Source organism: Python bivittatus, unplaced genomic scaffold, assembly GCF_059951505.1.
Source record: "Python bivittatus isolate LINGU-HERP-01145 unplaced genomic scaffold, Pbiv_v1 ctg000510_np1212, whole genome shotgun sequence".
In the NCBI taxonomy this organism is placed as follows: domain Eukaryota; kingdom Metazoa; phylum Chordata; class Lepidosauria; order Squamata; family Pythonidae; genus Python; species Python bivittatus.
The window spans coordinates 1,078,445-1,148,157 of record NW_028277081.1 but is presented as its reverse complement, the minus strand read 5'-3'; the positions used below and the strand labels follow the sequence as shown (position 1 = coordinate 1,148,157).

The 69,713-nt window shown below is 50.2% G+C and overlaps 3 protein-coding genes across 7 annotated transcripts in view; 1 reads left to right on the top strand and 2 right to left on the bottom strand.

The window, feature by feature from the left end:
- The window catches only part of ESPN (espin), a 50,351-nt gene extending 41,549 nt beyond the window's left edge, over window positions 1-8,802 (top strand). The window contains exons 12-14 of one of the 2 annotated variants that reach the window (XM_088147594.1): window positions 5,697-5,776; window positions 6,719-6,730; window positions 7,868-8,802. In XM_088147594.1, the coding sequence (XP_088003720.1) occupies window positions 5,697-5,776; window positions 6,719-6,730; window positions 7,868-8,015 (240 nt within the window). In that variant the 3' untranslated portion in view covers window positions 8,016-8,802. Of the gene's footprint in view, window positions 1-498; window positions 4,199-5,696; window positions 5,777-6,718; window positions 6,731-7,867 lie in introns of those variants that run through there. The other variant, XM_088147592.1, reaches the window with a different exon arrangement.
- Window positions 8,803-12,757: 3,955 nt separating this feature from the next.
- Window positions 12,758-13,734, bottom strand: TNFRSF25 (TNF receptor superfamily member 25). Its single transcript, XM_088147566.1, has one exon. The coding sequence runs from the start codon at window positions 13,732-13,734 to the stop codon at window positions 13,225-13,227; it is 510 nt and encodes a 169-aa protein (XP_088003692.1). The 3' UTR covers window positions 12,758-13,224.
- A 16,512-nt stretch (window positions 13,735-30,246) lies between these two features.
- Window positions 30,247-65,128, bottom strand: PLEKHG5 (pleckstrin homology and RhoGEF domain containing G5). 4 transcript variants are annotated; one of them, XM_088147589.1, is made up of 21 exons: window positions 64,896-65,125; window positions 61,480-61,609; window positions 60,570-60,672; window positions 60,256-60,313; window positions 58,818-58,909; window positions 56,955-57,091; window positions 55,466-55,629; window positions 47,630-47,815; window positions 46,242-46,418; window positions 44,695-44,790; window positions 43,555-43,605; window positions 41,722-41,871; window positions 40,861-40,971; window positions 40,434-40,583; window positions 39,035-39,172; window positions 37,928-38,047; window positions 37,198-37,330; window positions 36,952-37,067; window positions 35,584-35,768; window positions 33,891-34,730; window positions 30,248-32,417 (listed from the first exon to the last, which is right to left on the bottom strand). In XM_088147589.1, exons 2-21 carry the CDS (start codon window positions 61,520-61,522, stop codon window positions 32,408-32,410), a joined length of 3,060 nt encoding a protein of 1,019 aa, XP_088003715.1. In that variant the 5' UTR covers window positions 61,523-61,609; window positions 64,896-65,125; the 3' UTR covers window positions 30,248-32,407. The 4 variants fall into 4 exon arrangements, with proteins under 4 accessions (XP_025029093.2, XP_088003715.1, XP_088003717.1 ...); XM_088147590.1 differs by lacking the exon at window positions 30,248-32,417 and having other exon boundaries at window positions 33,887-34,730; window positions 64,896-65,128; XM_088147591.1 differs by lacking the exons at window positions 60,256-60,313; window positions 60,570-60,672; window positions 61,480-61,609 and having other exon boundaries at window positions 30,501-32,417; window positions 64,896-65,122.
- Between the last annotated feature and the right edge of the window lie 4,585 nt (window positions 65,129-69,713).

The window sequence follows — 69,713 nt, the reverse complement described above, 5'->3', positions numbered from 1 at the left end:
TCTCTGCACAACAGTTGTTGTGGCGAAAATGTGCCGGCAGGTATTCGGCGACCCCAGAATCTTTCCTACCGGATTACTGATTCGATCCGTTTGTCTAAAACAATAAATCTGTTCGTTGAGAACTCTCTTCGACCCCTGGCTGTCCTCGGCTGCCAGATACTGCAGGAATTAAATGCCTTACATGATCGCTTCATGGTGTAATGTGTGAACACTTCCCGCAGCGTCTGCCACTGGGCCGTTAATGCTGTGGTGTCCTCGTGCAACTCTCTTGCATGTCCGTCACGCGAGCAGAAAAGTGTGGGTCTTTCTCTCCTAATATGGCCCCCCAACCACCTCGTCCTGGCAGGCGTGCCCCACCACACATCTTTGGCCACTGCTCTGTTCCCATTACACCACGAAGTAACATGTAAGGCAAAGGGTGTGCAGAACATGGATGATGTCGTGGCCCATCCTGAGGGACTCCTTTGCCCTCTGGGGTTTTCTTTTTGTCTTGCGTAGCTACGATCTGGGAATTGCTACCCCCAGGAAGGCTGGCGTTACTCCCACGCTCACAATGCCATTTTGGGACCTTTCGGGGAACTGATGACCGAGGACGACATCCTGCGGATCGAGAAGCAGATCCAGAACCTCCAAGTCGTGCACAAGGTGCAGAAGGTGGAGACCCAGCTGGAACAGCTGGAGCAAGAATTGCAGCAGCTATTGCCGGTCTCGGCTGCCTTAGCGAAGGAACACTTCACCGTCAACCCCAAGTGCATGCACGGCCGGGCGGAGGATCTCCCCGCTTGGTGCAACAAGATCTCCATTCTCTTGAAAAGCATGTCCATCCTTCTGGCCACGCTGGGGGGCAAAGCCACCAGTCTGGCTGAAATGGTGACCTCCGAAGCGCTGGCGCAGAAGAGCGAGGATGCACAGGCGGTCCCCTTGGCCGCGCCGACTTTCAAAGACGGCCCAGGCCCCATGGCCCGTTCTCAGTCCTTCAGCTGCACCCGGGAGGAGGTGGAGAAGGAGATCATGCAGTGGGGGGTGTCGGTGAAGAATCTGAAGGCCAACTATGAGGTCCATGTGAAGGCACAGCTGATCAGTGCGGCATCCAGCCGGGTATACAAAAGGAAGCGTTCCCTACCGGTGGGAACGGCCCAGTTCACTCTTGGTCGAGAGCCCATTTTGGAAGAAGACTACGTCATGGGCCTTGAGCCGTTCAGTATATTCGAAGATGAGGAGGGCTCCCCCGTTCAGCTCTCCCATGCCCCGCTTCTCTATGAGGAGGGGCCCAGCCCATTCTCCAGAGGGGACTCCTTTGCAGAAGCCATGTTCAGCCCTGACCACATGACTAGGAGCCTCCCGGTGCAGACCGAGCTGAGTTGCGTCCAAGACTACATCAACATGCGGAAGGAGCGAATTGTCTATCTCTTCCTGGAGCACTGGAAGAGGTGGACTTTCACCGACTCAGGCAGGCAGGTTCAGCCGAAGAGGGCGGAGATCCCGAGTCCTGGTTTGGAGGAAGGCCATGACGCATGCCACCGGTCTGTGTTGATAGCCCCAGGGCCAAAACCCAACGAGGACCACCAGCTTTTGTACTTCATGAAGCAACGTCAAGTGGTAGGAAAGCTGCTTGCCCACTGGAGAAGTATCATCAGCCAAGTGCCCACGAGGCAAATCCGTCGCTTGAGCCGCACCGACATATTCTACTGGCCTGAGCATTTCTTGCCCCATGTCAGTGGCTCCCTGGTGGAGTACGACAGCCTTACTTTGGACCTCTTCATGCTGGGCTACTTCCAGCTTCTGGAGATGGACATGAGCCGGGAGGAGCGCAAGTTTCGCCACCTGCTCTGCTATGAGATGTTTGACCATCTGGGCAGTCACAGCTGGGAGCTTATCCGCCAGTTTCACAAGGTGGTGATGGAAGAAGTGGAGGCTGGCAAGCGGGATTGGCTGGACGGCTTTGAGGACCTCAAGCAGAGGTTCTTCAGGGACAGCCTGCTGTTGGACCATGGGACTACACCCAGCGTGGATGTACCAGCAGAGACCCAGCACCCTTCCCCTTCTCTCTCCCATCAGGAATCTTCTCAGTCTTTGATTAGCAGCACCCAAGAGCCCAAGGCAGTTGCAGAAGAGCTGGCCGTTGTCCCAGCTCCAAAAAGTAGGAAGAACTCCATCCAGCTCATTTCAGAGCTTGGGGAATTCAGCAACGAAGACATTTGCTGCTACATAGACCGTAGCTTCTCGTTCTGGAAAGAGAAGGAGGGTGAGATGTTCAACATCTGAGGATGCAGCTTCCTGGATGGTTAGAGAAGATTCAGTCCATGGTCTTTGCAGAAGATGGCTTCTTACCCTCAAATATGGATTTGTTCAATCCAGGACCATTCCAGAAGGTGACATTGGTTACTCTCCCAAATAACCTTGGTAAGAAGGTGAGATGCTCTCAGCTAGGACTTTGGCTGGTCTTGGTAGACCAAGCGAATGGACCACTGTTGGGTTCCCTCAAGATCTTCTGTGGAAACCACCCGATTCTGAGGCCAACAAGGAACTCAGGTTTATACCACACTGCTATGGTTCTGAGGCATATACAGAGTTACAGTACCTTCCCTGAACTCCAACTTCATCCAGATGATGTCCTCCTAGCTTACAAAGTATCCTCAACAGCCAAACCCAGGCAGAACTGATTTGGGACCTTGGGGGAAGTGGCAGAAAGCGAACCCACTGCTACCCGACTTTGGGTAGAAGGATAAAAAATAGAGGCAATGGAAAGGTTGTACAGTATGAGGTCGCTTCGTGAGTTAGTGGCAGCCGACTAGAATTTGTGGGGTGCACAGTTTGGGGATCAAGGACCGCTGTAAGAAAGTTTGATGCAGATAAAGGCAGAGACAGAAGGGGGGGGGTTAAGTCCAAACCAGGCCCTCCATTGGCTTTATTTTTTTAAAACCATCTGTCAAATAACATCCTATTGGCTGGCTTCGTCCAACAGGCTCAGCCAGACCCGGGGTAGCCTAGCGTGTTGTACAGATTCATCACACGTGATTAATTTATAGTCCTTGGAGTGCACATAGCTACGGACAAGCGTCCACGGGGTACGAAAGCGACACCTTGTGCACCATGACGCCACAGGACATCAGTGCATCATCCACGCTGCTTGCACGACGACGTCATGCCACACGCAACATCGTTCAGAAGTGACTTTGTGGCGGCTGGGGTGGGCCCACCGTCGATAAGTTTTCCTCCTTGGTCTGTAAATGTAATTAATTTCAGAAACACTGATTCTGCTTCCCAGAAGGGCGGTGGGGTCCTAAAATAACCTACTTTGGGGTAATGGAAATGGGAAGAGGCCAGTTAACCTCTCTTTCCCCTTGCGTGTGATATGTTGGTGTGATCTCCTGTCGTGGCGGTGGTGCAATGGCTCCTTTTTGTGAGTGTGCTGTTATGCAAGCTTTCTGATGGTTGGCCTCTTATTTTCTTCTTTTTAATCTTCATTTATTACCAGAGGTGGGGAAGCAACTTCGTCTAAATTGGGGAGCCGGGTTCATTTTGGTGGAAAGTTGCATTTTTTCCTGATGCTCGTCTGAAGAAATAAAAGTCTGATGCGTGTAAAGGCTTTGGGCATCTTTTGTGATTGCAGAGAGAGACAGAGGGGGAGCAAAGAGCATCAAGATATTCTCATTTCTATGCTGCATGCTTGCCTGTGTTTTAAATATCTTCATCCTAGGGAGCCAAACCCTGCATAAAAAAGAATCCGAAAAGTCATTTGTTGGGGTGTGACTTCCAAAAACGCTCAAACAATACCGGTAAATTTCGGTGGCACCGTGTCTGAACCTGGGTGGCTTGAATTCTTGCCCTTTGGCAAGAAAACGCAGCGTTCTCAAAGTGAGGATTAGACAAATTTGGAGCAGGGTTTATAAAATTAACGTTCTGGGGTGAGCCTGGACAGCAGTCTCGGGTTGCACGTTTGCCACGGGCTGTTGCAGAACCGCAGAGTTCGCAGATCTTCTTCTTTAGGGATGAAAAGGGAATGATGTAAAAGAAGTGTACTTTTTTTTCTTATGCAACCTGAACCCCAATGATATTGTTAGTTTTATATCCGGGGGAGTTGCAGTGGGGGGGCATTGCACAGCAAAGTTTGAGAACGCCCCCCCTTTGTGATTTTTTTTAAAAGCAAAAGGGAACTCCAACTTGCTTTAAAACAGTGTTTTTCAACCTTGGCAACTTCAAGATGCGTGGACTTCAACTCCCAGAATTCCCCAGCCAGTTGGCTGGCTGGGGAATTCTGGGAGTTGAAGTCCACCCAACTTAAAGTTCCTACCCAAATGATCCAAACTTGTGACTGATGGAAGTGGTGCAGGAGAACTGGGTTAAACCATGATGATGATGATGATGATGATGATGATGATGATGATGATGATGATGATGATGATGATGATGGAGAAGGAGGAGGAGAAGATGGAGGAGGAGAAGGAGAAGGAGAAGGAGTGTTGGAGAAGGAGGAGAAAGAAGGAGAAGGAGTGGTGGAAAAGGAGGAGAAGGAGAAGGAGAAGGAGAAGGAGTGGTGGAAAAAGAGAAGGAGAAGAAGGAGAAGGAGAAGGAGTGGTGGAAAAAGAAGGAGAAGGAGGAGTGGTGGAAAAGGAGAAGGAGTGGTGGACAAAGAGGAGAAAGAAGGAGAAGGAGAAAGAGAAGAAATCCACTGCAAGATCAACCATGCTGGTCCAATGAGGGTTGGTAAACAGATATTTTTTGACTTTCCATCTAGGGCTGAGAGAAGGAGACTGATCCATAGTCCCCCAGGGTGCTTCTGTGGACCTAGGTCTCCCCACTCCTAGTCCAGGACCTTCCCCATTATCCATCCTGGCTCTCATGCGTCTCATGTGATATGGTGGTGCACCTGATCAATTTGCTTTGAAACCTGGGTTAGCATTGACTAAGACAGCAACTCTCACTACTCCATTGCTACGATAGGAATTGGCTCTTCCGGTCAATTCTCGTGGTTTGAGGGTTCCGCCTTCGTGAATTCGCCTCCTCGCAAAAATTGATTTGTAACCCCCCCAATCAATACTCACAACACCTTCACGGTCGTGTGCGGACGTGCACAGGGCGGCGAACATTTTGTGTCGCTGTTCTGCACATCTCTGCCTTCTCTCCCAGATCTCGCGGGTTAACGTGGCCATCAAGATAAGATTCTTTAAAAATAAACCTTTAAATGTTTAATCTTTTTTTCCCAGGACTTTCTTTCTTACAAATACCTCAAAATAAGGAATCTTTAAACATAAAACAAGGTTATGTATTGATCGGCTGATGAAAATGTTTGACCAGAGGCTCGCAGGAACCTAACTCTGTATTTCCCTAGGAGCAATGGGGAAATATTGCTATATTTGCTAATTCAGTGGCGATTTTATAGAATTTTTAATAGTATTTTATTACTACTGTGAATATTGAGAATTTACTGTACTATTGTAATAGTCTTAACTCTTTCCTTTGGGATTTTTTCCCTATATCTATTGCCCAAACACACAGGATCTCAAAACAGTGTTTTTCCTCTCTGTGGAAAACAATCTTACGAAGCCGAAGTGTAGCTGGCCCCAGATCCTTAATGCTTAGATTTCTGCAAGCAAGTCATGTTTTTTTTAACAGTGAAAACTTTATTTAGCAATAGGTAGAGATATATATTCACTTCCCTCTTTTCCTTATCCTTTCTTGGCGCTGTCTTACAGGAAAGAGAAGAAGAGGCGCGTCTGGCTAACATGCCAGCGTGGAGAAGGGATATTTTTCGGAAAAAGATGGAAGAGGAAAGGTAAGGATCGTGTTCCCTCATGGCTGATTTTCAGGGGAGGCTGATAGTGCAGCCAGAGCAAAAAGCATGCAAAGCCTGGCTCGGTGACAGGCGTGCAAAGCGCTGCATTTCCAACCATTCTGCGTGTGAAGTCTTACAAAAACGTCCTGTGAAGTGGAAAACTTGAATGGTTGAGCACAAACGAAGCCGGATCATCTCTGGGTTGGTGTCCCGCGCAACCCAGAAAGTGGGTTAATTTGATGATCAAATTAAATATATTGTGCAGACCTTTTTTTTTTGGTTTGTGAAAGACCAACAAAATGGTTGCGTTCACACATTTCACACGGTCATTTTAAGATCTCGTAACTGCAACTGGTGAGTTTTAATCCAGTTTAGGGTGGTTGTGTTTTTTTTGTATAAGTGTGTGGGTTTAGTCTACAGACTGATCCACTTCACAAAAGCAGGCCTGCCTCCTCCCCTTTGCACTCAAAAAACACAAGAAAATAGACATTTTCTCCCTTTGGTGGCCTATATATATAGGGACCTCATTTGAATGTAAGGTACTGGCTGGAACTCTTGTATGGAAACCTTAGTCTTCCTTCGAGTAAACATTGCTCATCTCTGAGAGAGATTTGCTTTGGATTCATTACATCCAACCTCCGTTGCTAGTCGGGCAGTCCAACGTGTTCGCACCCCGATGCGTGTTCTGCAAAATCTGCCCTTCGGTAGCCCATTCAATTGGCAAAGCGGGGCTGGGGCACCGTGGTCCTCTAATTATTCACCAGCCCTTGACACTCCCTCATGGCCCATGGAGGAACGAGAGGCCCGGGATGGTGGATCCTGTCTTCTGAAATAGCATCGATCCTATCGGTCTGTCCCCGTGGGGTGTGAAACTGCGTAATACGCTTCTCTATTCCAGTGCTAACCAGTTGTGCTCTGTGTGTGTGTGTGTGTTTCCTGCAGGTTACAAAAACGGTGAGTCTTGACTGCGCGTCTGAATTGTTTTGATTTGCACGCCGGCTTTCTCCGCGCAAGGCGTTTGATTCTCTGGACCCATCAGGCACAGCCTTTCCACAGCCCTGGGGTGGATAGAGCTGGGATTCCCCACCCACATTCCTGATTTGCAAGATGTGGATCCTCATGAAGGGGTGCTGGGGGGTTGCCGAAAGGCCACGGTGGATTTTGGAGAACGTGGACCGTTGCAGAAGGTCAAGGAGGGGAAGAAGATAAACCAGGGGTTGGTGTGGGGTTTCTGAAGAGCAGGGAAATCAGTGCTCTTCAACGCCAAACCCAAACCAAGAATTTTGGGGTCACTCTTGGCACCTGTCACCAGCACTGCCGTCACTGGGTCTCTCAGGAACTACATAGCCCATGTGTCTTTAGGCTGACGCTTGGGCATCTCTTTCCAAATTGGGCTCTCAGATTATTTTTGGGGTGACCTTGGCTTGCAGGGGATATTGGGGTGAAATGCATCTCCCGTGGAGGTTCTCTGGGCAACTTTAAAAAAAATAAAAGAGAGACGATGCCCAGGTCAGAAGGATCGAGGTAAGCTGGAGTGGGACAAAAGGAGATCTCGCAGCTGCTAGTGGTGGTGATAGGAGTTTTATCTTCTGGATTTGCCTTCTGGTCAATAGGGAGGGTCCCAAATGCCAAGGTGATGCCCGCAGCCACACAATCCAATCATGCCCCTTTATTTCATGCAATCGTGTGGTCACGGGTACCAGTTTTTTCTTGATTCATTTAAGTATTGGCCACCCAACTCCAGTGGACTCTGGATCTTGGCTTCTTTGACCCCCCTCCCTTTGCACATAAACCACCTGCCTCCCTTTTAGGGGGAGCACCCCTGACAGGGGTCTCAGAACCCCATGGGTGCCCCCCAATTTGATAACAAATAGCACACCATTTTCCCATCCGGAGACGTCTTGGACGTGTTGCTAACCCAGAGTTTCTCAACCTTGGCAACTTTAAGACGGGTGGACTTCAACTCCCAGAATTCCCCAGCCAGCACAGCTGGCTGGGGAATTCTGGGAGTTGAAGTCCACCCGTCTTAAAGTTGCCAAGGTTGAGAAACACTGTGCTAACCATGGCAGCCTCTCTTTTCTTTTCCAACAGCCAAGAGGAAGAAAAACTGCGACGGGTAGAAGAGGAGAAGGAGAAGGAACAGGCTGCAAAGCTAAAGACTCTTGGGTTCGACGAGAACAAACTCACGCCGTGGCAAAGGCAGATTATCCTCAAAAAAGGAGACATGGCAAAGTATTAGCTCGGTCCACTTTTCGTGCTTTGGGGACGTCCTTCTTTTCGATTTCAGAGCCTGGGGGCTGGGGGAGAGGCCGAGGGTCGTGGCTCTTGCCCCCTTGCTATCCCCAGACCATCCTCGCTCACCGCCTCCAACGCAAATCCAGACCCTTTCAGGATCTCCCCCCTTCGATCGCTCGTTTTGCTAAATCCCATTCCTTCCTTGCTCAACGGCCCGTCTTTGTCCTCCTGATACGGTGGCTTTAATCTTCCAACGGCAACGGGTGGGATTTGAAAGCAGCCTTTGGTCGGCTCTAAAGACCACCCCCACCTGGGAGCAAACTCTGAAAAGAAAAAATCTGCAAATTCTCAGAATATTGGCCAGCGAGCTCACTAACCCCGACTGAATTTTGTGCACTTCTCCGAACGAGCCAGTGTCTTTTTCAAAATGATTCGACGGGGTTTTCAAATGGGATGTTTGTGGCATGGAAACGTTTTGTTGCTGGACGTACGAACTCCAAGGAGGGGTGTTAAGTTGGGAGGATGGTTTGATTTGGGGGAGAAGGGGAAAAAACCAGCTCTTTAGAATGTTAAATTTCTCTTCATCCTAAAAACAAAACGGGGGGGGGGAGATAGCGACTTGAAGACCCTCTGATTTAGTTGCCGAACACCATCTGAGTATCTCAACCTGTGCAATAAAGTCCGTTCTCTTAGCTAATTCTCTCCCTGTGCCATTTTGCAGCGCAATTTCACGGCAGGCTGGCCAAATCAAAAATGCACTTTCTTTCCTCAATTTGGGGCTTATCGTATGAAGTGGGGCGGACAGGTTTAGCTTGGGAGAATGGACCCCAATGTTGCATTCTTCCTGCTAAGCTCCCATTTCCACAAACGATCTCGTGCAAAACTTTGCTCCGGGCACAAGTTTTGCAAGTCACTGAATCAGACTTTCCAGCGGCACCGTTTTAAGTTGAAAAAGCTAAAAGCGACTTAAATACAGTCCATTCTAACTCCTGCCACCGTTGAAATGTTTTGCCTGTGGTGGAAGATCTGTCCCTAAAGCATTTCAGGGCAGGAACCAAAATCCGTCTCTCTCCAAAACTTTCTAATTTTCCCATCCGGATCGAACTATAACTATGTGGCTTCAGTAGTTGTGTTACCGAACCAAGCAGATCATTTGTAGGGATCTTCAAACACTATATTAAATTCGGCACACTTTTCTATCCTTTTTCCAAATAGACCCAAAGAGAACAGCACGTATTTTAGCCCTACACTTTATTTGCAAAGTAAAACACATGCAAACACATTGGCGTGTTCCAAGAAATGCATTGCTGCTTTAAAAAGAAGACCGGGCGTTCAAAAACATTTGAATTTCCACTGCCATTCAACGCTACGGTTTTGGGGAAATGTTCCTCCTCATTTTGGTCCTGACATCTCCACCACAGCAATGCCAGTCAGGTCCAGAAATATTGGGACATCGACACAATTCTAACATCTTTGGCTCTATACACCACCACAATGGATTTGGAATGAAACAAACACAATGTGCATTAACTGCAGACTGTCAGCTCTAATTTGAGGGTATGTACATCCAACTCAGGTGAACGGTGTAGGAATTACAACAGTTTGCATATATGCCTCCTACTTGTTAAGGGACCAAAAGTAATGGGACAATTGGCTTCTCAGCTGTTCCATGGCCAGGTGTGTGATATCCCCTCAGTACCCCAATTACAATGTGCAGATAAAAGGCCCAGAGTTCATTTCAAGTGTGCTATATGCATGGGGAACTCTCAAGATGAGATCCAAAGAGCTGTCACTATCAGTGAAGCAAGCCATCATTAGGCTGAAGAAACAGAACAAACCCATCAGAGAGATAGCAAGAACATTAGGCGTGGCCAAAACAACTGTTTGGAACATTCTCAAAAAGAAGGAATGCACCGGTGAGCTCAGCAACACCCAAAGACCCGGGAGACAACGGAAAACAACTGTGGTGGATGACCGAAGAATCCTTTCCCTGGTGAAGAAAACACCCTTCACAACAGTTGGCCAGATCAAGAACACTCTCCAGGAGGTAGGTGTATGTGTGTCAAAGTCAACAATCAAAAGAAGACTTCACCAGAGTGAATACAGAGGGTTCACCACAAGATGTAAACCATTGGTGAGCCTCAAAAACAGGAAGGCCAGATTAGAGTTTGCCAAACAGCATCTAAAAAAGCCTTCACAGTTCTGGAACAACATCCTATGGACAGATGAGACCAAGATCAACTTGTACCAGAGTGATGGGAAGAGAAGAGTATGGAGAAGGAAAGGAACTGCTCATGATCCTAAGCATACCACCTCATCAGTGAAGCATGGTGGTGGTAGTGTCATGGCGTGGGCATGTATGGCTGCCAGTGGAACTGGTTCTCTTGTATTTATGGATGATGTGACTGCTGACAAAAGCAGCAGGATGAATTCTGCAGTGTTTCGGGCAGTATTATCTGCTCACATTCAGCCAAATGCTGCAGAACCCATTGGACGGCGCTCCACAGTACAGATGGACAGTGACCCAAAGCATTCTGCAAAAGCAGCCAAAGAGTTTTTGAAGGGACAGAAGTGGACTGTTATGCAATGGCCAAGTCAATCGCCTGACCTGAATCCCACTGAGCATGCATTTCACTTGCTGAAGACAAAACTGAAGGGGAAATGCCCCAAGGACAAGCAGGAACTGAAGACAGTTGCACTAGAGGCCTGGCAGAGCATCACCAGGGATGAAACCCAGCGTCTGGTGATGTCTATGCGTTCCAGACTTCAGGCTGTGATTGACTGCAACCGCTTTGCAACCAAGTATTAAAAAGGGAAAGTTTGATTTATGATTATTATTCTGTCCCATTACTTTTGGTCCCTTCACAAGTGGGAGGCACATATGCAAACTGTTGTAATTCCTACACCGTTCACCTGAGTTGGATGTACATACCCTCAAATTAGAGCTGACAGTCTGCAGTTAAAGCACATTGCGTTTGTTTCATTCCAAATCCATTGTGGTGGTGTATAGAGCCAAAGTTGTTAGAATTGTGTCGATGTCCCAATATTTCTGGACCTGACTGTAGTTGCTGACTTGGATGGTTTATTGAATCTTTCTCCGAAATGTTTTGTTTTTCCCGTTTCCTCATAACCTCTCAGAATCATAAAGTCAGAAGGGACCTCAGAGGTCATCTAGTCTAACCCCTTCCTTTGCAACGGTTACCCGCAGCTTTCCAGCGATTCACGGTCAGGACGTGGCATGCTCGAGGTGCCAAGGTTCATGAGGTCTGGTTGGCCCATCAAAGTTGCTGATGGGTATTTTTCCCCCCCAGACTTTCTGAATTTCCTTCCAAATCCTTGCCCTACCAGGTGGGGGTCTCCGAGGCAAGATGTCTGCCTGGAAGGAAGACATCTTTGAACCCAGATCTGTTTGCTTGCAAAGCACGGGTTCAGCAGCCTGCCTTAATTCATCACGCCTACTGCAGACTCTTGTTTGTGAGAATCCAGGCTGCTCTGGGTCAAAGGATAACACATGAGGCCAGCACGTGTTTAAACGATTTTTATTACGAAGTGCATGAAGAGTCAATCCAAAACGAGTGTCCGTGCAATATATAAATAAACCCCGATTCTTGAAAGAAGGAATTGGCTGCGAGGGGAGCGACGGGATGGTTGCAAACCGCCCAGCGGCTGACGAGAAAGGCAGTGCAAAACGCCTGGGAATCTCAGAGGAACCCTGCTGGGCTGGGAGGAAATTTGCAAAACAGTGAGAGGTGCTAAAGGGGAAGAGCTTGGGAGGGCCCTCCTATGGAAGCACGTTAGTGTCTATGAAACACGTCCCTTCGTTTTCCTGCAACTCTTGCAACAGCTTAAGAAAATTAGTATTATTCCCATTTGGAAGAGGGGTAGACTGAGGCCAGTCTGAAACAATCCTCCTCTGTGTCTGAGACAGCGTTTCTCAACCTTGGCCACTTGAAGACGTGTGGACTTCAACTCCCAGAATTCCCCAGCCAGCCATGCTGGCTGGGGAATTCTGGGAGTTGAAGTCCACACGTCTTCAAGTGGCCAAGGTTGAGAAACACTGATCTGACATTCCATGTGCTTCACAGTAAGAAAAACTGCTTTTCAGAATAATTATGCCTCCTCCCATTAAAGGGCAGAAGAAAAGCCTATTTAAAATTGACATACAAAGTCTACACCCGGGCTAAGGATCTGCTGCAGCGGCCGAACCCTCCAGCGAGTAGGTCTCAAAGCCTCTTCAAAACAACCCTGTGAGGGAGGCTTGCCGTTCGCTGTTCGAAGGCAAATCAGTGGGGTTGTGGCAGGGCGATTCAACTACCGGTAGAGCCACACCCAATAAGACCTGGGTCGCACGCCAGGGTTTGCAGAAGAGCTTCCACGTTGGTTCAAAGGAATGGGGCCCCTTTACATCCTCCCCACATTTCCCAGATCTAACTGCATGCTGGAAGAGCAGCCCTCTCCTTTAAGAAACAACGGCGTAAGCCACAGTTTGTACAAACTCAGATGCGACGCGTACAGAACATTAAAATTGTCCCAGTTGTGCTCCGAGGGTCATAAATTACTGTGTCCGCCCCAGGGAATTATTTCGCATTGGGGGTCTTTCAAGAGGCAATCCAGGTCTGGTTAGGGGTGGCCAGAACGGGGAATAGATCCCACGGAGGCCATCGGGGTGAAGAAAGAAGATCTCCCCCGGGTTCCCTTTGCCAGCCGAGATGGCGCCGTTTCTCCCTAAATCCCTGAACGGTTGGCACAGGATCACATCTCATGGGTGGGGTGGGGGGGAGTGGAGACAATAAATTAAGTACAGTATGTGGTGTCTGGGGAGAGAAATGGGGTGGCTCAACCGTCTGTGCCCTCCTTGGTGCCCCTCGCCAGCCTCTTCTGGCGTCTCGAAACGGAAATAACCGCAACAGAATTCAAGCACGCCTCGGCGTTCTGGCAGGCCGCTCTGCACAACGGCAGGGCCGGCCCTGCTGTTAGACGCAGGTACGCTCCGTCGGTAGACGATGAGACGTGGAAGTAGCGATCTGTGGGCGGCACGTTGGCATCGTTGGCGTTGAATGGAGGCCCAAAGGGGCAGCTTTGGCACGAAGGAGGAACTAGCGAGGGGGTCCTTAACGCGGCCCAGACTTTGTGGGGTCCCATCCGTTGGAGGACAGTCCCGGACACTTCCCCAGCAACGGTCTAATGCTCCGCAGGGTGACTGGTACACCGAGTCAACCCAGTTGGAGGGCAGCCCCCTGCAAGGGCTCCACCTCCAGTTGCTCCCTCAGCTCCTGGGCACAGCCCCCCAGCTGCATGGCCTCCAGGGTGGCCAAGACGGCGTCCACCGAGGCGCCCCGCCGCTGACACCAGCGTTTCAACATCTCGTACTGCTGCTCGCGGAACTGGGAGTGCTCGAGCTCCACCAGCTCGATTTCACCGTCCTGCAGCCCCAGGCCCCTGACAAACTCCTTCCAGCGGCGCACCGGCACGGCGTTGATGACGGTGTACAGCTTCCTCCCCTGCTGCAGCGAGCGGTGATGTGCGGGGACTTTGTCCACCAGCAGGGCGGTCTCGGGAAGGGAGGGGACGGGGCTGCCTGGAAAACAGCAGGGAATCAGGGCCGCGTGCCTGTGGGAATGGGGGCCCCGGCAGGTCCAGCATCCCCGATCCGGGGCCCGACAGGCGGGCGGGACTCCGGGCCCCGTTACGGTGGCGGAAGGACGACGGGGGCTGGAGCCCATGTCGCTGGAGGGCGCCGGGGCGGGGCGGGGAGTCGAAATGAGCCACGCGGAGCGTTTGGTCACAGCTAGCAAAGTCGGGAGGGCTGCACTGTCAAGAGCAAGTCACGGTGTCTGGATTGTAGCAATCCACAGTGTAGGGGGGTGCTGTGGGAAATTATTATTATTAGATAATACGGTATTTATATCTATATATCTGTAAAATACGGTAATCAATGTTATCTATTATATAATTATGAAATAAATAATATATTATTATTATATATTATTATTTATTCCACAATTACACGTATTATAGTATTATATATTATATAATTTTATATATTATAAGCTCGTGTCGTTGGCAAAATTTCCCCTTTTCCCCCTAACATGGTTTGGTTCAGCATAGGGAAGGCTCTGTCTCTCCCCATCCCAGTGTTTCTCAACCTTGGCCAGTTGAAGAAGTGTAGACTTCAACTCCCAGAATTCCCCAGCCAGCCATGGGTGGCTGGGGAATTCTGGGAGTTGAAGTCCACACTTCTTCAACTGGCCAACGTTGAGAAACACTGCCCTAACCAGTCAAGGGCGAGCTGCTTCTCCTCCCCGCCTCAGTCGCCCCATCTGCAAAATGGGCACAAGAATCTAAGGCCGATGTAATCCCTGAGGTTGGCCTCGAATCTCCTACGATCCCCTCCCGATGGCACATCGTTCTGCCTCCGGGTTTAACGCCGGGCACGGGACCACCGAAGAAATTTACCAAAATGGGGCTTGGCGATGTAGAGATCCGGAGCAGGGAGAGGCTGGTCCCGAGCCGAGGTCATCGCCTTCTTCTTATAGCAGAGGGCCAGGGCACCCCCCAGGAGGAAGAAACACCCGCAGGCTGCCAGTGCTGAGACAGAAGGAAGGAAGAGCAAAATCGTTAGCCGAGGGTCCGGCGGTCCACGCTGGCTTCCGAGAGCGGCCCTCCTGGATAAGCCCAGGACGGTCAAGCACCAGCTTGGTGGTGCGAACTCCCTGGATGTTGCCTGGCTCCCTTAAAAGCCCCTGGAGTGACAACCCGCCTTGTTCCCTCTGGGAGAAGTAAAATAAAATAAAATAAAATAAAATAAAATAAAATAAAATAAAATAAAATAAAATAAAATAAAATAAAATAAAATAAAATAATAGTTAAATCAAATTAAATAATAAAATAAAGTAATAAAATAAGATAAAATATGAAATATAAAATAATAAATAAAGTAATAAAATAAAGTGATAAAATAAGATAAAATAAGATAAAATAAGATAAAATAAAATAAAATAAAATAAATAAAATAAAATAAAATAAAATAAAATAAAATAAAATAAAATAAAATAAAATAAATCTCCCGTGCATTGAACACTCTTGGAAAAAGTTTCATGGCTGCATCCAGGATTTTAACACATAGAAATCAGGAAGGGACAAACAGGCCACAGCCCACCTCCTGCTGAAGAGGAGCAGCGGGACAGTTAAAGTATTGGTGACTCTAGCGAGAACATAACCTATTTTTTAATTATTATTATTTTTATTATTATTATTATTTTAATTTTATTATTATTATTATTATTATTATTTTGAACAGTACATAACAATGCACTTTCCCTTGAACTCTCAGAGCAGAGATACAGATGTTATATTACGTCACGCCCCGTGTACGGGTGCTACATCCATGACATCTGTCACATCTGGGGAAGGTGGACATTTGGGTAAATTTTGTACTTTCTTTCCTGCGATACTCGGATAGCTGCTAAAATTAACACAGTTATTTAGTCATCTCAATTGCAAAAATCCATGAGTTCAGCTCCTGGTAGAGGGTTCGAACCCCACAGAACAGTGTTTCTCATCCTTGGCAGCTTGGAGATGTGCGGACTTCAACTCCCAGAATCCCCCAGCCAGCTGTGCTGATAACATGCTGTCTGGGGGATTCTGGGAGTTGAAGTCCACACATCTTCAAGGGTGAGAAACACCGATCCACAGCAATGGGACACATGCACGTTACAAGGCTGGCCTCATAATTAAACTCCGTCAATGGGCGAACCCACGGTTCAACCAGCTTTCCGCTTTTGGGGAGAAGCCGTTTTCAACTTCGCATCTTACCTCCCTCCCGGGATCTCCTGGTGGTGCCCCATCCACACCCTACCGGCTTAGTTCCTGAGCCCAGGCAAATGTGCCCGGCCCCTGGAACCCAGATTCCTTTCCATCTACAGTTCTGTCCACCTTCACTCGGGTTCATCAGGCCCTAGACGGGGGGAAAAGCTCCCCAAGAGGACGTACCAATCTTACAGGCCACGTTGCATTGCTCCACCACGAGAATCCTACTGGAAAAGAAAAGGTGCAGTTTAGCAAAGGCCGCGTTGCATTTTCGGGCGCTGGCAAGGATGACTCGGGGCCCACAGGACCAAGAGGGTGGGGTGGGAGTTGTACCACGCAGGTAGATGGAGAGGGGATTTGGGTCTCGGGGATGTTGATGGGGCTACTGCGGAGGTTTAAAACTGGTTCTAGAGCTTGCCTGGGGTTCTCCCCCCAGACGGGGAATCCGAGCAGCACGATTCAGCTGCGGGGGGGTTGGGACCCCCTGCGCCCCCCACCACACTTCCTTGCAGCTTTCTCCAAGTCTGGAGGTTGGAGAAGGGTGCTTGCTTTGGTGCTGGTGCTCTGCCACCTTGGAGAGCCAGAAGCAAAAATGTACCCTATATATATATGGTAGATTTTCGCCTGTTTCTTTAACTCAAAGCTCCCCCTTTAAATATACACACACACACACACACACACACATATTTATATTATTTATTTATTTTTATTTAATTATATAGCAAATTTGTTGCCACCCATCTTGTTAAAACAATTCTGTTATAAATATACATACATACATACATACCCAAATATATATATATATATTTAAAGGGGGAACTTTGAGTTAAAGAAACAGGCGAAAATCTACCATATATATATATATATATATTAAAGTGGGAGTGTTGAGTTAAACTAACTTCTCTGAAAATCGAAACTGAGTGCACTCCGCTCCAGATTTCCTCGGGCTCATTCAAATCATTTCACCCAGCAGCAAAATCGGGGGGAAAGAAAAATAAGGTGGGGATGAGCGTGCGAGCCCCCGCTTTGCACGGAAAGAAAAATCGTGCGTGAAAGCCCCCCCCCAAATCACCCCTCATGAGTTCCCAAACAGATCCCAGCGCAGAGCCCAAATGCTTCCTTCGGTGCCAGTCTGGTCAGAGGGCTTCTTTTCGGCAGGTCAGCAACACTAGAAACAATGATTCCCCCAAGGCTGGGGGTTTTGGGGGGGGGCTGAGCATTTACCTTACCTGGGAGTCTGAGTGGTGGATTTGGAATAACCGATCCCCATAGGAGCCATCGATGCCCTGGTTACGCTTTGCAGCCCGTCTCTAAATGAAATAAATGGAAAATAAATGAAAAAGCAAAGGATAAGGGAGGCCTCTTATTCTGATCTTAGGGCCCCCCAGTTCCCCCCCCCACGGCCCCCAAACTGCCCAAGGAAAGGGCTTACGTCGGACATGGTTTGCAGGCCGACCCAGACTTGCAGAAGCCGAAAACGCAGGGGCCACACTGGGCATCTTTGTGTTCGCGACCTACAAGAGAGAGGGTCTCCTTACGAAAGGGTCAGCCTCATCCCGGAAGCATCCATTTCTAGGTGCTTCCCAGGCCCCTGGGAAAGTTTCAGAATAATTGCCGGGCCTTTCAGGGTCCTGCCAATAAGATTCCAAGCTCAGGTAGACTGCCCTCGTACAGAGAGGCTTGAGAAAAGAGACCGACTGCTGAGCACCCGGGAAAGCATTCTTCAGTGCCGGCTGGCTCACTATCTGGCGCTTGGCAGCTTTGCAAAGATGCAAGGCCACCCTGCCCAGCCAGCTGCCCTTCCTAAGCCTCTGACCCACTCGGTTGGTTTGGTGTTCCTCCGGGAGCCGAGCAGCCTGAACAGAGACCGGTGAAAGCAAACATCGTTGGCTAGACAGATTGGAGTCGTTCCCAGGAGACCCCCAAGGCAGGAGAAGCAAGCGGGTCCTGTTTTCTTCGAAAATTTTAAAAACAAACCGGAAAAACGGCAGCCGCTCAGGCTACTTACATGCCTGCAGCGTCAGCTGGTGCAGAGAGGAGCAGTTGAGGCATTTCTTGCAGTTAAAGTCCTCTGGAGAAAACTGGGAAACCTTGAAATAGCCCTCCCTGCAGGTGCACTTCCGATTGCGGTGCTCTGTGCACTCTTCCAGCACCTTTTCATTCTCTGCGGCGGGACAAACCGTTTCGTTTTACTTTGCGAGGCTCCTCCTAACGGGGGGGGGGATTGTTTTGGGGAGGGGAGTTCGGAGTGAGTTTTCCCGGGTTTGCCCCCCCTTGCATCTGGTTAGATTTTGCACGCCCCCTCGCAACTCTTTTTGCGCCTTTCCTGTGCGCCAAGGGCCAAGTGCAAGGCCAGCCGTGCGAGTGGTCTGCAGATCAGGGCAAGCCCACCTCTCCCAGGAGCCCCGATTCTCACCTTTGCACGTTTTGCACCGGGCGCAGCCGTAGACGTACCGGTACGTTCCCGGTGGACAGACCTTTTTCTGTTCGTAATTCCGCGGCCTCGAGGAGTCTCCTGCATGGATGAAACACGGCACGGGCCAAGTGTGAAGGGTCCTCTTTCAGGAGCTGGTCACGGCACCATCCATCAGTGTGTCGAAAGGCCCAAAGGTTGCCCTAACCACCTTGGAGGGCTCACTCGGTGGCCCTCTTTCCCTTTCAAAAGGAGCTTCCTACTTCTAAACCGAAGTAGGCTGTTTTTGCAAGCAAGGTTGGACCGCTTCCCGTCTTGCAACGGAAGGGCCGGTGGTAGAAGAAATCCAGCTGTGAGCTGCGTTCGTTCAAACATTGCTTGGGGGTTCCCCTGCCAGGGATACTCAGTGAACCCGTGCACGGGGCATGGGGTTGGGCTTGATGACCTCTGAGGACCCCTCCAGATTTAGAATTCTACCGTCTTCCACCGCTCTGGGCTTCCTCCTCAACCTTGCTAAGATGTGAATTGCCACGGGCTCTTTCGTTCCCTCGCCCCCATCCTGCGTCTATGAAACCAGGGTTTCTTAAAGGGTGGTCCGAGGACCCCTTTAAGACCTGCTTGGGGGTTTGCGGAACCCAAACGATTTGCCAGCTCCCGAAGACCTTTGCCAAAAATTAAAACCACGCCACTCTTCTCATTACTCTTTTTCTTTCTTAAAAAAATATAGTTTTTTTTCCCATGGAAAGCATTTTCTTTATGCAACTATCTAATGGGTTTCGCACTCAGAAATATTCTACAAATGCCCCCATTTTAATTTTCAATACGGCAAATATCGATAAATAGAACCCACACAAACCGAAGGTCTTGGGGGGGCCCTCCGTCACTTTTTCAAAGTGGGAAAGTTTGAGCAGAAATTTTAAGAAGCACGGTATGAAACGGTTGATGGTTTTACTTTTTTGCCTGGGGACTGCTGGCTTCATCCAGTTCAAACTTTTACGCCTTTCGGATATTTAGAATTTTTCATTCTAAAAGAACATTGCAGAGAGGTGGGGAAAACAGCATGTCTGTATCAGTGTTTCCCAACCTTGGGAACTTTAAGTTGGGTGGACTTCAACTCCCAGAATTCCCCAGCCAGCCATCTTAAAGTTCCCAAGGTTGAGAAACACTGGTCTGTAAGTTCACTTTTTTCATTACAAATGATACTTTTTCAATCTGTCTTTGCCAACTTCTATTTTTAGCGGAAGGCACTCCCTTTTACACACTCTTAGAATCAGAATGGAACTCAGAGGTCATCTAGCCGGACCCTCTGTTTTCCTGCCTTTTGGGGTCGAGCTTGACCAATATTTATTTAGGGCTTGAAAAACTACATTGGGCCTGTATTGGGGGCATGGGGGGTGGCCTCTGTCCTAGCAGGTTAGAGAAGATGAACTAGGAAAGGGAGGAAGAACGTAAAAAACTAAAACACAGATTTGGACCTGCTGGGCCAGCTGATTGCAGGGCATTTTCAGAGATTTTGGACTCGAAATAAAGCTTTTATTTTCTTTTACTCAGAAGAAAAGCCTGCGTCTCACCAGGGGCGCTCTTATTTTCGGATCCCATGGATCTTACGCTCTTTTTTCTCCTCAAAGCCGTTCCACCCAGTTCTGGGAATATCTTCCCGGCATCCTTATTCTTCACGGTGTCAAGGACTTGAGACCCAGCGGAGAAGATCAAGAGACTCGCCAGAAAGACCTAAAAGGAGGAGAGAGGAAAAAAGTCCGGTCTTGGGCAGGAGGTGGACTAGATGACCTCAAACATCCCTCCCCAGCCTCGGATTCTAGGAGATGGGAAAGGAAGGTCCTGGCAGACCGACAGCAGGTCCTGCCGAAAAGGAGGTAACTTGAGGGTGTCCAGACGCTCCTTGGAGAAATGCCGGAGCATCCCCAAACTTGGCAGATTATACACCTTAATGTGATGGCAAATATTTAAATTTTTAAAAATACAGGGCCGCAATGCTACACTTCAATAAGGCAAATTATAATTCAGTTTTAAGTAACCCAGAAAATAAGAGAAGGGAAGGGCTGGAAGGCGTTTTAAAGATCCGCTAGTCCAACCCCCCGAGCCGTGCGGGAAAGCAAAGGGGACCATAAAGTGGCGTGAAGAGGTTGGAAGGGTCCCCTAGAGAACACGTAGTCCAACCCCCTAAGCCAAAGGAAAGCCAAGAATGACACGGAAAGGTGCGAAGGGACACTAAAGGTCATCTAGTCCAACCCCCGCAAAATGCAGATATCCCCAACAGGTGATAAACAAAGACCACTTTTCCCTCCTGTTCCAAAATATTTCCCTATGTCCAGCCAAAAAGGACTTTATATTCCGTTTTTTCCCTAGACTCAGTGCCTCTCCCGGCCCAGCCATTCCGAGTCCCGGCGTCACTTTCAGCCCAAGGAGGATCATCACTTCCAAAGGCAGCTGGAGACCCCTCCCCACCGTACCACCTTCTAAAATCCGATGCGGAACATCAGCGACACAACCGTCGACTTCCAGAAACCGTTTTTCGTTTTTCCCCGTGGCCTTTCAGTTAAATATAAAGGGAAAGCAGACTATAATTTGGTTCTCTCCTTGGGATCACTTCTGCTACTTTGGGGATGAGCCCCCTCCCTCCCTCCCTCCCTCCCTCCCACTTCTGCCCCCCACAGCATGAGAAGACTCCAAAGCCAACTTCAGCTCAAAGCAATGTGAACGTTCCTGATTCAGAAAGACGTCACTCCGTGGAGAGCAACAGCTGCTGAGTGCTCCAAGAATGGTAGGAAGGTCATCTAGACCTACCCCTTGCTCCACAAATCTCAGACCATGCCAGACTGTCCAACCTTGGCTTGAAAGTTTCAATGATGGAGCCCCCACTGCTCCAGGAGGGAGGCTCTTCCCTGCTTCAGAGCTCTCACCAGCAGGAAAGTTCTCCTTGTTCTGAGTTTGGATCTCCCCCTGCTGCTTCTTGTCCCACCTTCAGATGCTGAAGAGGAGAAATCCACCCCCTCTGCCCTGTGACCCCCGTCAAAGATCGGAAGACCACTATCCTGGTGGTGACCCAGGTGGGAAACAGCATTTCAGGTCTGGCCCAACCAAGGCCGCATAGAGCAGAACTATTATTTCCCATGATCTCAGTTTTGAACAACCATGGTTCGTACCTTGCAGGCCACCATGATGGTACATGCCTCCTTATCCATATCTTTGGGTCTCCCCAAAATTGGGCAGCTCCAGACAGCTCCTTCCCTTGTAGACTTCTTTATCAAGACTCTCCTGGAGAGGAAAAGCAAAAAATGAAACAAATAAGTAGTCTGAACACAAGACAATGCATCCCTTAGCCTGGCTGATAGATGTCCACCTTCTATGGTGCCCACAAGGGCCTTCTTCTACTCATATTTTCCAAAATCCTCCAGGAATATGCAGATTAACCAAATAGATCAGACCTTAAACCACCACTTAGAGCCAAGGAAATCAAGTCTAACCTCTCTACTACTCACATTTCCCAGAATCCTCCAGGAACATGAAACTTAACCAACTAGATTTACAGTTTAGGCAACTACCGATTGTTGATGAGATCAAGTCCAACTTCTCTGCTGGTCACAGTGTGCTTCTGCTCACACTTCCCAGAATTCCCCAGGACTATGCAGATTACCCCAATTAGTCACCCTGTCTCACCCCCAACGTAGTTTGTCAGTCTGGGAAACCAGATTTCAAATCCAAAACAAACCCAAGCTTGCTTGAATTTTATTGGAAATGTGTTGAGAAATTTCATCTCACCCACAAACTTTGGAGATGCTCTCCTTTTAAGCACCTTACCATGTGACCAATGGGTGATTGCAAACTCCTAATTCTGCAGTGCAGGTTCATCACCTCATAAAATCCTAGAGGTGGAAGGATCCCTTGTGGTCATCTAGCCCCACCCCTGCTCAGTGCGGGAATCCAACTGAAAGCATGACTGACCAATGGTTTTCCAGACTCTGCTTGGACGCAACCAGCAAAGGGGAGCTGTTCTCTGGGTCTTCAGTGCTGATTCTTTTCTGGGCTTTGCTTTTCTGCAATTTATAATTTGCACAAGGCATTGAATCATAAACTCACCAAACAGGGTGGGGGTGGGTACTGGCTACCTACTTAGCCAAAAAATACTGAGATTAATTAACACTAACTAACCTCAGCCTGTTATCTGAATCTCAATGTCTTGCTCCAACTGTACTTACCTTTTAAATTGTTAACTGTGACGAGAGGGGTTCTTTTCCCAGAAATCTTTCTATTTTCCTTCACAAAAATCTCTGTCCTCAATCTTTACAATGTTGGCAGTGAGAAGCCGGTGCCACTGTGCCTACTTTTTCCAAGGACTTTCATTGGATTTGTTCATACATTTTTCTTTTTGAGGACTGCTGTTGAAGGAATGGTTTTCTATTGTGGCTTCTAAGCAGTTTAAAGTTTTCAGTTGCTTAGCTCGGTAAAGTCAGGGGAATTCCTTGGAATTAAGAAAGGAAATGCACAACTGCACTTCTTTTTTTTATTATTTAAATTGTGTACATAAAATTCTAGGTAGGAATTGTGGGGTTTTTTTCTGTGTGTGTGGGTTGTTGTTGTTGTTGTTGTTTTTGGTGGTTTCTGAGGCTGGTAATTGTTCATTTTTTAACTTTTCACACTCCACTCATACTCTCTAATGTCCCAGGGAAATCCCTAATTTTTTGCCCAAATAATTACCCCTCCTCTTTTCATAACTTTTCATAATTTTTCATAACTGATAAATGATTGCAAGGCTGTTCCTCTCTCATTTCAATAAATACCACAATGATCTACGGAGATAAAGAACAGCTATGCCCCATGCGGTCCCAGGCAAAGTTAGCTTCAGCAGCGGAACTTCTACAACATGGTCTATTGCTAAATATGTTGAGTTATTTTTATTCGACCCAAAATGGTTTCACGGCTGACGGGAGGTTAGCTGTAATGAGTTGGGGGCCAAAGAGTAAAACTTTGAAAAATGCAAGGAATTAAGGATGCCAGCAAGCATGCACAGAGTGCTCACTCAATATAAACAAACAAACAAATGTATTGTGGCCACCCACTCAAAAGAGTCTAGGAGGTTATAATTAGGTTCACCCCAATTTAAGTTGAATTAACATGATTAGTTTGAATTAATATTAGTTTGTATTTAACAAAGAGAGTTCCTAGAGAGGCACAGGATTTCTCTAGGATGTCATTTCAGTCTTGGGAGGGAGGAGAATCAACTAACCCAGTTAAGGTGTTCACACAGCAGGGAGAGTTAGCTATCCAGGACAGTTTAATCCAGTGTTTTTCAAACTTGGCCACTTTAAGATGTGTGGACTTCAATTCCCAGAATTCCCCAGCCAGCATGCTGGCTGGGGAATTCTGGGAATTGAAGTCCACACATCTTAAAGGTGCCAAGGTTGAGAAACCCTGGTTTAATCCCAAAAAGATTTGGATGGAGCCAAACTGGATCCAGTCTGGATTAGCTCAAGGGGTCCCTTGTACAGGTTGGGGAGTTTCCCCAACACAACTGGCGCCAACATCACGCACACCGGATCGTTTCAAGGCAAAACTTTCCCTCTGCAAGGCGTCTGAAAACGGCACTGCGTTTCCCTGCTTCTCTCTTCAGACAAAGAGGTCCCTTTGATAAAAGAGTATTGTTGTGGTGGTTGCCGTTTTACATGTGGCGCACATTTAAAAAAGGGCAGGGCTTTGGGCGCAGACGCCATCTTGACTTTTTTGACCCCCTCCCCTATGGGTTTGTTAGCAGTCTGAGCTCAGCAGAGCTTCCCCATTCCAAAGCAGTCTACCTCAGAGCTCCAGAAGCTGGGAAGAAAGAACAAAAGGTGGCTCCATGTGGATTGCATGCGCTTCCAGGTGGACCCTTGTGGGAACCTGGCATGGCGGACTCATGAACCCCCCTTGGCCCTGTCGCTTACAGGTATCAGAAAGGAAGTTAACCCAACATCTGGCGCTGAGCCGAGCATCAGCAATCTCTCAGCCCCCGGCCTCTCTAGGGTGGCACGTCCTCCCTGCCGGCTGCTTCCCCTCCATCTTCACCTTGACCGGATCTGCTGGTTAGTCAGTGGGGCAGCCAGAAGCTAAAGTGGGCCCACGACCCGAGCTGGGGGAGCCCCTTGGAAATCCCCGAACAAGCCTCCTTCCCGGCAGAACAAAGCTTGCTGGGAAGTAACAGAAAGAACCAGGTTGCAAGTGGGGCCTGGGGGACTGGCCAGAATCATCATCATCATCATCATCATCATCATCATCATCATCATCATCAATCATCTCCTCCTCCTCCTCCTCTTGCTTCTCCTCCTCTTCACCTCCTCCTTCACCTCCTCCTCCTGCTCTTCCTCTATCTTCTTCTCCTCCTCTTCCTTCTTCACCACTCCTCCTTTTCCACCACTCCTCCTTCTCCTTCTCCTTCTCCTTCTCCTTCTCCTTCTCCTTCTCCTTCTCCTTCTCCTTCTCCTTCTCCTTCTCCTTCTCCTTCTCCTTCTCCTTCTCCTCCTCCTTCTCCTCCTCTTTCTTCCTCCTCCATCTACTCCTTCTCCTCCTTCTCCTTCTCCACCACTCCTCCTTTTCCACCACTCCTCCTCCTCCTCCTCCTCCTCCTTCTCCTCCACCTCCTCCACATCTGGCAATTTTCCCAGCTGCCCTCATTCGGTTTAAGGAATGAGCATTTGCCTCCAATTACCTGTGAGCAAGAGGAGGATCCGGGGAACATCCGCCCAGGGCGATGCTCTGGCCCGCATCAAACACGCCTGAAGGTCCCTTTTTCATAGTCCCTCCCCTGGTTGGCTGCCTCCAGGCCAGCTTCCATTTCAAATCGTGCCCGAAGGAAGAGGTAAAGAAGGAACCGCCGTTTGGAGCCAATTCTTCTCCCCCCAGTACGATCAATCCCCCAACGTCTCTGCTTGCAAATCTCTCGCCCCTTGCGCCCAGTTTTTATTTAGTTATACTAACCTTCTCCGATGCTCAAGGAGCCTGGGGTGGGGGGAGAGAACTAGAAACACCCCCACTCTGCTTTCTTTGGAAATGCACCCCCCCATGACAGGTATTTTGTTATTTCACACATTTTCGGAGGGGTCAACCCCCTGTGAAAGATTGCTTACGCTTGCAAAAATGTACAGTATTTACAATACGGTGCACTGCCTTGGAATATGGATGCTCCATCTGATGACGGAGGTGCCCCCCCCACTTAGCCTCTCAAGATGTCCTGCAGCCACCAAACTTACAGTTGAGATCAAGCTTGCAGAATATCCCCCCCCCCCCAGAAATGACTGACCCTATTTTTGCCCTTTCTCCTTGCATGTTTGCGCATCCCATTAAGCTTGGATTTGCTTTAACCATGGTTTGTTAAACTAGACATTGTGGCCAGATTCCTATGTAGCACTACCACGGAAATCATGGGTTGTCAACCAGCCTGGCTTGATTCCTCCACTGCTTTAAGCTAACTATGGTTAAAAAGCCAGCACACACTTGCTATGATTTAATAGCACACGCTCAACCTTAGAGAAGGTGCAAAATGGGGTTTATTTAGACCATAATTTGATTTACCAGTTTAAATGTTTTATTTGGTTTTATACTGCTTTACTTTTGCCCTTAGTTTGCATCTGCCTTCTCCTAACATTTAGCCCCTGTAGGAATGGTCTTGGACTGTATTTTTAAACAACACATAGAATGCAAATGAGATGAAAAATACAAATGACACGTTTTCTCCAGGAAAATTTGGAGCCATTTCAGTAGACTGCTTGAGTCACGCAGAAAGTCGCAATTAACCACTAGTCTCCGGTCTTGTTCCATTTGTTTTCCTCTTCCCTCCCAATCACCTTTCCTTTAGTGCTATCCCTTTGGGAGTGTAAACCTGATCTTCTAAAATCGTACTTGGGAAGCCAGAGCAGGGGTGCAGTTTTTAAAAGGCATAAAGAATATCTTCTGTGTGACAGGGCTCCCCCTACCCCCACTTTTCCACTTCTGTCCCACCCATCACTCTGAGTGACACGTTCTAACTCTGGAGCCAACTTGGCACCGAAGCTCACATCCTACTTCCAAAATAGGTCAACCCTGCATGGGCCCTGCTCAAGGAGATTCTTATCGGTGCCCCGTCAGCTCCAGATTGTCATCTACTTCACTTCCCGAAATACTGTCTCCTCCCACTCAGAGTTGCTACTGCAGTTCTGGGCAGAGGAAAAGAGGAGGGGGCAGTTTACACGTTGTCACACCTCTTGTGGGGGGCTGGCAGCCTCCGCAGAACTCCCACCCCTTCCCTGCACGCCCAAGCAGGCATTTTAAGGGAATGAAATGCAAACCCGGCCACGAAACTGAACAGTGCCCGTTCTGGCCCCTGCGAGCCCCTTGGCCAGGTACACGGGTTCGAAAGGAGTCTCTGCAAGCCGAATGGGAAGTGACTCCTTGGGCAGCCAAAAATGGAGAATTGAATGGCGTGTTCTGAAGCCCATCCCTAACCCTAACCGATCTCCCCCCTCCCCGCCTGGCCTCTGGAGCCCTCTCTGCCAGCCCCTTCTCCTACAAGGATTACAAATCTGGGCTGCATTCATCCAGATGACCACCAGGGGGCAGCAAATGCCTGCAGCTTTGGGGGGCCCCTAGGGGCCATCTGCAGAATTGCAGCTCCAATCTTGCATCTCGAGGGAACAAAGGTGGCATCCGGACACCCTGATGGCCATCTGAGGACACACACACACACGTGCACAACCCCCCCCTTGTGACTGTGCATTCAGGCAGCTAACTTTGTTTCACCTGCATGAGTTAAACAGCTAAACTTTTCTCAGGCTCCTGAATGTATTTCCTCTCCTGCCCACCCCCCCACCCCCCCACTCAAGAGGTCACAAGATACTTTGGCCTTCTCCATATGGGGAGCTGGATGGCAGGTCAACCTTTGCAGCTCCAGGAGCCACATTTAGCAAAGGCGAAACCCTTCTGAGAACCTCAAAAACAGGTTAATGTTCACCACTTGGGTACATGTGGCCACACTTCACCTGCTTTAGAAATGAAGCTGCTTCTCGGGTTGCAAGAAGACCTCAATCCAACTTCTGCCAAAATGTAAGGAGACACTTCCTGACGTTAAGATCTGTCCGACCACGGTGGCACTCCATCTTTGGCAGAGGGTTTAACTGTCTTGCGCATCGCAGAGGGTTAGACTAGAACATCTTTGGGGTCCCTCCCAATTCCACAATTCGGATTCTTTTAAAAAGTGCCAGAGGTTCACGCCCTCCAAAATCTTTTCCTCCCCACTCATGTTCCACCAGCACGTCCCTACGCCATCACGACTCCACTGATCGGCCTGTCAAACATATGTCAGATCCCTCCTTCGGGAATGTTGCGCAAAGGTTGGGTTTTGCTCTGCAGGACACGGCCTCGCATGTTTTCATCCAACCCGGGCACAACTAGGAAAAGGAATCTAGGAGTGGGCAATTGGGGATCGTCCTTTTAAATTTTACTCAAGCCTAGCCAGAAGACATCTCAGAGGTCATGTAGTCCAACCCACCCCCGGCTTGTTGCAGGACCCAGACAGACGGTTAATCGGCTCTGTCTGAAGGTCTCCGTGCCTTCTTTCAACCTCAGGATTTGAGGGCAAAGACTTAAGGGGGAAATGTGACTTTCTACTCTTGAGATGTGGGATTTGGGAATTGCAGATGGGGGCAATTTAAGATTATAGTACTGGCAGAACAGCCTCTAAACTAGAGCAGTCTGTCCCTGGAACTCCCTGCATTGAGTTCTAATATAAAAAAGGGATTTTCCTAACAATACCCACATATTGAACAGATGGTGTTTAATCTACTTAATGTTAAATATCAAATTGAGAGGCGGCTCGCAGGGGGATTTGCTAAGCCGGTGCATTAATTTCATTCATTTTAGTCCTCAAGAAATGAATGTTCAACAGCTGGCAGACACTAAGACCACCCTGCACCCCTAAAAAAAGAAGATTGGCCATCTCATGTGGGATCCAAAGCTTGCCCGGTGAATGAACAAGAACGTATTTTAGGATTCCCTTCAAATCTCAACTGAAAAGCTGGAATTTAATTTAAGCCTTGACACAACTCTCCAAGAAAAATGCCCAGACATCACAGATCGCAAAGAGAAACTCTTTCAATGTTTCTTTTGATTTCTAAGAAACAATGGCACCCTCCAAGCCCCAAACCTCCTTTGAGTTCAACATCCCATTTCTCTGTCCTGCCCCCGTTTCACAAAACCATCTTCTTCCTTTGCTGAAACCCCAAGCTGAGAAAAGGGGGTGCCCTTTTAATACCACTCTCCGTGCGTTTTATTAAAAGCACGAGAAGTCTATCCAGCCGGAAAAAAAATGAGTGCTGTGAAAAGAAATCCCCCAGAATTTTGTTCCTCCCGACCTCTGTTTCCATTTGAGAGCTGCTTTTGAGATTCTTTTCAAGAGAGATTTTAAAAAGAGATTTTTTAAAGAGATTGGGTCCGAGATTCTTTTTGAAAGAAGGGAGCCCCAATCGAAGCGGGGCAGGTGGGGAAGAAGCCCGACCGATGGTGGAGCCCGGCCCACCATTAAGACACCCATTCTCAAGCCCCCGCGAGAACGAGGCAGAAAAACAGAAGCCTCTCGCACCAACGAAAGCGGGCGTTCACAGAATCCCACGGAGTCCCTCTAACCTTCTTGAATTAAGCCCATTTCACACTTTCTCAGCTTGGCATTTCCTCCGTCGACCTAAACGCGTTTTGCAAAACCACACGCCTGTTTGCTAGCGTGCGCGGGTACTTACCAGGGCAGCTGAAACACGGAGGCACCCACCGTTCATCGCTCCCATTACGGAGAAGAGACCCCCAGCCTATTCAGCCCCCCATCAGCCTCACCGGGAGCCCCCACGCCCCCAGCAAAGCCACGTCCCCCAGCTGTGCCGCCCAGATGTTTGGAAGGGGAGGACAGTGAACGCAAGCCCAGCCAAGGCACCCTTTAAAGCAGTGTAGGAGGAAGGAAACGTCTTTTAAAAAAAAAAGTTTTAAGCGCAGATATCGTTTTGAAACTTATCAATCCAGGAGGAAAGTTTGAAAAAAAAAAAAGAATGAAGCTGTGGGTGGAGAAAGCTAGGCCTGAATTTCATCCTCCCCCCCGTTTTTTTCTTCCTGACATCAGATTTGGAGCCACACTTTGCGGTGACGGGAAAATAAAAGCGTTTTTTTTTTCTTCTGGCGTGCGATTCGGCGAACTTCGCAAAGAGCGGGCCTTTTCTCTAAAAAGGAAAGAAACGAGAGCGCGCGAAAAAACCACCTTTTATGCAAATGAACCTGAATGCGATTTGCAAGCGAGGAGAAAAGAGAGGGTGGAAATTATGAGCGAAGGAAAATGCGACTGACTCACAAGTTTCTTTCCCCCCCCGTCCTCTTCGCAGAAAACGAGGGGATGAAACCCCTTTGGCAGCGGCCCGAGAAGACGGAGGCTAAAGTGGGTGCTCGGTTGGCATCTGGCAGGGACCCGACTGGTTTTTTTAGGCGTTGGGTGAACCCCGTTAGCGCCTCCCGCCGCCGTTTATTTCAGCCGCACCTGCTGGCTTGACCCGGGTTGAGTCTCTGGTGTGGACGGGGCCAGGAGTTTGAGAAGGCGCGATGGGGAAATTAAGGCCGGCCTTGCGACAAGCCAGATTTTTCCCCCCTCCGAGAAATGGTTCAGGATAGGACTTCCACCCCGTCGGACCTCAGGGCAGCACTTCGCTCCCCGGAATAAGCCGCCCCACACAGCAGAATCACCGATTTCGGGCTCAAGGTAGACTGCCTCTAAATAGCTAGGCTCTACCCACGTGGCCATGACTAATCCCCACTGACGGGCTTCTCTTCCTCCTCCTCCTCCTCTAATTCCTCTTTTACAGCCATCACAATCTATGTTTTTTTCTTCCTTTATAATGATCTATTGCAGCGGTTCTCAACCTTAGGAGCTTTAAGATGGGTGGACTTCAACTCCCAGAATTCCCCATGCTGGCTGGGGAATTCTGGGAGTTGAAGTCCACTCATCTTAAAGTTCCTAAGGTTGAGAAACGCTGATCTATTGTTTATTTTTTTTTAACGTTAATTTTTGGGATTGATTGAAAAGCAGAATAACCACCATGAAAAACCAAAACACCCTTGGCAGAGAATTCCCTAAAAGGAAATGAGCATCGTCGAGTCTGCTCCACGAAAGCGAAAACTCAGCTAAGTGACTGTGGTTTGTATCTGTATCCTGGCTTGTCAAGCAAGCCACAATGGGCTGGATTTCCCACCAGGCTAAACCCAACCCACGCACAAATCCGGCCACAACCTCACCCCCCCCCTTTACGCCCCATCATAGAAAAGGTTTGGAAGATTTGATCGGCATTTAATGGGTGACCGACTACGCCAAGCAAGCACATTTGCAGAAGAGGGGGTGACAAACCAAGAGCCCTCCCCGTGGCTTGTTCACAAACTTCACGGCATGCCATGGTATAAAAGGAACCTCCCCTGCCCGACTGAAAAACGGGGTGGGGGGCGAGAATGCAAAAAGCCCAGCAGCTGAGCTTAATAAATACACAACTTTAAAAGCCAACACAAAACACAATTATTTTTTTTCAGAATTAAAAGAAGGTTGTTGGTAGGAAAGACGCTTAGCAAACTTTCTTCCTGCCCGGCTTTGTCTTCCAGCCGCGCTGCCAACTGAGTTTCGTAGAACGGCCAATATGTTGGGGGAGGGGGCTTTGCTCCACTGTTCCAGGCGGGGCCCTGATTTTATTCCCCCCCATGGGGGTGGGTGGGGGGCAAACAAAAGGCCTGGAATCGGACAAGGAGGGCAATTCTCGCCACAAAGTTGGAAGCAAGAGAGGAAGGCGAGGGGGGTCCTGCCTTCGCGTCGCCCAGAAAAGGGAGGGCAGGGGGGCATCAACCTCGCCGAAGATGCCACCGTGTCGGACGAAGCCCTTTTTCTAACTCCAAGGGGCTGCTGCAAAGATGCTCTTCCATTTCCCCTTCTTCCAAACGGCATCCTTGGCGCCCGGCTCGGAAAAACGGGCAGGAACTTGAACATTTCCACAGCCTTCTGCTTTCCCGTTCCTCGTGCCTCTGAACCATTTTTCCCTTCTTCCCGAAATTCCTGCACACTTCCCTTCTCCAACCTTCCGCTTCTTCCTCCCTCCTTCCGAAACAGCCGGCCTCGGCTAGGAACGGAGCTCCCCATCTCAGGAGGCCGGGAAGCTGTCTTGGCGCTAAGAGGGGTGGGCTCGCCAGCACTCCTGAGAGCGGGGTGGTGGTCTGGGTCTCCAGGTTCCCATCCCATGCTTACCCACTATTCATTTTGCTCTTTGCCCCCCACCCCAGCAGGAAAAAACTCACAAAGGGTGGAGGTCCTTCTGGGCTAAGCAAGGCTTTTTCTGTTGCTGGATGGGACGACCCTGTACAACACCCACAGCTGGCCGTGCGGGAAAACAGTGGCGGGGTGGGTCGAACCCATTGCCAGCCAAGATGATCGAGGCTGTAAACAGCGCCCTCCTTCTTGGCCCTCTGCCTCAAGCGCTGGGCACAGAGAGGCCTCTGTAGGAGAGCTAGGAAGAGCCGGCAGCATTTTTGTGAAAATTGGACGAGATCCCCCCCCCAGGTTCGCTTTTCTGGGGGCCGGGACTGTTGTTGGGGGCATGACAAGCTGGCCGATGGGGCACAGATCCGGGAGGGAGCGATGAGGCTCAATTCCTGCCATGAGACGTTTTGGGGTAATTAGGGAGCCACATGAGACAAGCCAAGGGAGAAAAGCGACAGGCCGTTGTATGGCTCAGGGCTGGTCGTTTGGGTATTGTGCGAGAGACCCACCCCAAGCGTCCTTCTCTCTCCCTTGCCTGCGGTAGGGAGGACTAACAAGGAGGAACCTTACAGTGCAAAAGGCAAAAAACTAGGGCCGAAGTCCTTGAGCCACTGTTGCTGGGGCCAAGCCCCCCTCCCTCCATTCCCGCTCTCCCCTCGTCTCTCATGTCCTCAGACCCAAGTGTGCACAGCTGCCGAAAACACATCGATCTGGTCGACACACATACACAGAACTTGTGGCACCCAGTTGGATGCTGTGCCCTGTCCTTGTGCCCACCCCCTTGGGGCGGCCAAGTGGTCCCGATGCCCATGGTGGGTGGGACTACAGAACCGGACCTCCTGGAAGCAGGTCTCCCTCGCCGTTGGTTCTCTTCTCCCGACACTTCTCATACCTCCCTGGAACAGAGGAGAAAATAAGATGTTACTTTGGCCCTTGAGTTTCTCTTCCATTAGGTGAAGGAGCATAGATGGAGGGAGGAAGGAGCGAGGCATTAATGGGGGACTTTGGGAAAGAAATGACTCAATGAGAAAGAAACTAAAATAACCCCACCTTTGGTATGAGACAAAGTAGAGAGAAACGTGGACAGGCTTTTGAGATAGATGTCAGCCCTGCGAGGCAGGCCAGGCCAAGAAACAGGCACAGCAGAGATTCCAAGAATGCTACTTTATCGTAGTAGGGTATAACAACAGAATGTTGAAAGTCCGGGTTTCTCTACTCCGTCTTATACCAACAAAATCAAGGTGGGGTTATTTTGAATCTCTTCCTCCCGTTTTCCTCCTTCTCAGGACTAGTAACTTTTTCTGCAAGTCTCCTCTGATCACCTTATTCATGTCTTGCCTATCTCCAAGGTCAGCTCTACGTTCCTTAATTTTCTTTTAAAAAAAGGAGAGAGGAAGCTAGGTTGGGAGTTATGAGCAAGGGGAGGAGTGCAGAAACACCACAGGCCACACTCCTTCTCCAAGCTTCTAGGAAGACAAAGCAGAGCTGGCACTCTGTGCATGCTTCAGGGCAGGGATAATCCAGGTTGAATTTTCCACTTCTCTACATGTTCCTTTTCACTTGGGTGCAACCTCTGGTCATTCTGGGCAGCCCACAGATTTCCCAACGCCATGGGCTGCCCACCTGTAATGGTCTGTGGGAATGACCTTGGGAGACAGGAGGAAGATCCACAGACTAGGCAATGGTCAGATAAGAGGCAGCTGAGCCTGCAGCAGGAATGGGGGTGTGGAAAGCATCTCAGAAGGGACCCTCCCTAGTTTTCTGGAGAGTAAAAGGAAAGGAGGGGAGAAATACTTCCAGTCTTGCAAGATTCTGTTAATGTAACCTTACAATAAAGTGAGAGCTAGTATTTCTAGGTGTGCTTCTGGTCTGGACTACCTCACAAGGCTGACAGGAACTGAACAGAGCCAGATCTGGAGCCCAATTCCATTTTGCACCCCAATACACTAGGAGGAAACTATCTGAACAAGAAAAAATCTTGGGGAGTGTAACGGTCTGTGGGCATGACCTTGGGAGACAGGGGGAAGAACCACAGCCAGGGGAATGTTCAGATAAGAAGTAGCTCAGCCCACAGATGGAGGAAGGGTGTGCTAAGCATCTCAGAAGGGACCCTCCTTGTTTCTCAGCCTGTAAAGGTGAGGGGGGAGACTTGTACTTTCGGACTTGCAAGATTCTGTTAATGTAACCTTACAATAAAGTAGAATTAGTTCATCTGGGCATGCTTCCTATCTGGACTCCCTTGCAAGGCCGTCACCACCACAATCCCCCATCCTGTCTCACAGTAGGGCCAGCTCTGCTCCCAGAACAGCTCCAGTGCTCTCACAGCCCAGCCTAAAGTTCCACCCCCCGCCCTCCCGACCCCAACTCACGAGGCTGTGAGCGTGGAGTTGAGGAGCAACGTGGTGTGGAGGCGGTACAGCTGGCCCAACGTCAACTTGCGGTGCTGAATCGCCGGGGGGTCCGAAAATGCCTGCTGGCCCGATAGCTCTTCTCCCCGGCGCTCGTCCGCCAGCCAGCAGGGAGATGGCGGCCCTCTCAAGGCGGCGGCCCCCACCCCCGGAGAGACGCAGACCCCCAACAAGGACGTCTCCTCTGCTTCGGAGAGTTCAGAAGTGCTACTATGGTTGCTGCTGCTGCTAAGGGCACCTCTGAAGGCTCCGCTTTGGGGTTCCTGCATTGGGGGGCAGCCGGACAGCAAGACCGGGGGGAAAAGTTCGGAGAGACTTCTGCTCTGGCTGAGCTGCAGCGAGGCCGAGAGCAACTGCGAGAGGTTGGCTTCCGATTTGGATTTCAGCACCTTGGTCTTGCATGGCAGGAGCTGGACGGGGGTCTGTTGACGCAGCCTGGGGGAACCGCCCTGTTGCAAGGGCTTGGCGATGTCCTCCTCTTCCTCCTCCTCAGCAGCTGCCATGCCCCCCTGCAGCTGATGGGGCTCGGCCAATTCTTGGAAGGAGGCAAGCGAGAGGGTCCCGTAGGCGCTGTCGATGGAGGAACAGCGGCAGGAGGGCTCCGGTTTCAGGAAGTGGCCAGGGGCGTCTGGGAGCGGGTCCCCTGTCTCCAAGGTCGGCGTGGTGGAATTGGGGAGGGGGTCGATGGACGACTCGTCCGCTGGCAAGCTGAACTGGCCCCCTTCAAAGGAAGGAGAAGGGAGCCCCTCGCTGGCCTCAGCCACCATCACGGAGATGGTCTCGGTGGAGCTGTCGGAGAGGCTGCAACCAAGGCAGGGGGGGGTTAGGGTCATGCTGCAAATGGGAGAAGGTGCAGGCTGCGGTCCTTAAAGGTCGTGGTATGTGGGAATGACCTTGGGAGATGTGGGGAAGAGATGCTGCCTAGGGAACGGTCAGATAAGAGAGGGCATAGCCCACAGCTACATAATGGCTGGAAAAAGAGACTCAGAAGGGGCTCTCCCTAACTTCTCGGGGTGTAAAGGAGATGGCAGGAGATTTGTACTTTCAGATTTGCGAGATTCTGTTAATGTAGTTTTACAATAAAGTAGAATTAGCACATCTGGTCGTGTTTCCTGTCTGGTCTGCCTGGGAAGGCTGACATCAATCTAGCAAGTCTGCAGAAGTACAAATTTCCCACCATCTCCTTTACAGCCCTTCTGTATATTACAGAATCTGATCTCCACTATCCTTGGAGATCAACCTTCACTTCGACAGTGACTTTGGGCTGATACGCGTTTCTGTCTCTGGAAACTCCATCCGAGAATTTTTATGTATTAGACGGATCTCCTGCCACAGTCAGAATCAACTTGCAGCCACCCAAATCACGACTCCCCTTCAAGGCGGGGCCAGCCTCTCCTTAAGTGATTTTTTCCCATCTGTGCAGGCCCCCTGGGGTTGTTTGGAGGGGCACCACAACGTCTCCAGAATACCCAGGACTACATTTCCCATCGAGTTTTGGGCAAGGCTTACAAGTTTAAAGTTTAGAGGCTCTGGAGGTTATTTGCAGCCTGGGGAAGTGCGAGGTGCCTTGCCAAAGGGTGACGTGATCTTCTTCCACGCATCCTCCCCTCGCTCAAAAGACGCTCCTCCGCCCCCGAGAGACAAGCCGACTTACCGTTGCTGGGAGTCCAGGCTGCTGGTGCTCTTGCGGAGGGTAGGAGGAGAGCTGGCTCCCGAGGAGCCCTGGTTGCCTTCGTCCTCCTCCTCTTCCTCCTCCTCCTCTTCCGCCTTCCCTTCCTCCACGTGGGAAAGCTGCTGGCTCTGCTGGAGCTGCTGAACACGCAGCTGCTCCAACTTATTCTATGGGGCAGAGGAGAGCCGGTCAAGAAGGCAGATAGACCCTCCTGGGGCAGGGAGGATCCTCTAATCCAGAGCCAACACAGGGATGGGCCCTAGAGCAGGGTTTCTCAACCTTGGGAACTTCAAGCTGCGTGGATTTCAACTCCCAGAATTCCCCACATTCCAACAAAACTCAAACATCTGATGTCTAGAATGTCATTCTCTTTGAATTTTGGGGTCTTGCTTTTTTACTCTTCAGGTTTTTAACCTTGGATCTACAAAGCCATTGTTCAACATCCTAAATTAGTGTTTCTCGATTTTGGCAGCTTGAAGATGTGTGAACTTCAACTCCCAGAATTCCCCAGCCAGCCATGCTGGCTGGGGAATTCTGGGAGTTGAAGTCCACACATCATCAAGTTGCCAAGGTTGAGAAACACTGCCCTAGAAGGATTTTGGAAGGGCTTTTTTCGGGGGGGGGGATGCTGACAGACCCCAGCCCGCCTGAGGCTACAAGAGGGAGGCAGCGATTGAAAGTGAAAATTGCTCCGGAGGGTAAGCTTAGAACGAATGGGATGAAACTTCACGGAGGTAGATACAGGCGAGACGTTAGGAAGAGTTGTACAGATTCGTCCCCTTTGCTGGAGGTTTTCAAACAGAGGCCAGAGAGCAAATCCTGCTGTGGGCAGGGGGTGGGCTCGATGACCTCTGGGGTCCCGCCCAAGACTAGGGTTCCATGAAGGCCCTCCGACAGGGCTCAAAGGAATGGGAGGCGGGGAACCAACCCGTCCGGGACGTGACCCACCCAAGGTCTCTGGGTCAATGAAATCAGAATCTGCCTTCCTAGAGTTTCAATCCATTATTCCACAAAAGAGGCAGGGCCCATCTTTTATCAGAGCCCCACTCCTTCTATTTCTGTCCACGGTTGCTAGTCCTCAGTGTTCCTCACTGTCCCCAATTTTGCTGAATCCATCTTAAGGCGGGATATTGGATTGGGACAGACAGGGCTGGATGGTGACTCCCTGCAATTTGGAAATTGTTTGCCCCTTTTCACAGCCTCTCTCTTGGCCCTTCCCTAGGGGGCACCCACAGGAGAGGTCAAAAAAGTCAAGATGGCACAGCAACCTCGAAGGGGCCATTCCAAGCCACCCCTTTTGACTTTTTGGACACCCCAGGAAAAGAGCCTCCAGAGTCCAGCGGTGCCTACCTGGGCATTACAGACAGCTTCAACCCAGCTGCGGCACAGCGACTGCCCACTGGTCTGAAAGGTGTAGGCACAGACCGCGCTGCGAAACTCGTTCAGGTAGATCAGCAGGAAAGACCCTGGACAGGGAGCAAAAAAGGCTTCAGAACTCCCAGCAGTCTCCAGAACGACGAAGCAAGAAGAGGGTTGGAGTTGGAAATCTGGATCGGGGGCACAGGATGGGGCCAGCGGTGCGCATGGCGCGCTCACCTGGGTCCCTGAGCGCCCGACACACCACCTTGTCGATCAAGAGCGGCTGGCGGATGACCCGCGTGCGTTCGGCCTTCTTGGCTGGCTTGGTGATGAGGAAGAGGTCCGTGAAGAGGAAGCAGTAGACGTCCATCTGGCAAGAGAGACCCGTGAGAGCCAGCCCGGGACGGCCAACGGGCAACCGGCGCGGAAGGAAAGGAACGGCGGTGGGGTCCCTGGCAAGGGAGATCTCCCAGGAGGGGCAGGATCCCCATTGGCGGATTCTGCACAGAGCCGGGGGGGGGGGGAGGGGAGGGGAGGGAGTGGGAAGGAAGAAAGGAAAAGAAAAAAGTAAGGAAGGAAGGAAGGAAGGAAGGAAGGAAGGAAGGAAGGAAGGAAGGAAGGAAGGAAGGAAGGAAGGAAGGAAGGAAGGAGGGAGGGAGGGGGGAGGGAGGGAGGGAGGGAGGGAGGGAAAGGGAAGAAGAGGAAGGAGGGGAAGGAGAAGGGGAAGGAAGGAGAGAGGGTGGGTGGGGCTGGCAAGAGAATGGTGACCAGAGCTAAATTATGCATTAGGGCTTTCACTGGAAGGGAGAGAAGGAGGGGGCATTTTAGGTTGAGGGCTTACTTACCCCCAAAGTCCCCGCAAGGAGAAAGCTAGCAGAGGTCCCGAACAGCTGCCTCCCCTCCACCCTTCCTTTCTCCCACGGGCCCCAGAGCACAGCCCAGCTGCCTCATCTCCCTGGGGCCCCACCTTGCTGTCTCTCCCTTCCTTCATCTTGAGGCCGCCCTCCAGCAGCAGCTGCCGCGTCTCCTCTCTGGAGGTCCCGGGGATCGGGGCCGTCAGGTCCAGCCGCAGATACTCCTTCAGGATCTGGGGGGGAGAAGGAAATAAAGGGGGGTCCAGGTTTGGCGCTGCAACCCAAAGGCACCCGCTGCCCAGGCCAAGCTGGCGAAGCCGGGTGAAGGGGAACCAGGGTTAGTTCCTGGAGTCCTGGGTTCTCCTGCCAAGCCGGCCCGCCGAGTCAGCCGGAGAATCCGATATATCGCACAGTCCGGAAAACAGCTTTACGGCACGTCTCCAGCAGACGCTGCCCGCTTTTGAAGAACCCCTACGCAGGGCGGCAAACTTCTCAAAATTTTAGGGGAGGCATTTATTTATTTCCTATCTGTCTCTTCCACCCCATTGCACCCGGACTCCTGGCCAGGTCCACTGAAGCCCAAATGTTCCGGAAGATCCCGCACAAAATCCGGTCCCCCCCGTAATGATTTCCCTTTAAAAATCATAATTTTAATAATTAACTTTATCCCAACCATAACATAAATTAACCATTTACTGAACCGACAATCGTGCGTGTTTAATAGTTATTTTTATATTTATTGATCTGCTAACGGTGTTTAATTTATTATTTATTTCGTAATGAAAAAGCATCTTCAACCCCAGTGACAGATCTTAACGAAAAGCCCTCCTGGATGGATCTGTACGGATGGCTTCGCGCTGCTGCCAGCCATATTTCCATGGGGGGGGAGGGTGTCAAAAAAGTCAAGATGGTGGCGGCGACTGCACAGCCTTAGGGGGTGAGGTTTGACTGCACAATTGTGAGCCCCCTCTTGACTTTTTCGGACCCAACCTGTGGGTGCCAGTGATTTTGACCAGGGTCTTGATACAGAGTCCTAACTGGCGAGTCAATTCAAGGAAGAGCAGTGTTTCTCAGCCTTGGCACCTTTAAGATGAGTGGACTTCAACTCCCAGAATTCCCCAGCCAGCATGAAGTCCACTCATCTTGAAGGTGCCAAGGTTGAGAAACACTGAGCAAAAGACCTAGGGGCCCCTCCTTGCACCCCCCGATCCCTGGCTCACCTTGTCCACTTCATCGGTGCTCCCCTCCACCACCTCATACGCGTCGATGCGGTTAACGGTGGTGGCCAGGCGCTGCTGTTCCTGGTGCTGCCGCATACACGAGTTGACATGGTTGATAAAATGCTCCACGGAGTTGATCTGCAAAGGAAGACGAGCTGGATCTACAGACTTCGCTGGCCCTTTCCTCCCGGAGTCGAAATCAGCGACTCCCAGAAGCCGAAGGAGCAGCTAACCCCGCTGGGTTTCTCACAGCTAGACTGCTGTGGAACGTGGAAACTCCACCAAACCTTCATGATTGATTGGCAGGTATCTGGGGGGGGGACCCGAGTCCCCTTTTCAAACGATGTAACCGTCCCCTCCCTGTAGTTCTGTGCTGTGTTTTGACCGATTTTCTTTTAAAAGTCTTAATGCAAAAGTGTTCTTTTTGGCCATTTTTTTCAGGCTTTTTTGGGGGGCCCTACATTTCAACTCCCCCGAGTAATTCATTTTCATTGCTGAGTTGCATTTGGACTCTTTATCTTTCTGGCTCTGGGTCTGGAGTGCAAATTGCCAGGAGATTTTACCAGTGGAAGGTAAAGCAGGTTTAGTAAGTTAAAAAGGAAAAACCCACCCTCTAAATTGGTGGCCAGTTGCCGGAAGCCCCTAGTTTAACTTGCAGTGGTAGGAAACCCTTTTTCTCCTTTCTGAATTTTCACCCATTTTAGCTTCGTGGTGGACCCTCTGTCCTAACCCTTGCGGGAGAATAAGCTGATCAAACAGCATTTTCTCTGTGCACTTTGATATTCCTCTATCACCTTGACATACATTTCTGTGCATCTGGCCTTTAACTTTTTCTTATCACCCCTCTCAAAAAAAGAAAAAGAAAGAAACGAAAAAGAGATTTGCGTATATCTTATCTTCTCCCTTGTCAGTTATTTCCTGCCAAAAGGAGATCGCAACGGGTGGGCGGATATGGTACCCGACTGCAAACAATTCAAGATTTCCTCCTGTAAGATCCCCAAACTGATTTTCTTCCACCATGCAGCCTCGCGCCCTTCTCCACTGCCCTTCGGGACGGAAAATGTAGCCCATCGCACGGAGTTCCAGCTTTCCTCCCCACTTCTTCCCAATATTCTGATTTTTTTCCCTTTTCTTTTTCTCGCTGCAACGATCCACCGCTCCTCCCTTCTTTCTCTTCCCCCCTGCCTCGTTCACTTCGCTTTCTCTTTTACTGGAAAAACCAACCAGCATTTCGTCACAGGGCAGAAAGTGCCCGAGTGTGCTGTCCTGTCCTTTCACCCACGGGGCTTACTGGCACCCCCACAGGCTTGCACCCCCATCCACGTGGGTTTGGATAAAAGGGGGTGCGAGAAGAACACGGCCCGCAGCATCTTTCCCGGGGCTCAGCTTGGCCTCTTACCATGGTGACGATGGCCTCGCGGGCAGGCGGCTCCTCGGTCTTCTTCAACACGGACTTCAGGAGCAGCGGGTACTTGGTCAGGCGCTGGTGCGGCTTCACGAGCATGTCGCTCAGTTTCAGACGGTTGCACTGCTTGTGCTTTTCAGCCCACTGTGAGCGGGAAGGGCAGTGGGTTTCCCGTCACGGACGGGGTCAAGACAGACGCCGTCCCGCCGGCTCAGGGTCCCAAGAGGGGAGCAGGGGGAAGGCAGGGACATCAACGCTGGGCAGACAGACTCCTCTCCCTTGCATGTTCCTGGGAATCTGCTAAAACTCCCCCCCCTTTATTCTGGCCATGCAATCTCAACCAGGCAGGGGCATACGGGCACCCCTGTGGCCCGGGGGGGGACCCTGCCCCGCCTGTTCCACCTGTCCCGCCTGTCCTTACCGTCACATAAAGGCGGAAGAGCTCGTTCTCACGCAGCAAATTCCGCATGTATTCCATGCAACCCTCTTCCTCCATGCAGTACCGGACATAAGGCTTGAAGAGGGAGCCAAACTGGGGGGAGAGAAAAGACCTGGAGTTAACCATGGTTTAGGGAGGCCCTGGAGGAGCTCAGAAGTGGGCATTCTCCAACGGCAGCTGAGTGGCCTGGGTGGAAAGCGGGCACCTGACCGGGATACTGGAGCGGTTGTGTTCCCCGCTGCTGTATAGGTGCCACAGTCGTTCTTCCTGCGCTGGGCAGGGCGTTCTGATGCTATGGCTCACCTTGGATTCCCGCATTCGAGTCTCGGGCAGGGGTTGGACTACATGATCTCCTGCAGACTTACATTCTAGGATTCTATGCCTGAATTTGGATTCCTGCCCCGGCAGGGGGCTGGACTGGATGATCTCCAGGTTTCCTTCCAGGCCTCACATTTGAGGATTCTAGACTTTAATCCAGATTCCTGCATCTCGTTGAACTAGATGATCTTCCTGCGATGCTGAGCTCTCTAGTGCCTCTGCTGTTAACGGCCAATGGTGGCATTGCAGCTTCCATTTTTCACCGATTTTCCTCCTGCTCCTGGAGGTCATTCTGGCCTTGTACAACCCCTTCTGCTCAGCTACTCCCCATTTTTATTTTTTACTACAACCAAGCTGGCACCCAGTTACTCTCTCTCTGCTATTTCCCAACAATCCGCCACCCTACTTCTCTTCCCCAGGCCCGACATCAGCTTCCGAGCTCAACTCCAACCCCAGAGGGCCTCTGAGCATATCATAACGGCCGGCAGCACCCCGCCCCACCAAGCAGCCCTCTTTCACCCTCACCATCTTGAAGACCTTGAAGAAGTCGGTGGGGTCCAGCAAGGATCGGCTCGTCCGGGCCTTCTCCAGCACGGGGACCATGACGGTCCTCCACAGCATGCGATGGAGCCGGACAATCTCCTGGACGTTGCTGAAAAGGCGCTCGGCTTCCACCTGCCAGGGTGCAAACCCACATGGAGAAAAAGCAGAGATGCACTGACTCCCCAACTTAAGGCAAGTTCATTTCTTTCTGGAGAATTGAAAAAAGACTGATTCTGTTTGCAGCTGGGGGGCACCCCAACCCAGGCAACGAGCAATTCTCCCAAACAGTCCGAGATCCTGAGGTCAACCAGCAGAGGTCTGGATCCCGGGCTGGGAGGCTTCTGAGCTGTGTTAATTCATCCTTGACCATCCTTTGGTGGAGATGCCACAAAGGTGCCCAACCCCTATATTTTATTTTATTGATTTTTATTGTTTTTGAATCAAAACCTGCGGGACCGGTTTGACCAGACACATCTTTTGGGGGATGAATGAGAGTGGGGAAAAAAAATCTTCCTGGCACTCTGTTCAGTTCTCCCCAAAGCTGCCACCGGCGCACCCATTCGCCGGCGCCTCCTCGCACAAGCTGCGTGTGGTTGAGGTCCCGCTGTTGCTGCGTTACTAAACTCACTTCCGTCCAGGAGACAGACAAAGCGGATGGGCCCCCTCTGAACGCGGCAAACGAAGGGTACCCCCACTCCACGCAGCGTTGACACGCTCTCCCCCCGGCCCCGAGGGGGCCAAGCAGTTGCCTTCTCCTCCTCCAAGGAAAAGAGATTTTCTCCACCTTGGAAACTCTTAGGAGATGTTTTTATATATGACAACCGCAGCAAGATTACTATATGCTATAACTTTATATATATATAGTATATGTTACATACTACAACGCCGCCCAGAGTCGCTTTGTGTAAGATGGGCAGCTATACAGATAAACATAATAATATATATATATTATTTTATATATATATAAAAATATATAATTTATCTGTATAATAATAATAATAATAAGCTATAAATAAATAAATAAATAAATAAATAAATATGCTCAAAAGTGGACATCCACCCATCCAGCCATCTGTCTGTCCATCTGTCTTTCTGTCTGTCCATCCATCCGTCTATCCAGCCATCTGTCTGTCTGTCCATCTGTCCATCCTTCTCTCTGTCCATCCATCTGTTCATCCATCTGTCCGTCTGTCTTTCTGTCCCTCCCTCTATCTATCTGTCTGTCTATCAACATCTGTCACTCTATCTAATAACCAAGTGGTCTTCGGTTATTCCAGCCCCAACCCTTTTATTACACGTCAGGAGAAGAATAGAGATGGAAAGTAGGACACCAGGTGATGCCCCTCTTTTTGGAATCAAGTTGGCGGACAGAGAGTGATATATCCAGTGAAGAGGACATGTTGGGGAAATATTTCTGGCTGCTTTTAATAGCATGATCATTTTATGGCTTCTTTCTTATCCACCTTCCATCTTAAGAGGAAATCTACATATCCCAGATGCTATCAAATCTACCTGTAGGGAAGAATCTGTTCCCTAAGAAAAGGCTACTGGAATTAATAGCTGTGAGATTTAATGAAGATAAGGGCATCTAAGCACATAAAATATATTTTAAAAAGAATTACTACCTTGCCAATATCCCAGGAATCAAAGGATAAACTAGATGCCTATAAATACAGCTTCTGTCCTAGATGAGGTGCTTTACAGGAACACGGCGATTCTGTTCCTTAATCCAGACTCTGGATTCAAAGGCAAACTGAAAATGCAACTTTGACCCCTCTGTTTCCCAGCAGAGTTTTTAACCAGGGGAGCTCTTACCTCGCACAAGAGGCCCAAATCCTGCAAATTTAAAAGGCAGCACAGGAACAGCTGTGGAGGAAACGAAAAGAGGGGTTGGTCCATTAGACGAGGAGCAGTACAGTGGTGGGATTAGAGAAGAGACGGGCAACTTTGGGGTGGGGTTAACAAGGGGCTCTGTCTTTGGATGGAATCACTGAAAAGAGGACCCCAAAACATCAAAGGGCAACTTTGCGATGGGTAGATTTCGACTCCCAGAATTCCCTAGGTATGGCTAAGAATTCTGGGAGTTGGAGTCCCCTCGTCTCAAAGCTGCCCAGGTTGGGACACACTGTTCTAAATGAAAGAGCTATGAAGGAGCTTGGGGAATAAACTGGAGAAGATGCTTTGGAGGGCAGGGGAGCAGAGCTGTGGCATCTCTTGAAAGCAGCTGAGTCATTTCTTTATGTATACATCCTATTTATATAGCCTCCTGTCTCACCGATCTGTGGCTCTGGGCAGCGTACAGCAAAAAAGGCAATATAAAAACTAATAATTACAATCCAACAATTAAAACAATTTTCTTGAGATTGCACAGCCACCTGGGAGAAAATGGAGCTCCCTAGGAATTGCAAGGAGAGAGGGGGTTTGCGTCCCCCAGGCCCTCCAAAGCCCCTTTTTGCACCCGGATCTGAAGCCCCGAGCGGATCCTTTCTGGGCTCAGAAGAGTGTAGAAAAGGGGGAGGAGAAGATTCCCCCCACCCCTTCCTGTCCAGTGTTGCCCAGTCAGAAGCTTCTCCCTTGTCCACCCAGGAATTCCCAGGCAGTGAGACCAAGAGAACCGAAGCTTCCTGCAGGTAGTTACAGAAGAGGTGGCCTGTCGCCCCTCTGCACGAGTCCCTGCCCTGCCTTGCACTCCCTCCAGTTGGTAAGCACAGCGAAGGGAGGGCTTTCTCCTTCTCTACTCTTTCACTTTCACGGCGAAGAACACTCACAGTTTTGGGCTGTGTTCAAAGGAGGAAGAGATACACACACACCCTTCCCCAACCTGCCAACCACCAAACCCACGGCTGGCTGGGGAATTCTGGGAGTTGAAGTACACCCATCTTAAAGTTGCTGAGGTTGAGAAATGTTGTGCTAGACAGTTTGGAAAGGTTTGCACAGGGCACCGCATGGACTTACATCGGTGATGACTTTCAGTTTCTTGATGTAAGACGCTTCGGTGTGCAGCAGTTCCCAAATGGCTTCCTGCTGGTGGCACTGGCGTCGCGTCAAAGCCTGGAGAAACAACGCCCAGATTGAATCTTACTCCTCTTCTGGGAAAACAATCAGCTTCTCTAAACGGGCACCTCCCAGCATGTTGGGACTTCAACTCCCAGAATTCCAAAGCACGACAGCTGGAATTCTGGGAGTTGCAGTTCCGCAATCCAGCAGCTCCTGATATCTTGGGAGTTCAGCTCCCAGAATTCAAACACCACAGCTGGAATTCTGGGAGTTGTAGTTCCCCAATCTGGCAGTTCCTGATGCCTTGGGACTTCAAATCCCAGAATCCCAAAGCACCACAATGGGAATTCTGGGAGCTGTAGTCCCAGGAGGGAGTAGGCTGGAAGATCCAGCCGGGGAGACCAAAAGCCTCACTAGGCTAGTGCCTGTTGCCAGCCGGAGGGAATCTATAATCCCCGGCGTCCAGCATTCAGAGGCAAAAACTGGGAAATTTCGACTAATTTGGATGGCATTTAATCTACAGCTTCTATCAGCCATGGCCAATATGGTCAGGCGATGGGAGTTGTAGTCAGGCACCACCTGACTTGGAAAAGGTTGGAGAAGTGCACGACTCTTCCGAAGCGAGGCCACCCGGCCCCTCCTGCACACGGATCCGAACTGCTAAATTTGCTTGCGGCGAAGAGGGAAAACAGAGGCCGGCGTTCCCACCCCTCGGTCTCCCCACGCGATCGTGGAGGGAGCGGAAAGCATTCGGGCTCAGCAGGTGAGCGGGGAGGGCAAAGGCGACCGCCGGAAACCCTTTCGCGGAGGAGAAATCGAGGCTGCTGGCCGCTCAGCCCCTGCCCGGCTGCCAGCCCCAGTTCGCCCCGCTGGCGTTTCCACCCCGAAGATGCTCCTAAATTAACCTCCCCAGGATGACCACAAAGCCGCCCCTGTTAGGGGGAGAAAAGCTTTCACTTTGTCAAGGCTTAACTGGTAAAAGCAGAAGTACTTCTGGACAGTGCGAGCAGCAAGTGAGAGAGGAGATACGTGTGGAAAACACACAGGCGGCACCACAGGCTGAAGGGTTGGCCGCAAAGAGATGGGAGGAGAAAGGAAACAGGAAGGAAGGAAGGAAGGAAGGAAGGAAGGAAGGAAGGAAGGAAGGAAGGAAGGAAGGAAGGAAGGAAGGAAGGAAGGAAGGAAGGAGAGACAGAGAAGGGAGGGAGGGAGGAAGGAAGATGAAGAGAGAAAGGAAGGAAGGAAGGAGAGACGGAAGGAAGGAAGGAAGGAAGGAAGGAAGGAGGGAGGGAGGGAGGGAGGGAGGGAGGGAGGGAGGGAGGGAGGGAGGGAGGGAGGGAGGAAGGAAGGAAGGAAGGAAGGAAGGAAGGAAGGAAGGAAGGAAGGAAGGAAGGAAGGAAGGAAGGAAGGAAGGAAGGAAGGGGAGAGGTAGGGAAAGAGAGAGGAAGAAGCTGGCGTAGCCGCCTGTGAGGTCCGGCAGGGCAAGAGCCCCCCCCGCCACTCACCTCCGTCCCCTCGATGATCTGCTGCCAGCTGTCCTCCAGCCTCAGGGCCGCCTCGTCCTCCTCCTCGCCGTCTTCCCAGGAATCCTGGTCGAAGCGCAGCTGGTCGGGGAACCGGGGCAGGCCGAAGAGCGCGTAGGACTGCAGCTTGCTCTCCAGCTGCTCCATCTTGTCCAGCTCCTGGGGGGCAGAGGGAGGGCTGGAGCGAACAGCCCACCTCCCACCCTGGCCCTCCTCTTTGCCTTGCAGGAATCTGGCTTGTTGGAGGGCCGCCCCAGAAGCGCACCCAGCACCACTTGGCTGGAGCCCCCCGTCAAAGCCCCCCCTGGCCTCTTTCAAAACCAGGTTCTCAGGCAGAGAAGAAACAGCTAACTAACATCCCATAGCATTTCCCTCTGGCACTTAGCTTCCCGAGGACCGCAAACGTGGGAGGATCACCGGGATTGACCCCCCAATTTGAAGGGGCCATTCCGGCCACCCCTTTCAAGCCTCCTCCCCGGGGTGGCTCTCTCCATCTCCACTCCCAGAAATTCAGCTTCCCATCCCTTCTCTTGGCACCAAGGTCTTGGGTGGCATCGAGGGACGCATCAAATCCCGGGAAGGAATAATCTCATCGTATTCTGGGTTGGCCAGAGCCCCCGACCCCCTGGACCTCGTCTCCAGTTTCCAGCATCTGCGTATTGAAAGAGGGCTTCCAGAAAAGGCCCCCGGAGGGGATGCCTGAGGTCTGACCAATGCAAAAGGATGCTTGCGTAACTTGGAAAGCCCCCCTCGACAGGCCCAGCCTAAAACCACCTTCATTTCCCTTTTGAACAGGCGCTTCGTCTGACCGACTGGCAGGCCTGGCGGGGTCGGCGAGGGACGGGCGTGAAAACGTGCAAGAGGGCAGAGGTTCCATGAAGCCACCATCTTGCACCTTTTGACCTCCTGCCCACGGTCGGCCCTGAATACCGCAAGTTTCACCCCAAGAACCTCTTCCCAGGTGCAGGATCTAGGCCTTGCTCCTCCTTCCCCTTAGAAATTTAATTTCGTTTTCCTTGGATTTTTTTTCTCTGCATACTTCCTTTTCCTGATGTCTCTCCCTCCGCTCAAGAAGTCTGAATTTTTGTTCCCTTCCCACACCTAAAAGGACATCCAGATAGTCATTCCCACTCCGCTGGTATTTCCTGGTAGCCTGCTCCTGCACATGAAGGCTCTATCTCGGGGAGGGGTCCCGGAGAACCCCCTCCCCTTCTGCCCGGAAGGGGCCAAACCCTTCCTGGGTGTCAGACCACCTTTCTCGAGGCAATCCAGTTCTGCTGGGAAGAGGGAACATCAACATCTGTGCCCCACCTGCAGCGAAAACTGTGACAAGCGGGACTCGGGGTGCAAGGAAGAAGTGGGGGACCTACCCTCGCAAAAGGGCTAGTGCTGTTGCCCGATCCGAAGAAGCCGCTAAAACGGCTGGCCGCTCGGTTCTTCCGGGTGTCCGGGCCGTTGGGGGTCAGGGAGGGGGTGGGAGGCTGCAGCAGGTCCTGGCTGGGGATGCTGGAATCACCAAGGAATTCGTTCATATTCTTCCTTTGCCTTCCAGGCGCCTGCAGTGGGAGAGAAACAGCTGAGCGGATGGTCAGAAGCAGAAAGATCGGGGGGGGGGATCCTGCTGGGACACCCCGCAGGCGGCAACAGCACCTATTTCCAAACGACGCAGCGACACCCCTTGCCATCAGAGCAGAGAAGTTCGAATTGTCCTTTTCTGCTTGCTGTTCGGACTCCGGAAAGTGTTCTGCCCCCCGCAGTCTTCCTTTCAACCCTCTTCCGCCATCATGGCCAGGTTCAAAGCAAGATGCCCCCCTTTGGTCTTTCCTCCAGAGCGCTGCTCTGTCCCCCAAATCGTCCTCTACCCACCCAAAGCCTTTGATGCGCCTCCGGAGGGCTTTCCAAACCACGACCGGATCGTAAACTTCAAGGAACCAGAAGAGGCGTATAATGAAGTCTCCAAGCTCCCCACCCACAAGGCTTTAATTAGAGAGACGTTAAGGGAGCCCCCCCAAAATTCGCATCTTACACCTTCCTCCAACGCTCGCCTTGTATCTGACCTGCTGGCCGGAGATGAAAAGCAGAAATCTTAGGGTTGCGCACTCCAAAGATGCTCTGGATCTACATCTTCACTGACTAGATCTACATCGAGCGCTTTGTGAACTACAGATAGTCCTCACTTAATGACCACAATAGGGACAGGAAAGTTGGTTGTTAAGCAGGGCAGTTGTTAAGCGAATCAGATCCAATTTTATGACCTTTTTTGCGGCGGTCATTAAGTGATTCACGCAGTTAAGTGAATCACATGGTTCCCCGAAGCCAGCTGGGAAGGTTTCAAATGCCGATCATATGACCTCAGGACGCTGCAACCTTTGTACGTGCAAGCTGGTTGCCAAGCACCCGAATTTTGATCACATGACTGTGGGGGGTCACTGATTATGACTGTGATGGTCGTAAGTGTGAGGACGGTCGTAAGTCACTTTTTTAGCACCGTTGTACCTTCGAGCAGTCACTAAACGAATGGTTGTTAAGCAAGAACTACCTGTAGATAAAACTTATTCCTACTGTATTTCTTGCCAGCTTGTGTCAGGACTGCTGTATTTTCGGATCAAGGCAACCCACGAAGGAGCATTAAATTATAACTGATTTGAAAGACTGGTAGGAAAGTGACCCAATTTGCAACTTTTCTTCAGACCATGAAAAGCTTCTTCTGTTAGCCCCCAATTTGATGCTTCCTATAGCAGTAAGTCTCGGGACTTGGCTCACCTTCTCTGGATCCCAAACCTAAGAGTCAGGCTTGATCAGCCTTTGGATGGGAGACCACTAGGAAAGCTCAGAATCTCCGGCGAGACTGGGAAGTCAGACGACCGTGCCCGAAGAAAACCCTGGCCAAACACACTTCTGTACTGGTGCCACAAAACCCCCACAGGTGGGTCAAGAGTAACAATTTGGAAGCGAAGCAGGCAGAAAACTATCCTTTTGGTACAAATGGACTTAAATTCTAAGCCACACTGGGAAGGAATCTGGCTGCAAAATGGAAAATGTGTAGTTTCCATGCATCCTACCGTTTTATTAATTAACCTAGCGCTCTGTTTTTCAACCTCACAAATTTAAGATGGGTGGACTTCAACTCCTGGAATTCCCCAGCCAGCATGTGTGGACTTCACACCCCAGCATTCTGGGAGTTGAAATCCCCCCATCTTAAAGCTGCTGAGATTGAGAAACCCTGGACTAACAATGAATTAATCAGACGATTAATCAGAGCCACGGAATGACAGCGGAAATCAAATTAGCGTGTGCAGGGAGATGGTGCCTGATTTAAAGACCGCCAATTAGCATTTCAACAATCCTTGTAAGGAGAAGATCAAGTCCTTGGGGAAAGAGGATGCAATTCAACCCACTCCCTTGAAGAACCTGCTTTCTACAGGCAGGGCTGTCAGCTATTCAGAAGGGAAGTTTCCCAGTGCCCTTTTTCTGCTTTTGATTTTTGGTTGGACTCTTTCCAAGCGCGCCAGAGACGAGAGACGGGTGTGACCGTTCGGTTTCACGCTTTCTCTTTTGACAAATTTACTCGGCAAGGCTTATTTCAAGTCCGGATCAATATTTTCACGGAACTGGAAGCAGGAGCCCTCAAGAGGAAATATCAAATAACTTGGGGCGGAATTTATTTTCCAAGACGATACCCTTAACCCTTTACCTTCTACTTTTCAGGCATCCAGCAAGGTTCCTCTCATCCCCAAGGTCCAGACTAAACCTAAATCTTTCCAACGGCTGTATTTTTCATTTTAAGGGAAAATATTTAAATTTCTAATTTTAATGAATTTAATTTTAATGAATTTAATTTTAATTCAGATTTTAATGAATATTTCAAATTCCATTTCAAGGGAAATGATTAAAAGTATCCATTATCAGCCTAAGCCAAAAGGTTCTGCAGGTTTTCCAAACCACACAAAAACCTGCCGGGTCTAATTTATCTCATGCCCAAAAAAGGTGTCGTGTTTTTGCAGATACCACCCCCCTCCAAAAGTCTCAGAGCAGCAAAGCATCATAAAATTATAAAACCGTCAGGTTGAGGGCTGTAAAACCAGCGGCGTAAATCTAAAGAACCATAAAACAAAGGCCCAAACGATTGCCTCTGGAACAAATAAAAAAAGTGAAATAAAATTGTCAACGCCGAGGGAACGAGACAGAAACGCAGATTATGGCTGATAATCTCTGTGAAAAGAGAACAGCCCGTAAAAAGAACAATCTGGCCAGAGGGTGCAAGGCATGAAAATCCCCAGCGTTTGCAGGGATCAATAATAAATGATTAATAATAACTAGTAACTAATCCACTGATCATTAGCAAATTAATAATTATAATAATAAAATAATAAAAGCAAGTTGTGACGTTGCCATGCAAACTCCACCTTTCCGGACTCGGGGCGCACCCCCGGGATACCCGTGGAAGCCTCTGATTCAAACGACTAGAGGGTCGTAGACGGGACCTCGGAGACCATTTAGTCCAGCCCCATTTCAAGGCGGGGCCCGCCTCGACCACCTCTGCACCCCCTCAGCGAAGGAGAGGCCACCAGTGCTGAACAGCTCTCCCCAGTAGCCAGTGCTTCCAACAGGATGCAATGCCATTGTCATTTTGAAGAATCGTAAAATGGAAGGGACCGAGGGCACCTCGAGGTCATCCAGATCCACCCTTCCAGCACTGCCAACTGATGCCCATCCGGCCTCTGTCGAAACCCCTCCAGCGCAAGAGGGTCCTTGTGACCTCAACCCATCTCTCTGGACACCCCGCAGCCCCCTTCTTGAGATCCTTCTCCTCCTTCCTCCAGAGAAGGACACCCTCTTCGGCAAAGGGTTTCGAACTCTCCTCTGGACACTCCCGGACCCTGGCATCCTGGGGTGGCAAGGCTCTTGCCGCTGGCGTCACGCAGCTCGTTGTCCCCAACTCATGTGCGGGCAAGAGGGAACAAGCTTGGGGTCACGCTTGGGAACCCCCACGGGTCTCCCGTGCCCTACCAGGCCAAGAACCAGCAGTGGCAAAGCCAAACCTTCAAAGGTGCCAATATTTCTCCTGTCAGGCCAGGGGAGGGAGCACCAGCTGGCATCTGGCGCACCCAGCCCCACCCGGCCTCTGAGAACGAGGCGGGCATCTGGCCAAGGCTGTTGCCAAACAGATCATCCAGGCTAAGGATCAAAGTCTCTGGAAAAGCAATGTTCTTAATAACCCCATGGATCGGCCCGGCCCTGGGTTTTACTTGTTATTTCATAGGATCATTCATAGGATGAGTTTTATTTCATAGGATCCTATAACTGGAAGGGGCCTTAAAGGCCGTCTAGTCCAACCCCCGGCCTGCCCAGGCAGGAATCCTCAAACTGTCCGGGCAAATAACTCTCCAATCTCATCTTGAAAACCTCCAGTGATGGCTCACCCACTTCGGGAGGACCCTATCCACTGTACGTGCGTTACCCTTTTATTTGGGGGCCTCGGAGATCTCAATGCAGCACGAGGCTGTTTCCCCCACAACAGCCCTGCGAGGTAGACCTGGTTAGCCACTCAGTGCGCTTTCTTAGCCAAAGGTGGACTGCAAGCCCAGCCGATCCAACACCACTACACTACACTACACCACACCACCCTGCTGAAGTAGAGGGCCCACTTACTAGCTCCCTGGAGTGGAGAGAAAAACCAACAGCCAATCCTTTTTCTTTCGGCTCGCGCAAAGTTTCCCACGCCAGAATCTACAGCCCGCCAGACAGCCACCATGCAATTTCCAAAAACTCGGGCTGTTCTGCACTTGAAAATCATGTCCCGGCGTTCCTGATCCACCAAATACATTCTAATTTTCTTTCAAACAATGCCTGAAGAAGTTGCAAACTGAAACTAGGAGCCATTCGCTCAAATGCCATTTTGCCCTCGGCTCAGGTCGGGGTCCTGATGGCTTTGGGGGGAAAAGGAAGCCAACTTTGGTTCTGGGACGTTCCTTCTCGATTGCAACCCTGAAAAAAGACTCGGGTCAGCACATCTAGGCTGGATTCACACAACACCCATGACCAGGTCGTTGAAAAGCCTAGCCGTTGCATTCCCCATGCCACGCAAGGTTGGTTTTAATGTTGGTTAGTTGGCAGTGGCTTCACACATGCGCTTGACAAACTCGTGGTTCACTGTATTGCACAAACTCAGGTTTCTGATGCCCTTTAGGGTTAAAAGGCCCAGGAATTACAGACTTACATACTCTTCCGGGCTCCAGTGTCCAGGCAGACCCTGCGGTTGGTTTTGGACCAGACGCTCTCCTTCCACCAGATGGCCCCAGCCGGCTTCTTCTGCTTTGTGGCAAAAGCCCCTGCGTGGTCTTGCCAGCCTCAAGGAGAGTTCAGACTTCTTTGAATGAGAATTATACTCCCGGATCCGAGTTGCGACAAGTCCCGGAGTTACGGCCAGCTCCCTGACAAAGGGCTCATCCGGGAGATGTTGGAAGCGCGCGTAATGGGGGCTTGAGCACTCGCTGTCGGTGGGAACATCCCATCTCCTCCACTTGGGGCTGAACATGGCTGGATCCTCTAGTGCACCATGGTTCTCAACAAGGGACACAACTCACTTGCCTGGGTGCAGAGTCCAAACAGCAGAGAGCACACCTGCTTTCTGAGGGTCGCACCCTGGGCCAAAGTGTCGCAGCTCTGAATCCAGACTCAGCCGGCTGATGGGATTTGGCAACCTCGACTTACTCAAAGGGCTTTGAATAAAGCAGAAATGCTGAGCAGCAAAAAACCCGAGAAGCTGCAGTTGGCGGATGCAGGCTGAGTTGAGGCTGAGCTCAACTTTGGAAGACGCTGTCACCAGGCTGGCACGGTGGCACTTCCTGGTTCTTGTGGGAAACCGGGCAGGGCGGAGAGTTTGTAAACTACTCCAAAGGTCAGGCTCTGGAACAGCTGAAGGGCTGTTATAGAAACCAATCAATCAATCAGAAATTATTTGCCGTCTAAGACCAAACACTAGGAACCAAACGGCGAGGAAGAGTAACTCCCGATTTTTCTTTGCGCTGGACCGTAATTTTTCTTTCTGGCCAGAATCACAAATGGTGAGATGGGCAGGCCTTGGAAATGGTTCAACTAAATCGACAAGCTAATTAGGCTGAATTCTAACCCTAAACCAAGCCCCCAAAAGTTGGACTTTATCAGCAGCTACAGCACAAAGCAAGCAACGCTCCAATGATAAATAAAATAAAACAATAAAATAAAATCTCTCTTGAGTTGAACTCTAGGACCTATCCATTTTGGTAGGGCTAGGGAAGTGAGTTGTCATGGCTTTCTTTCGACCTTCTGGCCTGGCTTCCAATTCTGGGATCTCCTCTTGGTCTTCCATCCAAGCATTAACCCATTTCCCACCAGCTTTCAGAGATTACTGTAGCCAAGTTTGGTCATGTGCTGCCACCTGCCTGCTGGTGATTATAAGTAACAGGCATAAACATCAACGCTCCTTTCTTGGCAAGGCTGTGGAGGAGTGGTTCCAGATGGCACAGATCTCAGTTGTAGCTCTAGAAATCTGCAAATGGGGAAGTGATGTCATCCTGGCTTGTACCAGTAGAAGGAGAAGTGTAAAAAAAACGAGGAAAGATTTCCTGCCTGGCAAAGACAGACGTGCAGCCAGCGCACCAGCTTTTGCCCACCTGATGTGACCAAAGAAAGCTGGATGTCTCTCCTTGGATGAGCAACCTGGCACTCCATTTTCAGTAACTTTCCAGAATAAGCATCGCCCAAGAATATAAGGACTCCCAACAATGCCTGCAGCTGGATCTCTGGAGAACATTTCTTTATTTCTAAGACAAACATCTATGCCAACTCTAGCCAGTGAGCAAAAGATAAAGAGGACGGCACAGAACAAGTTTTTAGACACAGCAGAGTCATACCTGTTGGCAGGACATACAATTTCACACTACTCTACAAATAAAGCCAGGGAAAAGAGGCAAGGTTGAACACCTCTGCTAAACGGCTACATGCAAAATGTGCAGCTGGGAGCAGACCGACAGGTGCTACGGATCCTAATGTTCCAAAACACCTGGAGGGCGCAACGTTGGAGAAGGCTGGTATCAAACTCCTGATGTGCCTTATCGGTATCAGTTTTCTCTTCCCACAAGGCTAACTTCTGATTTTATTTATGGTGAATAACTTTTGCCTCTTAGCGGTTGTATATTCACCTAGGCTTTTAACAACTATTCAAGATGTGTTGGTCCTTCAACCCCAACCCAAAGACGCATGGGTTCTCCAGCAGGTTCCAAAACACCTAATGCTGTTAGGGTGATGTTAGGAAGACCCGGAGAAGGAGTGGGCTCCTCTTCTCTGGATGTGGTCAAGCAGAACTCTCCAGTCCATTAATTTGGATGGGTGCACTAAGGAGAGGGCTGGACCTGATGACCTCAAGAGCCCCGTTCAACTCAAGGATTCTATAGTGAGCGTGTGCATGCACACTCAAGCACACAGATACGGAGAGGGTATATCATTATGAATACACCGCTCTGCTGTCGTAAAACCACACCCCCACAGCTCATAGTCGAGGAGGCTTATAAAAATGATGCAAAACGGGGCCGATTTGTCACTTTAGAAGAAATCAAAGCCCGTTTCACACCTCTTCCCCAGTCACTCCTGGTGAAGTGCAACGGTGGCCTTCTCCAGAACTTAAAGAACCAAATTTACCCCGTCAGGCCTGGATCTGGGATGTTGGTGTGGTGCAGCACACGTAGTGAGCAACGAGGGGGTCAAAAGATGTGGGCTGCTCATATCCAAACACCCCTTTTGTGATCCAGATGGGACTCCCCCCCCCGAATGGACAGAGTCAAAATGTTCAGTCCGTTTACCTGGGGGGGGGGGTTCAAAAGGCAAAAATCATGCATTAATCCTCAGGGGGAGGGTACCCATTTCTCCACTTTAAAGAGCAAAATTCAAGGGGGGGTGAAATCCCATTTTCCTCCCCAAATACAACTCCCCCTCACTGCTCCCTCCCCCAGAAGGCCCTCCAAAGCTAAACAGGTTACGCTGAAGCAGCAAGAAAAGGCCCACTTTTGTTTCATAGCCCCCCCCACTGATGCTTTCTCCACCTTGGCCTGATAAGGTAACAACACCCAGACAAGGTAGTCTATCCCCCAGACAGCAGCACCGAATGCAGCCCCTTCCCCGCCACGGGCTAGTCCCTCATCCATCCACATGCGCCCCCCCCGACTCACCAAGACGTCAGCACTTTCCCGGCGAAGCGAGAGCTGCTCCAGCCGATCCAGAGAAGGGGTGGCGAGGAAGGAGGGGCTGAGGCCCACCGGGCGCAGAATGGGCAGACTGAAGGATTTGCTGTCCTTCACCGCCTCTTCGACCTTGAGATCGTTCCCTGGTTTGGCTGCAATGGAGGAAGAAACACGGCGCTCTGGACCGGCTGCTACGAAAGCCGCTTCCTAGCGCTCTGCTTGGGGGGGCTGCGCATACGGGGCCCCTCGGCCCACCCGCTGGGGCAGAGAAGAGCGTTCCTCCAGGCAGGTGTCCTCCTATGCTCACCTGGTGCTGCACAGGTGAGATTATTCAATTGGTTATATCGTTAATCCAGCCCATGATGACATTTCTCTGGCCAGAGACGGATTGTCAAATCATCTTTTCTCTCCCACCACCTTGATCTTTTCCAATTCTGGGCCAATCCCACAATCAAAAACATGATCAATGATCTAGTCAGTTTCACTCTGCTCAATGATGTAGTCAGTTTTGCCCTGCTCAATGATCTAGTCAGTTTCACCATGCCAGGAGAAACTTCCAGCTTGATTTTCCTTGCTTGTAGAGGGTTGTTTGGTACAGCAGCTGCCTGATCTTGGAAGCTCACACAGGTCTGCCATGGTTTCAGAGCTGGGTCTAGGACTGTCTAAACTGGGATGTTGCTACAAACACCTGATTAATCATAATTTTTAAAAACCGCCTCTCTCTTACAAACCAGAAATTGGATTGTCAGCTTAAATTTATGGTTTGGTTTTAACTCTTCTACGCCATGCAGAATCACTGCTAGGAGATGTATGAATCCTAGCAATGAAGCAGGCAGAGTTTAGTTGGGGCCACGATGGAGTCATAGGACTGTGGCATTGGAAAGGGACCCGAAGGGTCATCTAGCTCAACCCTCTGAGACCCGACATGCCAATAAACTCCTCAAAGAGAATAGGCTGTGTCGAATCGAATCAGACTGAATCTTTATGATGGTCAATCGCCATCAATGAAGAATCTAAAAAGCACGTGGCACGCGTCAATCAGACGTAAATATGTGCATAAAACACATAAATAAAAATACAGTGGTACCTCGGGTTACGAACGCCTCTGTTAACGAACTTTTCGGGTTACGACCAGCTCCGGCCGCAAAAATTTACCTCGGTTTGCGAACTCCACCTCGGGGTACGAACAGGATACGCGGCCATTTTCCCTCCCGTGACACAGTCCGCGGCCATTTTCCGCCCCTGACACGTGGTCGTAGGGAGGGGGACTCTCCCTCCAAGCAATAGCCGCCTCCCTGTCCTCCACGCCAGAACGGATTAACGGTAATTACATTGAACCTTATGGGGAAATTTGCTTCGGGTTGCGACCAATTTGGGGTGTGACCAGAGTCACGGAACGAATTAAGTTCGTAAACCGAGGTTCCCCTGTAATTGGCTGATTAATTAGGTAAGCACGTCAATCAAACCGCAGCGCTACCTTTCACCCGCAGGTAATGTCCTCCAAACCGATATGCTTCGAAGTTGAGCGAGAGCGGGGTGTTGGACTGGTCCAGGTAAATATCCACCCTGGAGAGATCGATGCCTTTCCGCTCGAAGACCGGGAGCAGGACCTCGCTGGATTTTCCAAGAAGGACCCCCCAAAAAGCAGGCAGAAATTCAACAGGTGACTGTACTCAGCAGACAGATATCTGCCCCCAAAGAGTATTGCACTAAAAACCCCATGTGGACAGATATTATTTCATTTATTTAGGTATTATTATTTATTTTATTTAGAAAATCTATACAGGCGCCCATCTTCAATACATAACTGGGCAGTTAACAAACCAATGTAGGTTAAGCTACATAACCCCCGCACAAAAGAACAGAAGTTACAGTTAAAAATGATCCAGTACAATGTCTGAGAGTCAGACTGGGGTCACTGGTCACACTATGGCATAATCTAACATTACGGTTTGTAAATCGTAGCTTAGGGTGATGTGTGAACACAAGCAGTCATGGTTTATTCAACAAATCGTGGTTAAACAAACTTGGTTTAGAAGCTTGCACAAACTCAGCCACTGTCTTGCGAAATCATAAAGGCTGACGCATTTCTTGCACCCTCGCCTTTTAAATGCCTTTGGAAGCCGTCATTTGATTTCATCCTGAGATATATTTTATTCAGCGGAAGAGACAACCGGAGTTTACGCGAGGTTTTGAGTCTTAAGTTATTATTTATCCTCTTTGGGAGCGCAAAAGCTCATTATTTATGAACTTTCATCTTGGGTTGTTCAGAGGGAAGACAGAATAAGGCGAAGTTTTGCAAATGAGTTATTACCCTTCACTAAATTGTGCATTTCTTCAAAATATACCGAACCGGCATTGTGTATTTTAACAGCTGCAAGGATTCTAAGACCCCCTTTATTGGAAAAGATTTTCGATCCCTCTATGGAAGAACAATTACGGACGGACGCTTTCACGTCCAGACGAACTTCATCTTTAAAAACCACATCTGATCTAGGGTTCCATTCTATTTGAAAACCAAATTTAGACTACAATTCCACATGTGGAGGGGTTTTTGGGGTTTTGGAGTTTATATTTTCATTTGATATATCGTCTACCTATGACTTACAGTATTCTCTTAACGTATTCCTTATTATCTATCATTTTTCTTTTCCTCTTACCGACTTCCTTTGTGTTATTCCAAGGATCTTTAGAGCTTAACGAAACGTCTTACAGTATTTTAAGCTAATATATTTGAATACAGCATTTAAATTAGCCAGGTGACGTCGTAGATTTGTGGGTTATCCGCCCGTATTTCATTGCTTATATGGTTTTTTTATGATCATTATCTGTGCTATCTCATTTTTTATATTCTTTTACGCTTGGGTTACTATTAATTTTTTCCCCCTTTATTCTTTGAAAATTTTAAGATGCAGCTTGAAAAAATAAAGAAATAAAATGTGCAGGCCCTGCCAAAGACATAAAGATCTGCATCATAGCATGCCACAAAACTCAGTTTTTTTAACACACACACACACACACAGCCCCAAATATGGCCCCAATAGAGCCATATTTCCCAACCGTCACAACTTCCAGATATGTGGACTTCAACTCCCAGAATTCTCATCAATGGCCATGCTGGCTGTGGAATTCTGGGATTTGAAGTCCACACGCCTAGAAAGGGCTAAAGTTGAAAGCGCTGATCTACAGGGTGCCGATGAAGGCTGCTGGAGAGATTCCTTTCCAAATGGAATAATTCAGAACGTTCTCAAAAGAAAAACGCGTCATAGGGCCGCGTCGAGAGGCTTAAGTGGGGCAGCAGGTCGGGCAGAGAGAAGCACAATACAGAAACCTTTCTTACCCTAAAGATTTCTTCTTCATGGCTGGGGCAATCTCCGTTTCGATGTCCACATTCAAATCGAACTTCAGAGTGAAATATTCCTTGCTAGGATCCTGGGGGAGAAATGCCTTTTTTAAGTGGCAAGCTTTTTAAAGTCTTTTTCAAGGTTTTTTAAGCAGGCGTCGGTCACCAAGACAGAAGATTCATTTAGCGCAGTGTTTCTCAACCTTGGCCACTTTAAGACAGGTGGACTTCCACTCCCAGAATTCCCCAGCCAGCATGGCTGGCTGGGGAATTCTAGGAGTGGAAGTCCACCTGTCTTAAAGTGGCCAAGGTTGAGAAACACTGATTTAACAGCTGTTGTTTAAACTACTGCTATCCACAAAGGCAACCCAGGAGACAAGCTGGTGCAAGATGCCACCGCCCGCAGGATGGCGCCGAGCAGTGGGTTGGACTGGATGACCTCTGAGGAACCCATCACCTCAATGATATCGTGGCCATTTGGCCTCTGGGTCCAATTCAAGAAACCCACCCTGTCTGAGCAAGCTAGGAGGGCAGATTAAAAAACCCCACAGCACAAGGGGAATTCACAAACAGGTCTTCTCGGCAGTAGATCCTATTCTGTAACTGATTACTGTTGATTGCTTCGCTCAGGCTTTTCTTAGGCGCGATCTGCCCCTTGATTGGGCCCAATATCAGTCAATACACAAGGCCGTCCAACTGCAATGTGCCTGAATTTGTCTGGCGTGTTTCGCACATTGTTGCACACAAGTATGAGCTTTTGCAGCATGCCACGGCGAAAAATCCATGTGAGCGATGTAAGCAACCAGGATCGCAATGGCTAGATTGCAGACACCAGTCATCTAAGGCGCCCGGTTGTGACCCATCAGGAGCTCTGAGGAAGCCCAGCGGAAAACCTACGGTTAATCCCTGCAACCGGCATTCGGTGGTATACTGCACCCCAAAATGGAAGCTCTATTTAGGCCACAAGGCTAATCCTTTGGGACGGATCACTCAAAAACGTCCTTCCCGCTGTGTAGGGCAGCCTCCAGGCGCCCGTGGGCCAGTTAAACAGCTGCATTGGCAGAACATCTTGAAGTGAGTTAGTTAAACTTGGTTAGTGTTTGTTACAGGGCTTGGCAAAGCCAGATGTGGGTTAGCTGGTGATGCAATGCAGGGAGTGGTTTGGGAACTGGGTTAGGGGTGCCGTATAACCCGGCCATGTACACTTTTCTCCTTCTTTCAGTGCAGGCAGAAAGATTTTCGCCTGCCCTCATCCACTGATGATGCTCTAGAAATGCCAGGAGCCCACCTCGCAGGGATGTTTGTCTTACAAAGGGCCCCCTTCTTGCCCCTGCTCCCAGGGGCTTCTGGGCATCTCCAGGAAAAGGCCAGCTCTGGACAGGCCTCTCTCATGACAGGCTCTGGAGTGAAAACAAGGTATGATCCACAGCCTTACATCCGTATGTCTCCTTGTTCCTTTCTTGGGCTGCTTTCGGGCTAAATTCCTTTTTTCCCTGCAAGAAATGGAAAGGGAACTGGGGTTACAACACAGCGCCTCTGCCCGCCTCACTGCTCCACCCCAACGGAAAAAACGGGGGGAAAATGTGGCTTTTCCCAATATTGGCCCTGGGAAACAATCTTTCCCTTCATTTCGAAAGCTAGCTGGTCAGGAAATGAGATCAGCCGACTTCTTCCCTGAGGGACTAGCTTTCTAAGTGAGTGGTGTTTTGCTGAATGGGGCGCCTCCGGGCTGGCCTTCCCTACACTCACCCTTTCCCATCAATCAGCTGTTCGTCTTCCTCTTCCACATCGGAGGCAGGGCTAGTGCGTGGCGGGCAGGACCGGGTGGAGACGTTCCGCGCCAGGATAGACCCTGAAGACAGAGTTACAGGGCAGTTAATCCCAGAATTGGGACCCGGGGTCCCATTCACACATTCCTCCTCCTTCGGGGTATGGGAGAGATTCCCTACCCTGCCAAATTTCCTTTTGCTCTCTTAGTTCATTAAAAGGCATCCGATTCCACGAACTGCAGCCCGCTTCATCCGATGCATGGCTAGCGTTCTGCGTCATGTAAATCCGACGTGCAAATCCCATATTGTGCATCAATGGGAGGCCACAGACTAAGACCCTGTATCCAGTTTCCAACAGAGGACAGCAAGATATCTCTGGGAAATTTCCAAACTGGGCCAGAAGGGAGTGGATCTTGCTCGTCCCTTTCCCACGAATTAACATTTCTCTGCATCGTCAGTTAAAGTTGCCAGCTAGCCTTTCTCTATAGGTTTTCTTTCAAGGGGAAGGGAAGCCAACAAATTGTCCGGTTCAGAAAAGCAAGCCGTGTCTTCTATGTCTGGATTAACTGGCCCCTAGGTAAGCTCTTATGCGCTTGTTTTCCAGGGAACTGAGCTTCCACACACAGAGGCAGTATACCTCTGAACAGCAGCTGCTTTGCGGGTCAACCAACCAATTGCCTGAACATTTCCCATGAGTTTCCTAGAGTTATCCAGCTGGGCCAGATGTCCAGACTACATGGACTCATTTGCAGAGACGGCTGGATTTTAATAAGGGTCTGCAACAAGCCCTTGGGCCAAATCCGGCCAGTTAAAGAGCGCCGCACAGGAGAACGGCTTGGAAGCCACCCCAGCTAGGCCTCCCTCTCGCCCAGCAAGGCCTCAGTCATCACCTGGAGGCGGCAGGTCGAAGCGGATGTGCCTGTCAAAGTGCATTGCCCCGTGGAACTGCCTGTCGCACGCCTCGCACAAGTGCAGGGGGCTGTGGCGATTCAGCTGCTCACATCTGGCGTGGTGACACACCTGGAGGGGCAAAAGGGAGAAGAAGGGGAGATGGCGGGGTCAAGATGAGCCGTTCGGGGCCGGAAGAGGCGAAGGTGAGAAAGTGCAGCTTCTCACATGGGGAGAAAAGGGATACCCCCCAACACCCTGCTTTGGGGGGAAAGTGGGGACCTTCAGGGTGGCAGCCATGTTTAAAAGAACCTGCAGCAAAAAGGCCTGTTTGTGAATTTCACCCCTACGGGGAAGACTTATGTTTAGACTACTGTCCGAGTCAAGGAAAAGTTAATCGTAGGAATTCAGTCAATGCATCCTTTTGGTCTATAGCAATAAAGAAAGCAAGTCTTCTGGAGGGCATTCAAGTGAAGGAAGAGGCATTCTCTTGCAGACATGAGAAGGGAGAGGCATTCTCTTGCAGACACGTAAAGAATGAGAAATTATCTTGCAGACTTATGAAGGACGTGAAATTATCTTGCACGCTAGCGAAGCAAGAGGCATTCCCTTGCAGACAAATTAAGAAGCATCTCTTGTATACAAGTGAAGGAAGAGGCATTCTCTTGCGTACAAGGAAGAGCCATCCTCTGGTATACAAACAAAAGGAGAAAAGAATCTCTCAGACACGAAAGAATCGCAGGAGTGCCATGAATTGAATTAGCTTCCGACGGCACAGACCTGGAAGGCGCCAGGTTGGAGAATTCCTCAGAGGCTAAAATGGCTTGTTTAATCTGGAATCTTTGTGCACTTGGGAAGCCATTTTAGCATAGGGACCACCACGTTTAAAAACAAACCTGGATTCTATCCTTTGGTGCACAGTCACAACTTCCCTTTATATGCTCCCGTCTCATTTCCTTCTGCAAATTTCTTGAGGACTGACTTTGTTCACAAAGCGCCTTTTCCTCCCCATTCTGATTTCATAAAGACACCCGGGGGGGGGGGGCATCCATCCATTTACCCCGCAGCCCTCATGAGGTCAGCTCCAAGCTCCCAGATTCTTTCACTATTCAAAAAGCATCACACGAGCTGGGAGGAATCTCAGAGGCCATCTAGTCCATCCCCGTGCTCAGTGCAGAATCTGTTCCAGCATGTTCCCAATTTGCAAGGGCCGCAGTGTGGGTCCTCTGCCACCTCACCTAGCTCTCTCTGATCAACACACCACACTCAGGGATGGGGGAGATCAGTATCCCCAGCAAGATGGAGATATTTTTAACTGCACCCCTGAAGCCTTTAACTGCAGGTAGTCCTCACTAACGACCACAATAGGGACCGGAAAATTTGTTGTTAAGCAGGATGGCTGTTAAGCAAGTCGCACCCGATTTTATGACCTTTTTGCAGCAGTCATTAAGTGAATCATGCAGCCTTTAAGCGAATCATGCAGTTCCCCACTGATTTTGCTTGCTGGAAGTTGGCTGGGAAGATCACAAATGGTGATCACGTGACCCCAGGACACTGCAACTGTCCTAAGTGTGAGCTGGTTGCCAAGTGCCCGGATCACAATCACGTGACCGTGGAGATGCCGAGACAGTTTTAAGTGCAAGGACCGGCTGTAAGTCCCTGTGTTCAGCACCGTTGTAACTTCGAATGGTCACTAACCAAATGGCTGTTAAGTGAGGACTACTTGTATATACAATGATGCCCACTGAGTACAACAAAGGAAATTATCTCGCATTTTCCCACAGAAACAGCCACCGTTGCCCTTTGACTGCTGGGAATGATGGGAGTTGCAGTCTGAGGGACTGTAGGATGGCTAATTGGGGCAAGGCATGGATACTCTACAACCCTGGATAGACATCAGCTATTTCTACCACCCTTTCTAACCCTTGAAAAAAAAAAAAGGCAGAATGGAAATATAACTATAGACCAGCTGGCAGATTCTGATCCAGTGCTGTTCTCTTTGTTAGAACAGGGGGGAAAGAAAGTTTAAACTTCATACAGTAGGTTCATTTCATGGTCTGAAATGTTGAGTTAGGATTTCTGGTGCTTGTGGAAGAATTTGGGAAACTCATACTGTCGTCAGCAAATACTAAAATGCACGGCATTACGTACAGTTATTATAGATCATTGTGGTTGGTTAATTTTCTAAACCCATTACCTAATGCTTGTCAAAACACTGAATACAGTAGTCTGCAGACAACTTCCAGGAAAATACAAAACATTCAAAACAAACGTCAAAACATTCACACCTCTAACATTTGGCTGGCTGGGGAAATTCAGAGAATTTTTCCAAGCAAATTTGATTCTGCACGTATCCTGTTGCTAAAAAACACTGCCAACCCACAACCTCAACGCCAGAACCGAAATGCATTTTTGCCCAGCAGCGAGATGAGTTAGGTTTTTCTATTCCAAAATTCAGTTTTTCCAGGCGGATCCAGATCAGCTATCCTCCGCACTTAAGAGTGTCATAATGGAAACAGAGAAAAATAATACTAAGCACTTGCCGAATTTTACCCAAATCTGAACTCTTGGCACGGCGGTCAAACATTGCATCGGCTTCCCAGAGTCAGAATCCCATCTTCGGATTCCTTATACGGGCTGGTTTCATTTGGAAGCACCTCCTGAACCTGGTCTGGGCCGAATTCCCACCCCTCATTTAGCAGAAGGGGGGTGCTCTCTCCAGTTGCAGATAAAATTCATTTTCCATCCCCGAAATGCAGTTTAAGTGTGGCTACCAGCAGGAGGGCCCTACCCTGCTGAGCAAAAAAGCTGCCGGGGCGCGGGGAAATACCCCTTGCTCACCAACCTGCCCAGACAACCTCCTCCTTTGGGGTCGTCCCCAGGACGACCGAGAGACATCCTTGGCAGGAGCCTCTCCCGCACCCCACCCAAAGGCCATCCAAGCACAGCCTCAAGGGCTGGAACATCTGCCCGGGTCTTTGGGGAGGCGGGGGGGCTGCACAGGCGGACAACAGAGACCCCCCCCCATCCCAAGCCCCAGAAGCGAACCGCACGGCGACGGGGATTCCTGCGCGCTGCGAGCGCGGGGTGCCCTCGCCCAAGCCGGCTCCCCTCCCTGCCCCGGCCGCCCTCCGCCCGGCTTCCAGCGCGCTCTCCCGCTCGGGCTTTCGCAGCGCTCCGCTCCCGTCGGACGACGCAGCCCGGCCCCCGGCGGGGGAAGCGCCGCGTCCCTCGCCGCCGGAGGCTGGCCTGGCTGGCAGGCCGCTGGAAGGGGAACAAAGGCGGCCGCCGGGCCGGAGGGAAGCGCCGACCGGCCAGCCGGCCGGCCGGCCGGCAGCCGGGGAGGCGGCGTGCAAAGGCGCCCGGCTTCCCCGCCGCCCGCGCGCACTGGCAGGCCCCGGAGGGCGCCCCGACTCACCTGGCGGGCCGGCCGGGCGGCAGCAGCGGAGCGCGCGGCGCGGGCAGCGCGGCAGCCGGAGCGATCTGGCGGCCGCCTCCGCCGCCGTGACCAAGCCTTGACTCAGCGGCAGGTGGGGCCGGCGGCTCGCAGCGAGCCAGGGCGGCCGCTCCCGCACAGCTGAGCCAGGCGGGTCCCCGCCTGCCCGCACTTGCCGCCGTCCGCCGGCTGGCCCGGCCCCCGCGCGCCGGCCCTGCGTCTTGACGCGCGGCGGGAGAGGCGCGCCGGCCGGGCTGCTCCCCCAGCGGCCGGCGCAGGAAGCCGCCCGGCGCGGGGGGGCGAGTCTGGTGGGGGGCCTGGAAGCGCCCCGCTCGGCCCTGGGGCGAGGCTGGGCTTCAGGCGGGGGGCGCGGAGCGGGAGAAGCTTCCGGAGGCTGGCAAAGCGGCTGGCAAGGCTGGATCCCTCCGTTGCAGCCTCGCTGACCGCCCCCGGGTCTGGAGAGGCGCTGCGGAGGCTGGGCCGGCGGGAGCGGGTCGCCGTCTGGGCTGTGCCGTTCCCGGCTGAGCCCCCCCTCCCCACCGCGCCCTTCCCTGGCAAGGAAGGGCTGGGGGGATGACTCAGAGCCAACCCGCGGGGCATTTTTCCGACCAGGCGAGTCTCCCGCTGCTTGGGCCCAGCGCCCCCTCCCCCTCCCCCTCCGCCGCCAGCTCTTTGGGACGCGGGAGCGAGTTCACACGACCTAGAGGAGCCAGCCGGCGATTGGAATGACGGGTGTCCCGCAAACCTGGGGAATTGCCATCCTGTCCTGAGAGCCGGGCTGAGATGGAGAAATAGGAGAGAGAAATTGGAAGACAGAGCAGGGGAAAGAAATGGGCTTTGGGTATGTTGCAAAAGAAGAAGAGACTCGCCCAGAGGTCTGCGGCAAGATTTCCGGGGATTTTCCGCCTAATATTCTCTTACAACAGAGCTACCTACTACTGTAGTAAAATAGATTCCTGTCCCTGTGCTACATACTCTGAAACAGTGTTTCTCAACCTTGGGCACTTTAAGACGTGTGGACTTCCACTCCCAGAATTCCCCAGCCAGCATGGCTGGCTGGGGAATTCTGGGAGTGGAAGTCCACACGTCTTAAAGTGCCCAAGGTTGAGAAACCCTCTAATGCTTGGCAAGGAATAGAAAACACAGTATCAAGGGAATGGATTTGGCATGGGGTGGGACTAAATGACCTCTAAGGTCCCTTCCAACGGCACAATTCCAGGATTCAGCCTTGTCTGCTTTGTGCCAAGGGAACCTCACTTGCCAATGCCCTCCGTTGCCTTCAGAAGCTCCAGAAGCCCACAGAGCAGCCAAGTCCAAAAACAAAACACGAAGATGCTGCAAGGAAATACCTCCACTAGACATTTCCTTCTCCTTGCTGGAAGTTCATATTAAGCAGTAGACTGCCTTTGCACAAGGAGGCTCCACGGAGCTCCTCTTGCAGGAATTTCGTCTTCTTTGAAGGCCACTGAAGCCCGAAGGGGGTTTTATGATGTTTTCTGCTTCTTCCAGTTCAGTCGGATCCTTCCCCGCCGCCCCCCACCCCAAGAACTGAGCACATTTCGAGCAGGAGTCAGAGAAAGTGACCTGGGTTCAGAGAAGAGGATGATGGGGGCTAAAAACTTCAGCCCTGTGAAGGAAGTGGAGATGCACGACGCTGGAGCAGATGAACCATGCTTCGGAGCAGAGGATCAAGACCGGATTCATTCTTGCATGAGGCGCACCCGGCTGGAATGCGTCCGCTTGGATTCCTGCATGGAGCTGGGGTAGGACTAGATGACCTCACAGGTCCCTTCTGATCTAAGGTTCTGCGATCCTGTGATGGTGAGTTCCACAGGTAAATGGGTAAATAAATGCTTCTCTTCTTATTCTGCTTCTGGCTTCGATGGGCGCCCGGAGTGCCGTTCTCCAAGACCGGAAGCAAATCTTGTCCATCCCCCTTTATCTTCCACCCTGCTTCTCCGTAGCTGCCTTCCTAAACCATCCTTTCCCAGCCTTGTAGCCACCCCAGGCTGGGAACAATGGGAGCTGTAATCCAAGACGTTTGAGCATTTTTCCAGGTGTCAGGAAGATGGCCAGTTTCAGATGTTGCTGGGGTTCTGTCAACCCTGGGGTTGGGGGGTGGGAAGAGACCACCTCTGGGCATGTGCAAAATGCCTTCCATGCACCATGGAGAACTACACTTTCACAGCAGAAATAAGGGGGACCCTGGGCTTCTGGTTTGGCTAATTGCCAGCTGCTGGAGTGAGGGCATTTGAGACGTCCCTTCGGTCAGGATCTTGGGGGGCCTCAGGACGCCCCTTAGAGTGGACCCAGGTCAGCAGGATCATCTGAGGTCTACACCACCGCACTGCCACCGGCAGGCCATCAAGGCACCCTCGGGTGGGCTGGGACCCGTGGGCACAGGCCAGGACGCGAGAAGACAGGTTGTAGGTCTTCCGGTCCCACCGCGCCAGCCTGCGATCCAAGCCTGTAGGGCTGACGCACCCAACGGCTGATTCAGGGCACTCCCTGATGGTTTCGGATGAAAGGAACCGGGCTCAGTTCCAAAGGAAAACCACTCTAGCTTAAAAACAAAAAAAACCCCAATGTTAATATGACTTTATAACTGTCTGTTTATCTACCTAGTATCTATCTATAACCTATTTATCGATCTACCTAATATTTATCTATAGTATCTATCGATTGATCAGTCTTAGTGTCTGTCTATCTCTAAAACTTTATCACTTATCTCTATGTATCTCAGTTCCTCTACCTCTCTCCTTTACCTAACAATATCTCTGTGTTATACACTTATATCTATATCTAATATCGATATATCTTCATATCCACTTTGTCATCCATAAGTATCTGTCCCTCCCTTCTGCATCTCTCTCTCTCTGCATGCCGTGCTTCCCTCTTTCGATCTCTCTGTCTCCTTGGGAAGAGAAATTCTGAGGAAATGGCAGTTTCTGTGTGTCGCTGTTTCCGTATTGTGGCCCGACAAGGCCCCTGGGCGTGTTTCTCCCCAATTGATTGCACAAATCCAGCCTGCATTTTAAGTTCGAAGTTCATGTGTCCAGCGATGCCCTGAATTTCACAGGGGAAATTGAGAGAGGAACTGGAAGGATTTGCACCAGCCAGTGGGATAACCTCTCGGACCTCTGGTCAGCCCTGCGAGGGAGACCAGATCAAGAAACCAACTCCCCCGGAAGGCTATGACATGCTGGCTGGGGAATTCTGGGAGTTGAAGTCCACCCATCTTCACATGGCCAAGTCTGAAAAAAATCTACAGGAATCAGGTCCTGAAAAATCATTTCTGCATCTGCCTGCAGTCACCCAGCAAGGAAAAAAATGGGAGTGAACTCAACAGAGACACACGTCCTGCCCTCCAGAAGATGCTGCACGACGTTAGGGTCTCTCCACCATGCAGATAAAAGTGAGTGGCTCCAAGATTTGACGCTGCCCACCGTTGAGAACAAGCGTGCTAGGGAGCCTCAAAACACACACACACACACACACACACACACACACACACACACACACAGAAGAGTGTGCCTGCAGTGCTCCTGTAAGAGTCTCTGCTCTGGACTCGCCCCTTGCCATTCCAGCTCTGCCGCCAGTTATAGTAGCCTTGATGGGATCGTCGATCATCCTTTACCATGGAAGAGGATCAGAATTGTCCAGAGGAGGATAGCCGCCGCGGTAAGCCGCCCAGAGTCACTCTTGCGAGATGGGCGGCCATATAAATTTGATAAACAAATAAATAAATAAATAAATGTTTTTATTTTTATCAAGTTTGACTGTTTTAAGATCGGTTATATTGTTTTCTTGTTGCTGGGTTTGTACGCTGCCCAGAGTCACGTTTGTGTGAGACGGGCGACTATATAAATTTGCTAAATAAATTAATTACATTAAATGGTCTCTCTCTCTCTCTCTCTCTCTCTCTCTCAAAAACTGGTTTCACTGTATGAGTCATCTTTTTTAAAGCTCCTTCAGTCTTCCTTCATAAAACTTTGTTTCCGGTCCCCTAATTATTCTTCCAATTTGTCTGAATCCATCTTAAAATAACACCCAGAACCTGACACTGGACCCAAAAGGTGGGATCTGACTGATACAGAATAAGCTGAATAAATAAATAATTGGCACAATTGCATTCCACAACTTGGAAACTCGTCTTCTGCTGACGCAACCTAAGATCGTGCTTGACTTTTTGGCCGTCAAATTACCCGCGCTACCAAAATTGCACTGTGTGACCTTTTTCACAAGTACTAGTGCAAAGCAAGACATTCACCATTCTCCACCTTGCATTTGATTTTTTTTTTATCAAAAGGAAAGAACTTTACATTTGTCCCTATTCACTTTGTTATTTTCAGCCCATTTCGCTAACCTATCTCCTAGATGCGCTGTTCAATTTTGGGTCATCTACAAATTTGATAAATGTTCCATCCCCTCATCTGGTCTTGAATAAAAACGCTGAAGAGCAAAGAGCTAGGATTGAACCTTATGGGACCTCACTCCTCATTTTATGAAAAATCACTGATTTTTCCTCTGCATACGACTTTTAGCTATCGAGGTAATCGAAAGATCGTGAACTAAGGACATGCCGCAATCAAGATATGTTATGTCTGCAACATTCCCACCATCTACTAAGAAAGTTACCTATTAAAAAAGATGAAACGAGATTAGTTTGACAAAACTTCTTGTTGACAATCCATGCTAATTTCTAATAAGCTGATTTCTAATTGTGACTCATTGCTTTATGAAGTTGTGTGTAAGAATATGTTGCACAATAAGATACTATTCTTATGGGGGATACAAAGA

Bases quoted from the DNA above. Each gene is read 5' to 3' on its own strand.
- TNFRSF25 (XM_088147566.1), bottom strand. From the start codon at position 13,734: ATGGGCTCCAGCCCCCGTCGTCCTTCCGCCACCGTAACGGGGCCCGGA.
- PLEKHG5 (XM_088147589.1), bottom strand. From the start codon at position 61,522: ATGCACTTTGACAGGCACATCCGCTTCGACCTGCCGCCTCCAG. The intron at 43,606-44,694 runs GTAAGTCCATGC...TTTCCTCCACAG, and splicing joins AACTGAAAGTCATCACCGAT to CTGTTCCTGTGCTGCCTTTT. The intron at 41,872-43,554 runs GTAAGAGCTCCC...GCACCCTGGCAG, and splicing joins ATTTGGGCCTCTTGTGCGAG to GTGGAAGCCGAGCGCCTTTT.